This window comes from Dreissena polymorpha, chromosome 3, assembly GCF_020536995.1.
Source record: "Dreissena polymorpha isolate Duluth1 chromosome 3, UMN_Dpol_1.0, whole genome shotgun sequence".
Lineage (NCBI taxonomy): Eukaryota > Metazoa > Mollusca > Bivalvia > Myida > Dreissenidae > Dreissena > Dreissena polymorpha.
Window position 1 is genome coordinate 23,115,599 of NC_068357.1, and position 72,089 is coordinate 23,187,687.

The following is a 72,089-nucleotide window of genomic DNA, read 5'->3' on the forward strand; positions in this document are numbered from 1 at the left end:
TAGATTCAAGTGTTCAAGGCTTCATTTCCAACCCTTAGATACTGATGAGCAGCAAACAGCATATAACCTGAACAGACTGGGAGTAATCGCAGTCTATTCTGGTTTTATGATGTTTGCACATAGCCATTTTTACTTTGCTTCTGATGGGGAAAGGGCTAAAACAGAGATCGTCATAATAACTACTCGCCTGGGCACCATGGCGTTTCGTCTTCATGAATTGAAAAGACTGATCTGCAATGTTTCCAAAATGTATAACAAAATGTGTGTTATGGCTAGCAAACAATTGTCAAAATTTCATTTAGTTATTCGTACGGCTTAATCCGTTATGACTCATCTCAAACATACATTTTTGATAATAATTAATGTTAATTGCATATAATTCACATATAAATCATAATAAACATAAATGTGCTCCTATGACAATCTGACGCTCACTTTTGTTTCACATATCCCACTGTCGTTCCCAGGGGCGCCTGTACTTTGATCAGATGGGCGCAGCAGCTCATGCATGCGCACCAGCAAGAGTCCTTCCAGCAACGGAACATCCGCTCTAACCTGATAACTTCCTGCAAAATAGGAAAACTGGGCTTAATGCATGTGCGTTAAGTGTCATCCCAGATTAGCATGTGGAGTCCGCAGAGGATAATCAGGGACGACACATTCCTAAAGTGTTTTTTTCATCTAAAGGAGACTTCTGTTCAACGAAAATTTCAATAAAAGCGGAAGGTGCCGTCTCTGATTAGCCTATGAGGACTGCAGAGGCTAAAATGAGAAGACACTTTAGGCACATGCATTATGCCTCGTGTCCCGGAAAGACGCTCAACTCATAATTATGAAGAACTTTAACAAAACTACAAATAGTGCCTCATTCATTTATTGTGTCTTCTTTTGATATTCATGTTCAAAGTTGTCTGTAATTAAGCAATATTCAAAAGTGCGCAGTGTTCTATGGGTTTGGTTCAGGTTTGGAACTGAGAATATCAGTTATACAATGTAAAATATTAGTTAAAGTGTTTGCAACACGAACTTCTTTATTTAGAAATGTACAAAGTAAAAAATATATGAACAAAAAAATGCAACAACGGAAACTATACTTAACATTCTAATCATCAATATACGCACCGATATATTGTTTGGCCATTCTCATACTTTGGCATACGTAATCTAATATCTGAGTTATACTGCTGGACGATTAATGCTCTCAACAAATATAACATAAAACACAAAAAAATAAAAGAGCTTTAGGGTAAATTATCTTAACCATATTGCATTTTTTGCCCTTTTCTCCTGGTATCGAGGTAACAAATTCAGTTTGCGAAAAACAAATCAGTTCGTGTTTATACTTGTTTTTATATTTTATAATAACATTCGCTCATAATCTCGTGTTAACTGTCATTTTCTTAATGCTTTAAGAAACGGTTTTCGGCAATTATATGAGCCCCGATCTGGGAAAACGGGATTTAATGCATGTGTGGTAAGTGTCGTCTAAGATTAGCCTGTGTAGTCCGCAGGGACGGAAACTTCCGCTTTAATGGTATTTTTCGTTTCCAAAATCTTTTTCTAAACAAAAAATCGGTAAGGGCGGAACGTGTTTTCCCTTATAAGTCTTTGTGGACCTCACAGGCTATTCTGGGACGACACTTTACGCACATGCATTATGGTCAGTTTTACAACAACACTGCCCATATATGAAGTTTGTTGTGTGGCTTACTACGTCTGCATTGTCTGTGATGTGCATAGTAAAACCCCTGTTGGATTGGCAACACTGCCTTTCACAGACGCCGGACTCTGAAACATGTATATAAAAAATTATTTAAAAACAATGACCATGATGTTTCTTTTATAAATTTGCTTTTGTTATAGGAGACTGTAAGATAAACATTTAAACAAGCAAGATAAATATTACTATTCAAATAACAATGACCATTGAAAGCTTACCCGATAAAATGTTGCTGAGATGTACAAATCTCGTGACCCCTGGTTATGGTTAGGGACCGCTTTTGATAACAATGGAATAAATTGCACAAGCAAAGTAGACGATCAATATACGATGTTATCGACCAATATTTACCAATCAAAGCCTTTTCATTTTATTGACTTTTTTTTTTTATTTTGTTATAAATGTCTATGACCCCTATGGATTGAGATTTACTCAAATTTTGTAGAAAAAAACACCCTATAGATTATGCAAAATACTAAATATGGAAGAACTGGGCTTAAATACATTAAGGTTTTTAAAGGTTTTCCCTATTGGCGACAAAGTTACATTGGCGATCAATACGTGAATGGTCACTTTTTAGTCCACAGACATACTTTAAGAAGCACTGGGATTTCAAACAAAAATGAGTTTTTAAGTTAATCGCTATGTAAGCCTATTTAAGGTATATGTAAAAAAAAGTGTAACCCGCGGGTTGAGGCCAGTTTTGAACAATCTTTGCACAGAACCTTTAGATGATACATAATCAAAATATGACAGACATGGGCTTCGGGGTTTCAAACAAGAAGATTTGCAAAGGTTTTCCGAATATCAATCTAGTTCACATGTGACCCCGGGAGCTGTTTAGATCCTAAGAGCATACTCTGTAGATGTACTCTAGATGATGTATCATACCAAACATTAATGCCACGGGCTTTGTGTTTATAAGTTTTCCTATGCAGGTCTATGTAACAAAAAAAAGGGTGAAAGTTCGATATTTGTTAAAAGGCATTAATTAGTTCAAAATTAATAAACAGAATCCATTTAAATTTGAATTTTAATCGAGTAAACCTGGACATTAAAACTAAATATCCTGATATATTATTTTATTCATTTATGCTATGCTCCTATCTGCACAATGCTTATCAGCCGCAATCTTCGACAACCTGTCACGTAATTACACATTGTTCGTTGATAACACACAGTAACAACCAAAGTTCATTTCTGATTTCATCGCGATTTATTTATGTCGAATATTTCTTTTAACACAACGCTTGCTAATGTTCATGAAATACAATTTTACAGTGTGGCGGCCGACATGGCCGCCACGTCAAGAAGACGTGACAAATCTCCAAGTTCCTTTCTAAATTTAACCGCCTCTTTCTGACTAAACATCTTCATTTTGTCTCTAAGTTAATTTGCATATCTTTCCTTTAAAACTTTGATTGGTCCTTAGCTAATGTGCTTATTGTTGATTCGTTAACTAGTTAGAATGTACTAGAAGGAACAATCTATTCATGTATTTACTTGCTTGCCAAATACACTAACATCTAATCAATTTATATTGGTATAGAGTAATCCCGTTATATTTGTCAGTGCCTTAACTTGTGTATCCTATGCAAATAAAGCTGTTCGGTGACCCTTTCATCTGTGCTTTTTTGATGACTATGTGTGGGTACTATTAATCTCGTGTCTATATGCTGACCCTGAACTCATTGTTAAGTTTATGGTCCTTCGATTCTTTTATCTAAATGACTTTCATTTTATTGATTCCAATTATACCCTACCCTGGGTGTAAACGTATTTGTGTTCTTACTTGAAATAAATCTTAAATCAGGGCTTGGTTTATGTGTACTCTTAAATTATTTGTAAATGACAAATATCTCCCAAAAATGTATTATTAAATTCTCAAACTTCATCCTAATATTGCATATACATATTATTGAAATATCCCCTTATTAATTTCCATCATAATAATAAACTCATAAGAATAAACGATATGTTATAAGCTGTTACATGACACAACTTTCCCCTTATTTTAATTTTTTAAATATTTTATGATATTAAAAAAAATATTATTTTTTTACAAGCGTCTCTGCTGAAATAGATAACATTAATTATTGTTATACAATATAAATGTCAATCGGTATGTAGCGGAGCACATCATCTGTTGGTCGTTGGCCTTCAATACATCTGGTGTCGTCCATGTAGTATTGAAGTCGTCGCGTGGCGAATACGATGTTTATTTAATGTCATTGCCGCCGTCCTGAAGATAAGCCGATTGTAGATTCGTCCGTGGCAATTGGAATGCGTTTGTTGATTCAGCTCTGCTTTCAGATGTTTAACTTGCATCGTCGATTGACGTTTCTGTTGAATTCATCGTTGTTGTTGTTGTTTTTTTCGTTGTTGTTTGTACTTTTGTTGTTGGTTCAAGCGTCGTCATTTCTCTCGGGACATTAAGATCTTCTAGTGTCCATAATGCTCACGAGGTATTAACTATAGCAGTGTTCCCTTTGATGTCTTAGGCCTCGGAAGTATCATTCCAAATGCGTTATCTACGCACGTCAAACAGTTTAACGGCTGCATCTACTCTATAATGTTTAACGTCACAAGTTTTGTGTCCAGTGTTGCGTCACTTGTTGTCCTTCAAAAGCTTCTGGCGTTGGGTCTTCTTTTAGCGATAGAACCATGCATTCACTTTGAGAGTAAACGCACTGATGTTCCATGCTGATCACGTTGTTTGTTTCTTCAATTCGTTGTAAAAGGCGTTGTCTCGCGAAGGCGTTCATCTCCGGCATGGTCTTCAAATCTCGATCTTTCATCTGCGTTGTGGTGGTACAAGTATCAGTTGTTTAAAATCATGGCAAACATTTATAAATATCCCCTTAAGTTACTCTTAAATACCGTCATGACAACTTAATAGAACACCTTAGTAAATACAACCTTTATTACACCAATTACTATCGAAACACTCCCTTAAACCTAACATAACAGCTCGATATTTAACGTGCTATCAGTAAATTAGTGACAGGTATGCGCTACATTATTTTATTACCTAGGGTATTGCACTGTAAACAGACGGATCGCGTTCGTATCTTAAAATCACAAATCTCCTGTGTATCATTATGTACTTAATGACATTTTCTATCGACATATGCACATGAGCGCTCTTAAATACGTGCGTCGCTCTAAACAATTGTGAAAATTTTGATGAAAAAGGGCAGACTTTTTTATATATGCATTCATAATACCAGAACATGTATCGGTGTACTTCAAATTTCAAGTCTTGTTCTCCTAATGAATTAATCTCATAAATCTAATACAATAAGTATTCTTCCACCATGAGTAAATGGTAGGCTTCCATCATTTCGCAAATGATAGGCTCTCGTAAACCTCTATGTACCTTATAGAGTTTATTCTATAACAGAAATTTAATGCGCATATATCAGTATATTTTAACTGCACAGTATTCGTGACAGAACACATTAAATTCTTTCTTTAAATTACTAAAGACCTTTAATATTACCGATACTCTACATACATTTGCAATAAACACAATTACGTATATACATATTTACATACTATTTTTTTGTGTGTCTGCCCTATTCATATTCGCAATCAACATTATTTTTCTTATTACTGTGCTTAACCTCATTATTTCTTTATTCTATTAATGCATAAAACCATATACAATAAGTCAAGTATACTGATTTTTTGTGTACGTCTCTAAATTCCATTTATGTGCAGGTCCCTAGTTGAAATGTTATAAAAAATGACGTAAAATTATGTTACTCTCTAATTTATATGCCCACCTTCTTATTTCCTGTATTATAATACAAAAATATTAAAATTCTTCGAAAAACCTCAATTATGTATACTGGTAAAACTAAAATATTTTCTTAAAAATACTCAATTCATATACATTTAAGAAAAATTACCGATTAATGCAAAATTGTATTGATTTTAATACTTGCAAAATTTCTCCGTACATAATTTATGATTATTATTATGATTTTTAACATCTAACTTCGTAAAATTCTTTAAAAACAATTCTTAAAAATTTCGTTGTCATGACGTCTTTTACTTTCTATTTCTTATTTGATAAAATTTGAAATAAACCCCTGTTTGCAATAATTTATGAAAACACTGACCGTTTTTTCCATGTGATTTTTTTTTCTCTGTTGGCCCGTGAAAGAAGTGGCACTTCAGGTTGATCCTGGCACTGCGCACCATAAAATGTACTGTGTCACGAAATTACACATTGTTCGTTGATAACACACAGTACCAACCAAAGTTCATTTCTGATTTCATCGCGATTTATTTATGTCGAATATTTCTTTTAACACAACGCTTGCTAATGTTCATGAAGTACAATTTTACAGAGCGGCGGCCGACATGGCCGCCACGTCAAGAAGACGTGACAAATCTCCAAGTTCCTTTCTAAATCTAACCACAGAATTGCCTCTTTCTGACTAAACATCTACATTTTGCCTCTAAGTTAATTTGCATATCTTTCCTTTAAAACTTTGATTGGTCCTTAGCTAATGTGCTTATTGTTGATTCGTTGACTAGTTAGAATGTACTAGAAGGAAAAATCTGTTCATGTATTTACTTGCTTGCCAAATACACTAAAATCTAATCAATTTATATTGGTATAGAGTAATATTTGTCAGTGCCATAACTTGTGTATCCTATGCAATTAAAGCTTTTCGGTGACCCTTTCATCTGTGCTGTTTCGATGACCATGTGTGAGTACTATTAATCTCGTGTCTAAATGCTGACCCTGAACTCATTGTTAAGTATATGCTCCTTCGATTCTTTTATCTAAATGACTTTCATTTTATTGATTCCAATTATACCCCACCCTGGGTGTAAACGTATTTGTGTTCTTACTTGAAATAAATCTTAAATCAGGGCTTGGTTTATGTGTACTCTTAAATTATTTGTAAATGACAAATATCTCCCAAAAATGTATTATTAAATTCTCAAACTTCATCCTAACATTGCATATACATATTAATGAAATATCCCCTTATTAATTTCCATCATAAGAATAAACACATAAGAATAAACGATATGTTATAAGCTGTTACATGACAAACCGGACTCAGTATATGTTCGCCATAGTGTCGTCTTCGATCAGCCTATAGAGTCCGCACAAGGAGGACAATTTCCAACAAGGCAAGATTTCCGGTTAGCATATACTTCCTTTAAATAAAAAATTTCATAAAATCGTAAAATGTCGTCCCTGATTGGCCTGTGCGAACTGCAAAGGCTAATCTGGAACGATACCTTATGCACATTCATTAAGCCCGATTTTCACAGAGCGAGGGTACTATATGTTTAGTGATTCAAAGCCAAATCAGTTCTATGATGGAGAGACTTACTCTCAAGCAGGTCGATCTTTTGCTTCACGAGTATCTGGTCAATCTGAGTGAGGTACTCAAGGCCCTGGGGGCATCCTGGGATCCCGGCTGGCTTGGGCATCCACACAACTGGCGCGGGCTGGCCCATAGGTATACCTAAAATAGACATATGTGCCGCGCTCTTTGATAACTGGGCTAAATACATGTGCGTAAAGTGTTGTCCCAGATTAGCCTGTGCAATCCCAGAACGAGACTCATTGATATAAACATGCATATCTTTTTTTAAGAATAATACATCGTACATAATAATTCTCGTTGAGTATTTTTCCACCATCTCTATAATTAAAGAAACATGTCAGCGCCAACTCTTTCTCTAAATACCTAAGATCACCATGTACGCCGGGGTTAACCCATGATGATTGGCTGCCCTGTGGATGCCTGACCAACTGGAAGCAACAATAGGTGTGAATAAATATCAAACGCATAATAGGTGGATGTAAATTAAAAAAAGGTCATATACATTCTTCATTTGACGCATCAAGTATTGTATGTTGTAATTCATTCGTTTACATTTACTTTGTATTTCTCTTAATGTATTGAATGCATAAGTATTGATTTTACTATTGTATTTCGCTAGCGAACATGCGGGGGCAAACGGAAATATTTGCGATGAAGCAGAACAGTACACAGCCATTTGTCGTCCCTGATTATCCAGTGCGGACTGGACATGCTACTCTTGGACGACACTTTATGGACATGCATTAAGCCGCATTTTTAACAGAGCGCGGCCCATAACTGCTTTACGGGCTGTTTAAATGTACCCACATAACTGGACTTTGCTTTACGGGCTGTTTAAATGTACCAAAATAACTTGACTTTTCTATTTTCCAAATAATAAAAATCGATAAAACTTACATTTAAGGGGGTTGAAGTCCAGACTGTTTACAAAGATCGATTGAAAAATATCAAACTATTTAAACATTGTATTTAAATTATGTATTCAAACATGTCGAGACAAATTCCCACATCGTTAAACACTAAAACTCTCTTACATATTGTGAAAAAAATTGCATGAAACATAATATTGAAAATTCTAGATCGTTTTATTGAAATTAATAATGTAATTTGGAATCTTCTCTTCAGGCAACTATTGTAAAAAGACAATGAAAAAATACACCATCAAATGCTTCTAGTATTATTAATCATTCCAGTCCATTTTAGAAAAAGTGGACCAAACAAAATCGCAAACTAAAACCATGAAATATATCGAAAGTAAAACAACTAATTATGATTACAGAAAGTAGAATTGTATTACAATTGAAATTGAATTTCTGTAAGATTCATAAATCGTATCTCATAAAGTGAATGAAACACTATACAAAAAGCAAGTGCAAACAAAAATTGTACATAACGCAAACGCAAAAAGAAAGCTTCCTTTGCATAACATATCCATTTTCGCGAACTCTAAATTTGAGCATAAGCAATTTTCAGTTGGGACTTTATTTAAACATTAATGTTAATATTTGAGCTTCGCTCTAAGTTAAATGCATGTACGTAAAGTGTCATCCCATATTAGCATGTGCAGTCCGCACAGGCTAATCAGAGACGACATTGTCCGCATAGATTGGATTTTCGTTAAGAATAGACTTCCTTTACACGACACTTTACGCAAATGTATTAAGCCCAGTTTTCCCAAAACGAGGCTCATTTTAACCCATTTATGCCTAGTGGAATCTCACATCCTTCTAAATTTGATCAATTTATTTCCAAAATTAGGGGTGTCTAGTATATTTATTTCTATATTTAGAATATTTCTTACAGAAATTCCTTTAATCAAACAGCGCAGACCCTGATGAGACGCAGCATCATGCGGCGTCTCATCTGGGTCTACGCTGTTTGCCAAGGCCTTTTTTCTAGACGCTATGCATAAATGGGTTAAACAGCAATGTATATCACCGATAGTAGTTAAAGATACTTCATAATGCAGCTTTAATATTTTTACAAGATCATTCCGTACTCAATTAACTTGTACTAACCTTATTTATATGGCCGTTATGTTACAATTGAACATTTCAACATTTGGGAAAAGAACCCACTGGTACTCGTATAGACTGTTATATTGTATTACAACATTGTCAGAGAAAACGCGTTTACTCGCCGAGGTTTACTGTGTATAAATATAATTGCAAAATATCAACACATGTTTGCTTATGTACGACAAGAACATAAGCGCCCACGTCCCTTTAATTGATACATTATAAAAATATGAGACGCGCTCTGGGAAAACGGGGCTTAATGCATGTGAAAAAAGTAGTCCGTAAAGGCTTATCACGGGCGGTAATTTCCGCTTTGATGTATGAAACATTAAGGATGAACATGTCACACAACAACAAAGCTATATTTTGAAGGGTTAGTGTCGAAGATGCTATATCGTTAAAAACAAATATAATGTAAATCAGTTTCAAGCTCATGTTATCAATCAGTTATGCCTATGGATTTCAATTGCTGCAATGCTAATGTCCGCATGTTTTCGCTTTAAACAGATCAATATGACCGATATCTTTACCGTTAGCATTTCCCTTTTGTTAATCACGAAAGTGAAAATTGTGCAAACATATTTTCCGATGCGTACGCACAAACTTTCGTTGAATTCACATTTCGCCCTTGAAACATCATGTTGTTGTTTTTTATGAAAGGATACATTTAACAAATCAAAACAATAATAAAACCATTAAAACTAGAGCTGCAACGGATATCCGAAATATCCGAGATTCGCGGATCCAAACGAGGAGTCGCGGATCTAACCGTGATTGGTAAAATCGGTTTCGAATCCGGATCTTATTTGAGTTTAACCTTCCTTTGCGGTAATTGTTTCTTTCGCCCTAATACTTTTCGTTAAATTGTTTCTTTCTGTTTGAAAGGCTGACTGGTACGTAGTTTGTCACGGTTATCGCTACCTTTACGACAAAAACATGGTACTACAAAGTCTACTTATGTTTTCGATGGTGCAAAATGGCGCAGAAGAAAATGCACGATGCACCTAAACAATTAAAATCCTCGGTGTGAAAGCCTTTCTGGGATTTATCAGCATACTAATTCAACAGAACTTGACAAAGCAAACGTCATTTGCAAAGTATGTAAGGTTCCACTTGTATACAGAACCGGAACAACCTCCAACCTAAATAAATACTTAGAAACAAGACATCCCCACTTGCTAAAATCTGACGAGGGCAAACGTAAAGCAACAAATGATGAGGCGTCAACAAGCAAAGCAACTGACTCCACTCCCTCTAAGTGGTTTTGAAATTCAAAAACTTGTTGTTTTTTTTTAGATTTTTTGAGATACAGGAACTTATTTTTTTCAGTATTTTTGAGGTACTTTAAGACACATGTAACTTGACAAGACTTTTGATTTGTGAAGCAACTTTAATCTAGTCATATTGCAGATTTTTTGTTAATTTAAAAGGTTTTTGAGGCTTCTTAAACTGTAACTTGATCATTGTTCTCTGTTTGGAGTAATAAAGTTTATAATAATAATAAAAGTTAATTACTTTTGTTCGTAAGAAATATATAAGGTCTGGTGTTTCAAAACATAATTTTGGTTATAGCAATATAAATTATAATTTATAATTTAATTTATTTATTATAATTTATTTTGCGTATTTTTACTTTCAAATTAGGATTCAAACCGATATTCGATATCCGGGCCTTTGGATTCGAATTCGGATCCGATTTAAATTTTGGATTCGCTGCAGCATTAATTAAAAACCACATACCTTTTGACATAGCTGTATTCAGTGGGTGTCGTCGCTCGTATAAAGTAAAATCGATTGATCAGGCCTCTGAAAGGTAAACAAACTGAGATAAACAAACCCGTAAATATGGCCCATTTACTTGTACGTGGTTATTTTTTCTTATTGGATGAAATTTAAATAGTGAATTATTTGATAGTAGTGAACAAATGGAGTAATCGTTGTTCCAATGACATAAGGCAATTGATTCATTTGTATGCAAGCGCGAATAATTAAAAATACCCTTAAAGCTCTTGAAACAATAATTCCGTTTTAAGATTAAATGCAAGCATCTGGTAATACTTTTAGGATTGAAGACTGTGAAACTAAAATCCAAGCATTCAATGTTGAGAAACGTATTGCTTTTTTATCTTAAAAAAGTGCATATTGAAATAAACGAACGAACTAGCCAGTAAAATTCTCAAAACTTTTCGAATGACGCTGAAACATAAACGTGAGATTACGACTATCGTTTTACAAATAAAGACACCACACGTTGAACTTCTTTTCTTCATAGCATAAGATTTTGTTAGTAACATTATAAATCAAAGCGCTGAAGGCACTGAAGTTGTTCGCTATTGCATAGTCTTAGACGCAACTCAGTTTTCAAAATTATGTTATAGCTTTTTATATCGCAAGTTTGAAATGATCACAACCCATTCAACTTTATAAAGAGTGTGTCTTAAAGCACAGGTCGATTTGTGTGTGCCCTGTTTATCCTCATATTTATGTTATAGAGATAATTTAGACAAAATAACAACAATATGTCTCTTTTTTTGCAATTGGTTGCTGCACTGGCAACCATCTTTAGAATTTGGGTTGCCTTGCTAAAGAATAACAATCCTAGAATCATGTCCATGTTGTGTTATGTGTATCTAATACTTTACATCTTTTCTTTAAATTATTGAGCGTGGAACATTGTCTGGTCAAGAAATGTAAGTGTATTTTTTCTTAATCCTCCAAGACATGTATGACCTTTGAACTTGAACTATTAGCTTGACATTTAACCTAGAAACATGTGAGGGTTTTGCAACTCATTATCTGGTCATGCGGAATATAATACAAAGTTATATTAAAATCCCCACAATAGTGTAAAAGATACAGGGCCTACACCAATTTCGGACAGAATTCCCCCAGATACCCACTCTGACTAAAGGACAGACAGTGTGACTACCATTTGGCCTCCTACAGCAGCATAAACATGAAAAATAGTGTGAACAATCCCTTAAATTGCTGATTACCAGTGGATTTAATATTTACCCAAAACATAACTTTATTTGCAGACACTTTAAAATTGCTCATTATATAATTTTAATATGGATCTCATATTTTAACAATTGCATTAAGTCCAAGACTTCAAGTGTTTGTGCAGTAATGATGAGATTAGAACGCAATATAATTGAGTGTGAATATATTTCGAATTGCCAGACACTACAATCACACAAAGAATTTGACAGAGCAGTCATGTAATCAATATATTATGACCTCAAGGGATACACTGGGGAGGGTAATTTCATTTGTGGAGCTATTGAACATTTTGAGAACTTAATAATGTTCAACCGTCATAATTGGACCACAAAACATTTGGAGGGACATACTTTCCACTATAATTATTCAGACGTGTTATCAACTGAAAGGATCAACTTAGCAATATAATGTCTGTGCTATTAGTGTACTAAAGAGAAATATGCTTTTTAGCTTTCAAACATAGCTTTCACATTCCAACAAAACTCAGTTAAATAAATATAAATTTTAGCCATGTTTGGTTCACTAATTTAAGGTCATTATTTGCATTGGAGACAGATATTGACACTTGAGAACTTTAAACTGTGTAATTGCAACCTATTCAGCTCCTCCATATTCTCAGGGAATAGTCTATCGAAATTGTCAAACGTATACCGCTGAGCAACCCATACTTCTGATCTTTAAACACTTTCTTCTTTCAATAGAAAAAAACGGATTCAAATGACACGAATTAATTGATTGCGCAATAAAAATTTGCGCCCGTTTTTTGTCTGATTTGCTAGATTTTGTATCTTGTTTTTTTTTCATTTTTGCAATATAAAATCCGTTGCCCGTTATGCATTGTTGCGCGCCATACACGGAAAATTACAGTATAATTAAATAATGCAATACAACTTTTTTATATGGTGTGTTGCAATTACTTTTAACTTAAATATAATTTAAGCTGTGCTACTAATGTCTCCTGTACTATAAAGGTTGACTCGTCAAAAGTTCCTACCATGGGTCATTCGACTCCTGGTTGTTTAAGTCTCATGAAATCCCTGAATAATGACCTTCAGAGTTGGACCACCTTCCGAGTTGGACCACCTTCAGACTTGTACAACCTTCAGAGTGAGAACCACCTTCAGAGTTGGACGACCTTAAGAGTTGGACAACCTTCAGAGTTTGACGACCTTCAGAGTTGGACCGCCTTCAGAGTTCGACAACCTTCAGACTTGGAGGACTTTCAGAGTTGGACCACCTTCAGAGTTGGACCACCTTCAGAGTTGAACGACCTTCAGAGTTGGACCACCTTCAGTGTTGGACGACCTTCAGAGTTAGACGACCTCCAGACTTGGACCACCTCCAGAATTGGACCACCTTCAGAGTTTGACCACCTTCAGAGTAAGACGACCTTCAGAATTGGGCGACCTTCAGAGTTGGACGACCTTCAGAGTTGGACGACCTTGGGGGAGGTTGTCAGTACTGTGACAAGCTCTGGACTTACATAATCCTGAACATATCATGGATCTTGGAGGCTTGATTTGTATAATCTGATTAATAAAATTACACTTACAGTGCTTACATTATATTATTGTACTGATTGTATTATTAAAGGATGAAACATTAATTTACTGTCCGTTAAAAGTAAATATTGCCAACATAGTAAGTTCCATTAAGTGGAAACATGCGGAAATAAAGCCCAGGTTTTACAAATCCTTCACAAAGAAATACATTTGTAACATGAATATTAATCAACTGAATTGATCCAACAAACTGATTAAACGAATTTGTCACATTAAATCACATCAAGCAGCCCTCCTTGTACCATTTTAGCCCACATGTGTTTAGCGTGTGGCTATGGTATTAATTAGTTAAATCATAGTTTTTAATGAAAAATAATCGAATTATAACGAAAAATCAAATTCTCTGGAAAAAATTCACTATCAAATATATTATAACAAGTTATTGAACTCAAAATCAACCGAAAATTGGGCTGCATCGCTTTGAACAGCAATAACATCATCAATTGTGCAGCGATTTCCATGCACATGGTCTTATTCAACGCAGAAATAAATTGCCTTTCTAGCAATGTACATATTTTGCAATATTTTTTACAAATTCTGTGTCAAATTTTTAGAAATAACACGATACACAACTCGCGTGACCTACTAGTCATCGATCAGACCCGATCAAAGAGTGAAATCTTCATGGAGTAAAGATCAAATTCCCTGCAAAGTTCACGGACCTAGGTACCATACTTCAATAAAACGTATGAAAGTTCTTACCGTTCTTGCCGTTACATTATGCATGAAAACTAACTGTCCAGTTATTTTACGGTAAATAATTATTTTGTTAAGTTTGTTGCCGGTACTTTTTAGATCTTTTTTTCTGTTTTCTTGTGTTTACATTCTGATTTTCACAGGACGATATACTGCGTTTAAGCTGCTGTTCTTCAAACTTGAATTTTCGCTCATTTTAAGTGGACCTGTGCACTTTTTAACAACCTAAAGAGGTGTATGAATCTATACTGAAACACAATTCAGCTACTTTCCAGTAATTCCTCGGTCATTATTTATGTGCTTGAATAGTGTCCATTTTTTAGCGGCCACAATATATCTATTTTAGATCGTACAATATATAAGTTAAATAAACTTAACAAGGATAAATCATAATTAATGCAAACATTTAATGTCAGTAGCATTTGATACACACATATATATATATATATATATATATATATATATATATATATATATATATATATATATATATATATATATATATATATATATATATATATATATATATATATATATATATATAAAGATATATATCTGAATCAAGCTTCTAAAATTAAGACATTAAGTTGCAAAACATTTCGTGTCATCTTTCGTGTCAGAATTTTGCAATACATAAATGTTGTTAGGGTGTAATAAGGGTATAATAAGGGTATATTTTATTTAAATGAAAGCCATCAATTACAAAGTGCAAACACACCAAAACGACCCCGTTTACAACTATCGTTACCAGCGAAAAACTGAAAATGAAACAGGCAAAGATAAATTATGTAAGACATCATATGATATAGATACATAAATATGAAGCTGAATTGTAAACTTTCACTTTCCCTAGATTTTCTGACAATCAGTATATGTTTCATTTTATCTTAAGTATTGTATTATAATTGAGATTAAAAACTAAATGTTGAACAACTGACACGGTCCGTGTATATACCGTCTTTTCCATTTTCATTTTGAATTAGACACAGTGCCTGTTTCCATTTACCGTTCTTGAATTGATAAAACGGTATACGGAAAGCGAGGGGCGCTCTGCTGTTTTGGGTGATAAGTCGTGATTGATCTTTTTGCGCAGTTTTCTCCCTTAGATCTTATTTTTAATACATAAATGTAGACAATTATGGAAGAAGAATAGTCGAGTCGTGGGACAGCTATTGTTGGCTACTTTTATGGGAAAATAAATAGATCTAGAAATATTAAACTATGATACAAATGTACATGTCTGCTTTTGTTTAAAAGCATTGGATTTGAGTACATGTATAACATGCATTTCGATAATCATGGCACAATAAAATATCTTTTTTAAGCATAGCTTTTCTCTTTAAGTAATTAAAACAATTGAATTATTTACTACATTGTAATAATATCTGTATATCAAATGAAAAAAGCCCCACATTATTGCTTTACATATAAATTCAATTAGTATGGTGGACAATGCCCCTGAGAGCATAGATTGCCTCGTGAAGCCATGTCATGGCACGTCGTGTGCCGTCCTGGTTGACTCTCGTACCTCGCATGTCTTGCATCCAACCAGTGATTTGCAACAAGTTGCAAATAAAGGGAGACAACCAGGGTCTAAAACGGAACGTTTCAACGCGTGCAAGTAGTTTGTATAGACGTGACGCATGTTATTCGCATTCTTTATGAAACGTAACGTTTAAAGTCAATTTCTTTAGTATTTTATAATATCATTGGAAGGTAAATATTTTGTTAGCATTTACTTAATCATGAGCGCTCTTTCCGGAACATTTAATATGTTGTTTAATTAGTTTTTAAATAGGCATATTTATTACTATTATTAATAACATTATATTAACTTATTTCAAGCGCAAAACGGTTTCATATAAGGTGTTTGGTTAAAACTCTTCCAGAGCTAAAATCACTAGACAAACTTCCGTTCAGTTGCGAAATGTTACACGTATTTGTACTTAATCGAACGAATGGGAAAGCATATATTAGGCACCTTGCACTTAACCATTTCATAAGATTAAAACAAGTTGTTATTTATTCACCTTTTGTCCTGTTTTTTCTTCCAATATTGGCAGTACTAATACAACTTTAACATTCTATTTTGTAAGGTGATGTTAAGAGTAAAATATAGGGGACATTTTAGCTGCCGCCGCCGATTATTGTGCTCCTTAAAACATCATTCGGGTCTAAGGGGTAATAATACTTGGAATACGGGTCTCATGGGAAGGGGTATTACAGCTCTTAAAATGTAAGGACCCCCCCCCCCCCCTTATTATAGGACTTAAACGATATTTTTTGTACTGAATTTGTAATTAGTACTGAATTTGCATAGAATAGGGGCAAAGAACAAGAAGTTTTATAAGAGGCTAATTATAGCCCTATCAATTAGACATGAAATACTGTTACGTTGGGAAACATTTAGATGTCAAACTATGATCATTTCAATTTGGAAAAATACATTATTTGGAAAAATAACTGAAATGTCAACTTCTTTCCTTACGGCGTGTCTTTTCCTCCCCCAAAAATGCACGTAAGAATGCATGCTGATCGAAATAAGTGATTTATTCTTATGAAAGGGAAACAAGTACGCGCAAAAGCCACGAATGAGTTACCTACCCAAGACAGCAGCTCAGAGCAAAGATCTATAAATAAAAATGTTTATTTATAGTTCTTTCAACAGCGCCACTCGTTTTTCGTTTTTAGCAAAGGTGCGTTTACGCACCTATGCTTATGGTACATATCACATTTCGAAAATCCACATCGATCGGTTGCCCATTATGATGCCTTACCTGATCAAAAATCAGACGAAATATCTATTTAATTTAGTATATGGTCATTCTTACATTTTTTTTTGGAAACGTTTTTCTAACGTTTTCTTCCAAGAATATTGCTGACACCGTTTTTAGCGAATTTTTCTAAGACCGTTTTATGTCAAAAAATCTTCTTATAACCTAAAACAAATTTCGTTCGTAAAACAATTTGCACTATAAATCTCAATCTCCTACGCAGTGGCCTCCCTTATACTAGAAGTTATTGACCGGGCGAAGCAAGGGAAGTAACTGCTGTGAGGAGTTTCTATAAAAATCTGCATTCAGAAATCTGTATTCAGAACTCAATTTGTTGTGCGCGTCTGCATCTAACGCTTACCACAAGTTTTACGACAAATTCTTGACTCAGACGAATAGGTTAGCGTCTATTTTCATTTGTGAAAAGAATAGTTCGATACAGATCTGTCCGTGCTTAAATTTTGAAAGGCTTGGGTAATTATTTTTCATAAGCGTTTCAAACACTGATGTAAATGGAAAGATTATCTATTTAAATAGTCGGTAATTGTTTGAAATTATTGATTTGAGAAATTCGCGGAATGCGATATCGAACTACATTATACCACGTGACGCCATTCTTCCCTGTATCTTGCACCTATGCTTTTAACGCCATCGGCGCTCTCGTTCGTAAACGTAAACCGTAATATCAAACAAAGAACGGTAAACGGGACCAAGTTAAAAGCATTGATTTCCGTTATGTGAAGATTAAAACGAAATTTGAAGAGGGAAATACATTTCGTATTTTGCTTTAAAATTAGTACAACGAAAAACGATATAAAGAAGTTAATTTTGTTTTCGTACTTTGTTTTTGTTTCGGTTATTAGAAAATCGGAATATGAATTAATATGCGTTAATTTTCATGTTTCATTGTGTCGAATTCAAAACGAAAAAGGAAACGACGGTATATACACGGACACAGTTCTTAAATAGCTATATGTACAAAATATCTTAAAATGTAACGTTTGAGCCACTTTAGAGCCAGTTTTTCCTTTTTTAATAAAAAAATACTTGTATGTATTTAAAAAACAAAAGCAAATCCACAATTATTCATGCTTGTAGAAATTACTCACATTAAAGAAGATAACAACAAATTTGATATTCTTATTAAATCATATTTCCCAATTTCATGTTATGTTATGATAAAACGATGAAAGTATGGTGTAAGTTGACATAGTTTTAAAATAGAAATCTTTTTTTACATGTATTTACGACTAGTAAATATAATAGTGTGTGCCATCAATGAGATTTAAATTGCCAGAAATTGTCAAATGAACATATATATGAAGTCAACTGACACATTATTAACATAGTAAAACTAATATTTCACATACACAGCCAACAAATAAAATGGTGTATGTAATCGATGAGAAAAGTTGCATAATAATATTCATATACTAGTATACAGACAATAAGTAGTTCAATTTTCCTTGACGTTTGAAGCAATAATAATTATTTTTGCGCGAAAGTCTAAATGCTTATGAGATCTTACCTTAGTCTACTTGCATCATTTTGCAATTTTAAGTATTTCATATTTGTTTGTAGTTTACATGAGCGCTTTAAATTTGGTTAATGTTGGCCATCTGCAGTAATATGATTTGGAGTATTTTCTTCTTAGATGTGAGTATAATATGCACGTCAACATGAAATGATATTCGTTTTCTATTTAATTTGTAAACATATTTTGCATTTTCTTTCTGCTCTCTTTATATTATAGTAACGTCCTTGTTCAATTTTAGATTATGCGATGAGAGCCTGTATATGCATAGTGCTATTCTATATTTACTTTGCTTGATTATGGTCAAATAGGGTTCAAATTCAAATTTGGTTTTTAACATACAATATGTGCTAAGTCTGCCAGATTGATTAATGCTACTTAACCAATTTTGTTTAAATTGATCTAATATTCTAATTGTTATGCTTTCTAATGATATAGTAATACGTTCTTGATTAATCCATAAATTTGCTGACCCTAATTGTTCTAACATTTCTGTTATTTGTGACGCCCAGTTGTTTTTGTTATAATTGATTCCGTTGTCGGCGTCGTTTTTTAGCAGGAGATAAACTTGTTTTAGAATACTGTTTTCATTCAAATTAATTTTTTTATCCAATATCGGAACATAATAATTTTTCTTTGTTCATGCATCGGGATTCTACCTAGTTCTCCGTATAATCCTACAAGATTGGTTGATGTTTTTACACACAATAATTTGCGTAAAAATTGTAAATGTATTAGTTCGATGTCTTTTTCTATATGATTACCCCAAACTTATAATAACAGAATAATTGAGAATTGGGGATATTAATACATCAAATAATTTAACCATCTCTTTTAATTAATATTTATATTGATTGAACACGGAAAATAATGTATGCATAGCTTTTGATGCGTGTTCTGAGATTTTCTTTTGAGTTCTGTTCCAGTTTCCGTTTTTAAAAAAAATACACCCCCTAAGTATTTAAAGGAATTAAAAACTTCGAGCTTTTCGTTGTTTAAGAAAAATATCAATATTCGTATATCTGGTGCTTCTTTTAAATATCATGATTTTTGTTTTTAAGGTGTTTTTTTTAAATTTCCATGTATTGCAGTATATCTCAATGTCCTTTAGCATAGATTGTAACGTGGCGGGTGAAGTCGCAAATAAAACTTGATCGTCTGCATAGGGTATTAGAAATAACTTTATTTCGTTGATGGAAAATACATTGTCGATATTCGAATTGATATTGTTTAAAATATTATTCACGAACATCATAAACAGTAGCGATGAGCGGCAGTCGCCTTGCTTTACCCCTTGGTGTGAGTATAGGATATCCGATCGCTAATTATTGTTTTTCACTACAGATCTGACAGCGAAATACATCGCTTTAATAGCTTTAATGATTTTCGTGCTTATATTTTGTGCATTAAGTTTTTGCCATAAGAATGGAGGATTGATTTTATCGTAGCATTTTTCATAATCGATTAAGGCACTATATAATTTATGTCCACTATGAATGACTTTGGCTATTATAGCTGGTAATAGGAAAATACAGTCAGTGGTGCTTTTTCCTTTTTGGTAACCAAACTGATTGTTAATTAGAGTTTCTTTTTTTCTGTCCATTTTGTAAGACGGTTGAAAATAATTTGTGAATATATCTTGGCAAGAATGTTGAATAATGTTATACCCATATAGTTTTTAGCTGAATTCGGGTCACCCCCTTTAAATATAGGTACAATGTTACCTAGTCCCCAGCTTTCTGGATACTCGGCGTTGTTGAACAGGTTGTTTTTTAAGCGTGTAAATGTACGGGGATATGATATCAAATGCGTTCTTTATAAGTTCTGCTGATATTGCATCTGGTCCATAAGCTTTGTTGTTTTGTTGTTAAAACACTGCTTGATGTATTTCATTTAAGGTTATTTCGCAGTCTAAATCTTCATCGTTAATTGAAGTATTTTCTGCATGTTCGTTCTTTAAATTTTCATTTGTGGGTTGTGTTTCTCCTTATAGATTACTGAAATGTTCAAATAGGTCAGTTATCTGTAGATTATTTTCTTTTTAATTTTATATTTGTGTAGCTTTGTTTAACCGCACCGCACCTAACTGCTTTCCAGATTTTTTTTAGGCTGGGATTTAGCAATATTTTCGAGTTTTTTGCCTTGGTTGATTTTATAATGATATTTGGCTGATTTTCAAATTTATATGCCAATATCATAACTTTTCAAGTGTACTTGTTTTATAGCTCGCTTAATAATAAAAAAGTACTTGTACCACTATGAGTTAAGTACAACATACGTGACGAAGCCAATGTTGATTGAAGGGCACGTGATCTGAACGTAATGCTTTATATGTGTCTATTCATAATCTTTATCTTGTTCATGCATAATACATAGAATATATTTGTTGGATTTTATGGAATATAGATTTTAATTCACGAGTGATCATATTATATTTTTTCTACGATCAATAGTGAATTAAAATTGATATTTCAAAAAATAAAACTAATTTTCTTTTTATTTTATGCTTATTCGGTATATTTGCTGAAATAATGACGTCGTAACGTCATGAAAACGACGTCATTTCAAGTTAATGTTTGAAACAGTGAACTATCAGTTGTCTGGTATTTCCCTATAAACCCTCGGAAAGCAAAAAATAAATAGATGATATTTGTTGGATTCGATGGAATATCGATTTTAATCGATTAAAATCGATATTCCATCGAATCAAACACATTTTTCTTTTTATTTTATGCTTTTTTCACCGTTTATTTCCATTGTAAAAGAGTTTAACAAGAGAATTTCGCTGGAATAATGACGTCGAAAAAATTACGTAATTTCACAGTAAAACAGTGAAAATTATCGATAATTTTCACTGATATTTTTCACTATTTGAAACAGTGAAATATCAGTTTTTATTTTATGCTTTCCAGTAGTTTATAAGGAATTATCTGTGACTTTAAATTGATATTTCACTGTTTTAAACAGTGAAAAATATTGATATTTTTCACTGTTTTACTGTTAAATGACATAATTTTTGTAACGAAATGATGTCATTATTCTAGCGAAATCCTTCTGTTAAACTCTTTTATAATGTAAATAAACGGTGAAAATGGCATAAAATAAAAAGAAAATGTGTTGGATTCAGTGGAATATCGATTTTAATTCACTCGTGATCATAGAAGATATATATTTTACTTTATTATTTTCTATGATCGCTCGTGAAATAAAATCGATATTCCACCGAATCAAACAGATATCCTCTATTAATCCACTGATATCCCTTACAGAAATGAAAAGGTTGCCGCTATGTAGCCGCAATGTTGCGGCTACAAAGCCGCTACCATTTTTGTAGCCACAACTACTAGCCAGAAAGTAGCCAATAGTAGCCGCTAGCGGCTACCTTGTGGCAATCTTATGGCTATTAGTGGCCGCTAGCGCCATATTCTTGTATCAAAAAAGTGCAATTATGAGCCAGATGGTAGCCACAACCAATACTTTAATATTAATCTTGAAACACAAAAGGCTTATAGTAGCCACTAGTGACTCTTAGTAGCCAGAAGGTGGCCAGAACATATTCTTTGTCAATAAAATGGCACTTGTGAGCCAGAAGGTAACCACAATTGTAGAATGAAATCATATTTTGTATGGACTCTTAGTAGCCAGAAGGTGGCCAGAACATTTTCTTTGTCAATAAAATGGCACTTGTGAGCCAGAAGGTAACCACAATTGTAGAATGACATCATATTTTGTATGATGTCATGACATCACTGATGATGGCATCAGACAAAAAATCAAAATGGCTGAAGAATCTGACAAACAAAACGAAGTTACTGGGGAAGAGTTAAAGTCATAAGTAAGTAAGTTGTGGTGATTAATACAGTTTCAATTGGTGTATAATAATGAAAAAGCATGGTTTGGGAAATAAAAACCTGCATTATTGAAATATTAAATTAGACTTTTCAAACCCCAAAAAGGACGTCTGTTTCAAGTTTTAACACTGACATTTTTCTTTGACATTGGTTTGGCTAGAAACAAAGGTTTTGAATAAAAATAATGTTTTCATTCATTTGTTGAAGTTTTTTATCTATACTTATTTATTATAACATAATTTATTTTTACATTTCAATTGCTGTTGTTGTTAAACAAAAGTAGTTAAATTACATGTATCAGAGCAAGATTATTTTTTATCTCTGGATTTGTCTCTGGTTGTCGTTATGTTTTAATTCTAGCTGTAGGGCTGGCCATTTTTCAAGTCAACATAAAAAGGCAAAAGCCATCCATATATATTCTTTCTAAGAGGGTTTCTGATAAAAAAAATAAATAATGTTGCAGTGTTTCAGATTGGCCCCACTTTCCTCAGGACAGGTATCCTAAATGGTCACATGTTTACCGAACATTTGTCCTAAAATATGAAAAGAAATTTAGACAGTTTTTTTATCGTAAAGTTAATATAAAAAAACAAGTAAAAACTAAATCCAATAACAATTTACTTCAAATAACACTTAACTATAGATTTAGGAGAGTTTTTTAGTAGAAAATGCATTGGTTTGCGATTTATAATATGGTATTGTAGGTTCATATATGTTCATGGCTGTCAAGGATTGCAATCATTACACTCTGGAACAGCAGACGATTTATTTCATTAATTTTGTGGAGCCATCCCAGAACTAGTAGCGGCAACTTAGCCGCTATTAGTAGCCACAGGGCCTAAATTTTCGTAAGGAATTTCTCTATAAACCACCGGAAAGCATAAAATAAATATCCATATTCGTACAGTTAAATGACTCTATTAAAGGTTTAATACAGAGACTACGACAGGGATAACTATTTGACAACGACCAAGCTACGCCATGGATGGGATTGGCTTACTTCAATTAGATGTTCAATACAGAATTGAAATGTTTCCTTGAAAACAAACTGTGTCGTATTTATTTTAATTTGGCAGTTGTTTATAATATCTTTGTAAAATAAACTGTTAACCGCAAAAATGTCAAAAGATTATTCAATATTCAACCATTTGAAAGTTTGGTGTGCGATTTTAACAGAATAATTTTATAGACATTATGGTATGTTTCTTTTGTACAAGAGCGAAATACAATAATTAACGAACTGAAATAACAAACATACAAACATAATGTTTAGCTTCCATCTAATTAGTGTAAAGTAAATAATGCTTACAGAACTTGAATATAATAATTATGTTGTCGAATTAAAAATGATAAAATGGGATGAAATTCTGGATTAACCTTTGACTTTCCAATAAAATGCATATTATTTAATCTTAACATCATTTAAGTAATTTACATGAACGATACTGATTAAAATATTTCTTTGAGATGAAAACAGCCAATGTGTTTCAATACCATTGGTAAACATTGAATATACTACTTGTAGCATAAATAGACCTGTATTATTAGCGTTATTTAAACTAGCACTGATAGCTCGTTAAATGCGTATCTTTAGCATGATTCGATCAATGTATATTTCAAACATTAATCTTGTTTTTAAATAAAATAATCGTTAACTTATATATGATCTAAATGAAGAATGCATAGATAAATATCATGAACAAACACAAAGTGTTTACTCACCCTGAGTGTCTACAGTCGATGCAGTCGATGAAAATATAACGTCGGTGCCGCCCTTTTGTACCTAAATAACATATTTCTAGGAAGTTATTTACTTCTGCGGATGTGCGTCAAACAATCTTAGTATAACAATGACTGTCTAATTTTTGTTAAATAACCAGAAAGGATCATGTTGTTGTTGTTTTACTACTTAAATATAAATATATTTCTAATTTAGTCGAAACCACTTGTTTCTGATCCTGAAACACTAACGATATCAAACCAATAGGAAGATAATAGCACATCAGAGCAGGATTTATACACGGATCTGAATCTGTTTTAATTAAAATTTGAAGATATAATTATTGTGATATATCTTGTGGACATTAGCCTTAAATGTGTACGTACAACAAAGACTGGTCATAAGTGACATTTATCTTTATCTTTCGTGATTTGACGAAACGGTCCGCATTGGTATGAAATAGAATGATATAGCGTCCTGGTGAAAATATTAACAAAGGGAAACTCTACTTTCATCAGCTTGCTCTATCTTCTTAAAATTTAAATTATCAAGTCAGTTTTAAGAAAAACTTGCCTAAGTCGCTCATTTCATGGATTAATTTCATCATTTAGAAATTGATGGTAGTGTTTATGTATGTTGATAAATTGACAAACTTTCATTGAAAGCTTTCTTTACAAAGCAATATGTGTTACATTTGTTGGGAAAAAAGGAAGTTAATCTAATCCTACAAATTTACTAACAAACGTTGAGAAATCTCGGCCAGAGGAGATCATTACTACAAGTGGGTTGAAAACCTTCGAACGATAATGATATAGCCTAATATTGGGGGTTTAATAACGGTGAAGGAGCGCCCAATCCACATTATGGTCACGACTTATTTAAGAAATATTGAAATAATCACGAAAATGATAATCATTTAACATCACAGTTCAAATCCAAATACAAAGCTTATGCTATATAAAGATCAGAATGTTGGTAATTTTTTTTAAATTACATGACTTCTGTCAGAAGAAATGTCAGTAACCTGTATTGTCCTTTTTGTATTAGCAACTTGTCTCTTATTCAAAATAAACGACTGACGGGTGTTAAAAATAATTTCTCGCATGATTATGTTTTCTGTATTATCATGATTCCTATATATTTACAATGAATAATGTCCCCGATCGCACAAGATACTCAGCTGTAAATTGATGTTGTATACGGTATCTCAAGTCAGGTTTGGGCGAACCACAGTTTTATTATTTTGAAAAAGACTTGATTTCGCATAGAACAGATCAATAAATTCCTTTAAGAAATGTTGTTAAGATAAGTGCTTTTGCAAGAATTTCGACAACTGAGTATTAAAAACATTCAGTTCTACACAGAATAGCGGATTTCTATACGGGCTGTATTTATGGAATGGTAAAACATAAGCAAACTGAGCTCCATGGTGTGAGCACGATGTTATTTTTCAGTTTTTATTCTACACGAATATGCATCCGTTTTAATAATCACGTATTTAGGCCAAAATATATTGTGTTACAATCAATGGTTTATAACGCTTTCATCTAAATTATAACGACAAGTTCCGGTTCCAAGGTGGTCTCTGCATTGGCAATAATAAAAGTCTGATATGCCACCAAACACAGTTGTCGCCAATACAGCGGGTCGGCAGGTGGGAGGGGGATAAAAATTTGAATTGCCAACACAGTTTTGCTATAATTTTATTTTGTGTTTGGAATGCAGTTGTTGAGGGGATCTGAAAAATAGTCTTGACCATCAGGGTGCTGGTAAACAAGTCTCAATGACGTCACAGGTCATCAGAGCTACTGTACATGACTTCATAGCACTGACATATCCGAACGATTGCTGGCTTTGAAGATTACGGCCAAATGTTTTAAGTCTTCTCCAATCCAGTTTCCTTTTTAAACCGGGCATACTTCCCGTTGATTATTTTAGTGGAAGAACCAGTTGAACACTTATTGGAACTCAAAAACACCGTTTTTGGATAAATTTATGCACATATGAGTTTGAAGATTTGATGGTGGCATTGCGTCCTGCCTAGTCGCCACGAGAGAAGCAATGTAAACCATTGCACATGTACCATGTACTTGAGTACAATTTTATTTGCTCTAGCAATCAGAACAATCGGTAAAAATGCTCAGGATACCTTTCTATTTTCGCAGATAACACCTTAGAGAGTATCTGATGCAGACTGATGCATGGCATTCCTGGGCAATGAACAAATTCAATGCCATCACCTGCATACTCATGTGCGACCATTGTTGATCGCTATGTGAATAAGCACTTTTATGGGACCAAATGCCATCTAAAATGCAGATTGAATGCAGAATTACCCCACCCACAAATGCGGAAATTGTCAAAAAGCATTCTTCGAGATCTCTTTGAAAGCATTAATAATTCTACAGAGGATTGTTTTCACTCCTGGTTTTATATAATGTCACTGCAATCTGTTCATGTTATAAAAGTTATCCGTGTGTATGAGATAAAGTTTTGTATTCAAATGATACCCTAGAATATGTAGAACGCTAAATTCTTGTCACGATCGCCATTGTATGTGATGTTTCAATCTTATCTCTTTGCCCCAAAATAGTCTTAATATCAGGCTACAAGCACTTTACGTTCTTTCTTAAAAAGATCATATTTATAAAAAGTAGTTATAATTGAAATTTAAAAGGTTAATGTTCTCTTACATGTTACACATGAGTAAACCGGAAGTCCTGAGCAAAATTTAACATAGCATTTTTATAATAAGCACTAACGTTTTCATAATAAATATAATTTATAAAAACAGTTTCAATTATATGTGTATGTATTCCATAAAAGTAATATCTTATAAGCTATTATGAAAACATCTTTTGTGTTGTAGTGATGGTAGGCCTCACATATTTTACCTAATGTATTCATACACAACAGCAACAAAAACATGTCCACAGGAAAGAGCGTTTATTTTCTAAGGTAAATATTTCGAGTTACGTACAGAATGGATTTATTTGGTGCTCTTCTAAATTAAATGACGTTATCTTTCTAACCATGTATGAGATTGTAGCTTGGTCATAGTAAAAATTTGCATCAGAAATTGCGACCGGATGCTAAAAGTAACAGCGCACTTGAATCGTGGGTTACACAAAACTATACATTAAAAGCAGACAATGACTGAAAACCGTTCCGCGAATAGATACGTCTTTATCTATTTCATATTTTAAGCTATATTTAATTAACTGTCACACTTGTTCCTTTTTCGGATTGAAACAATGAATACTAAAAAATTTTACGAAATATAACATATTTGATTGCTGTTGAAAACATTATGAGGCCGTTTTATCAACATATCTTATCTTAGCGGATCTTATCTTAAATCCCTCACTAACGATTTCATTTACGATCCGCTAATACCCGTTTTATGAACGTTGTCGTAAATATCGAGTCGCAGCTAAGATTTTAGCTAAGCGTACGATCTGAAATAACGCGAACCAGTCAAAAACCTCATCACTCGATTTCCCGCGTTATGTCAAAGTCGTCTGTTGTCATAACAAGCAAGATGGCCGACAAAATGAACAAGGGGAAACGAAAGCCCAATTGGTCGGAGACGGACATCGCCTGTTTAGTGCAGGCATGCACGGACAATAACTCGTTATTGGTCAGTAAAATGACTATTGAAGTGACGAACAAGAAAAAAGAAGAGTTCTGGGCGGACACCTGTGAGAAGTACGTATAGTAAATGTATCGACATCGTTTCTTAAAAAAATATTTAAGCGATTTATGTCTGTCAATGTTTATCATAATTGTTCCGATTTATTTTATTTAAATTCATATTTTGTACCTTACTCAACAAAATGAAAAAGTTTGTATGCATGTTTGAATGTTGATGTTAGTTAGAAAATAAGCGGAATCATAATTTACCGCGTTTGAACTTAGGGTACATTGACAAGCTGCTAGTGTATGCTTATATAATAAAAAAATTAGCAGACGAATAATCAAGTTTTTTCGATGATCAATCAATATATTATTAATATGCAGTAAATTTGAAGGAAGCATTGCATATTATTAATATTGTGTTTGCTTTTAGGGTAAATACAATTTTAAAGGGATATAATAAATTATCTCCCTTTTCTAAAGTTGTATTCTCATCTTCAATTTCTTACACATTTTTGCTTCCTACGGTATACATGTATATATTTATCTTGGTACATGACAATGCGTACTGTATAATACTGTTTTGGCATATCATGTACGACCCAGTGTGCATTATGTTTCATAAATTATTAATTAATTTCAATTGTTTTTGTAAACACACATCTAAAAATAATCAATTTCAGAGTGAACAGCGTTGGCTTGAGCAGCCGCGAAGTTGACGAAATAATAAAGAAGTGGACGGACCTTAAGGTACATAAACTCATGATTCTTTCCACAAAATGATTATAAAAAATTCACAATGTCAGTCACTTATACGATTTTAAACATGAAATTCATGTTTAATTTGTGTAATCTAAAGTGTGTATGTCAAATAACTTTTATACTCTTCTTAAGAGTCAAGCGAAAAAAAAAAGAAAAGAACAGGCGGCGGGAAGCGAGTCTAACAGGAGGCGGCAAAACCAGCATCTGTCTCACAGACTGGGAGCAGAAGGTAAAATTTGAACTTTGATCTATACATAGAAGCATACTGTAATTAACCTTTTCATATCGATATTGCACGGATTAATAATTGGCTTCAATTGTTGTTGTTCCTGTTTTCTATTGAAGATAGTAGCCATTCTACCAGAAGAAACACTGGTGGGAATCGACGGTGGATTAGACACGTTTCAGTCCAGTTCATGTATGTCTTTACTTTTTATATATTCTGACATATATATCATAATTATTACTATATTTATGCACCATGCATCAATTAATCGCTTATTTCGTTCATCTGTTAAGTGTTTTAATTGAATTTCTTTTCAGGCTCTAAACAACAAGCATGTGTTGACGAGGAAACCTCAGGCATTTCAATTGGCCACGAGTTGGTAAGATAATTAATCAAAAACACAGTATACTTATGGCACATTTATTATTGTAGGAGTGTCAATGTTACTAAGCAAATATAATATATAAGGTCTAACAATGTGTGTCATAATAACAAATTAATTATGCGGCATAAAGTTCGTTAAAGTTTAAGTTATGCGGCATAAAGTTCGTTAAAGTTTAAGTTACTTAATTGCAGTTACGATTGTAATAAATAGGCTCCATCTTTGTCATTAAATGTACATGTTTGCATATATGACATAAAAGTTATTGGTTTCTTACTTGTAAAATTAGAAATAAGTTTACGCATATTTATGACCTAAACTAACATATTGGATTACTTATGTTATATAAAAAGTCATAATCATTCATATATAAACATTATAGGAAGATGCGCCAAACAGCCCGTGTGAGGCCAAATCTGAACAGCATTGTAAGAGAAGAAAGATGTAAGTTCCATACAAATTAAATATTTATGCCCCCCTTCGAAGAAGAGGGGGTATATTGTTTTGCTCATTTCTGTCTGTCGGTCGGTCTGCTCACCATATGGTTTCTAGATGATAACTCAAGAACGCTTCGGCCTAGGATTATGAAACTTCATAGGTAGATTTGTCATGACTGGCAGATGACCCAATTGATTTATAGGTCACTAGCTCAAAGGTCAAGGTCACAGTGACTCGAAACAGTAAAATGGTTTCCGGATGATAACTCAATAATGCTTACGCCTAAGATCATGAAACTTCAAAGGTACATTGATCATGACTGGCAGATGACCCGTATTAATTTTCAGGTCACTATGTCAATGGTAAAGGTCATATTGCCTCGAAACAGTTAAATGGTTTCTGAAAGATAATTAAATAATAATTAGGCCTAGGATCATGAAACTTCATAGGTACATCATTCGTGACTAGCAGATATCCCTATTGATTTTCACATCACTAGGTCAAAGGTCAAGGTCACAGTGACAAAAAACGTATTCACACAATGGCTGCCACTACAAGTGACAGCCCTTATGGGAGGAATGCATGTTTTACAAACAGCCTTTGTAACTTATTAAGTTGTATGATAATACATTTTAATACTATATCCAAAAAAAATTGTGCATACATTAAACCTAAATTTCACAATTCATTTTCACAAATGTTCAATATAAAATAATTTGTTGCTACAGAACATTGTCTGATGTGCAGCTAGCACAATACACGTTCTTCATTGAACAAACAGAAACAACCCGGTTAAAAAGAAAATTGATGGAACAACAAATTCAGACACAAAAGGCTGCGGAGCAGTACTTCATTGAAAGCAAAAAAAACCTTGCCCAAAATGTATTGGAGAATTTTTTAGAACAGTAAGTCAAATTATTATATTAGTATCTAAACTATCTTTGATTTAAATAAAAACATTAATATAATGACCCCATAATACATTTTACTTTGCAAGGGCTCATGGGTTGAAGCATATTGACATGTCTGTCTTTAAATACTAAATCAAATATAAATTGCTCAACAGTAATTTAATATTAAAACCAGTTCTTTGAAAGTTTTCAATAAATATTAACTCATTAATAAGTTTTAATATGAATTTAAAACAAACATGCTTACTTTACATTATCAATTCTTAAATTAACAGCATCAACAAAGGCTGCAATAATATTGCATGCACTGGACCTGAAAAACAATTCATTGCACAATAATTTGACTATAGCTGCTCATACTTTAAGAACAAACTATTAATGTTTTATGATGCCCAAAATAAGGTTATTAAGGTTTTAGTTAAATGACATTAAAAACATGTCTTATTCCATTAAAAGATCAACAATTATGTACATAGAACTGTAACACTATTCAGGAATCCACATGATGAGTTTTATGTAGATCTTTTTACAGAACACATTAATTCATAACCTGTTGTTTGTCATGTTGAAAGTGGAACATCAGTTTCAAAAGGAAAATTATTATATAATAAAACATAAATTGATATACTTTTAAATTGTAATTATTATGTATTATTATGTATTAATTCACAATACATTCCTTCCTTATAGTGTATCTACTATCTTATGCGAAAAATTACCTGCTAATTCCATGAAGGTCAGCAACCTCAGACAGAAAATCACCTTTCGCCAAGTACCTTAGACTCACAAGCACCTACCAAAATAATGCACAAGAGTTTGTTTCAAATATGATCATTTAATACAATCACACAAAACAAATATAAGTAAATCAGACAAACGGGAATGATGAAAAGTAAGCAAGCATTATTTAAACTTAACATCCTTGCAAATTTGGTACTCATTTTTACACTGATGGGTATTTTAATTGTTTGTGATTATTGAGCATATAACAGTACATCACACAGAGACATAGTTGTTTTATAATAAAGTGCATGTCTGACAACCAATTCCAGATTATTATTTTTTATTGAAATATATTCAATTGGGGTGTGGTCAATATAGACCACCTTGGCTACGTGAAAATGTGAATCAACCACTGTGCTAACCAGACATCATTGTGGGATTGAAGTTGCTCAGCTGAACATATTCGTGTTCATGTATTTTGTAAATTCCTATATCTTATTTTGACAGAACATTGATAATGCTCATGTATGATAAGTTTAAGACTTCTAATCATCAGAGAAGATATTCCAGACATACTCCCGTGAATCATTACAAGTACAACAACTTTAAAACTTTATCTGAACAAAAATCATTAAACTGTATCGAAAACAAACATGTTTAGCAACGTCCGAAATATGTAATGTCCGACTACTATTTCAACCTTTAAAATTCAAGCTATAATGGCAATGAAACTGTCGTACTTTAAAAGAAACGATAGAACATTTGGTTTTATGAAAATCGAGCAAATGAAAAGAAATACTTATCCTTTTAACGGCTAGACAATCCATTATCATACAAATTAAAAACAAGTTTATTCTCTCTTGTCATGGCGACCCTAATTATGCCCCTTGGACGTAGCGATTTATAAACCGAATTTATAAAACGCTATCACCTGAAAGTAATCTCCATTGAATATGATGGATTGAGAACAAATGGATGCAAACCTGCGTTAGGACAGGTATGGACTTCGATCTTCTCGTCGGTTTTTGTAGATCGTCCCTTAACAAATCGACAAGCCGATAAATGGATTGTCGATCTAATCGATAGCGACTCAATATTTCAGCGTCTCTAAGATCACTGAACCCCTTTCTTTGTCGAAACAGCCTCCTTTCTCTCGGTCGTGCGACGTCTAACGCTTCTATGGCCGCCATAATAAGAACGCTAAGAGTGGTCTCATCTCTCTTGGTTAACCATCGTCTAAAGCACGTGCGGCGGCCATGTTTAGTACAATTTACGAACGCTAAGAGTGGTCTTACCCAGTCGTAGCTTTCAGCACAAATCTTACGACATCTTAGCTGCGATTTCTTTGATAAAACGGTTCGCAGTACTTACGATAAGCGTACGTCAAAATCCTACGAATCTTACGTAAGATCACGCTAAGACATGTTGATAAAACGGCCTCTATGTGTATTCAAATGTATTCATTCATAGAACAAACATTATACATGTACAGCCTTGATCATGGATATGTTACTGCGGTATACATTTGTGATCTTACTTATATACATGTAACCGCGATTGAAATTTGTTACAATAGTGATATGTGGTGAAGCTGCTGTGCATGTATTATCATTTGATATCAATGGCACCGCATTACTTTGAATGTTTTTTAATTGCAGAAAGAGTAGACAATCAGCAATGTCTACATTACTGAATGGGGAAAATGATGCGTTTTTTTTTCAAGCATACTTGGGAATTCAAAGAAGGTGGTTGTGCACATTTCATTTGGTTTTCTGCCGTTTTCAACAGTATTTCAGGCATAGCACTGCGGTCTGGTAACGCACTCAAACTGTTTCCTCGTTTACTGGTTCACCAGTCTAATGTGCCCATACTTATGTGTGACTTATAACGGCCCTACTGTACCACACTCAAACGGTTTCCCCGTTTGCTGGTTCACCAGTTGTTGGGATTTCGTAACGTTGATACATATAACGCGCCATTTGTTACGTTACGTTCATGCATGATTTGCCGTCATGACGTCACGCCCGTTAGATTTGTTGTTGATTTTATGAGATGCAAGTAAAAGGTTGAACCTGGATTTCGCTCCTTATATTTCTTATCACAACGCGTATTCCGCCAACATATTTTGGTGCCGTGACGAAAACCATGACGAGAATCAACGATCTAGAAAAGCAACTGAGCCAGCGTCTCGGTTTAAAGAAAATAATTGAGCGATTTATTGAAAAATTGGCAGAAGCGAAAGAAGAAGATGACATGTTACATTTTACAATACGAGACTACCATCGAAGCACTACAGAACAAAGTATGAAGTCTTTAGAGTGTAAACGAGAAGATTCTTTCGCTTACCGACGCCGAATCTACACCGGACGAGATGCTGGAGTCCGAAGAATACACATTCGACCTAGAAGTCAAACTGCGCAAATTCCGGCAATATCTACTCCAAAAATCTACCAGCAAAGATGCTCAAGTTGTACCAACACAGAGATTTGAAGCACAGCCACAAGACGATCTTCTGGGACGGAGCGAGTACGTTGCTGACGACACAGAAGACAGCCATTTTGAGGGTCAATATACAAATCAGCAACTGTCTCCGCTATTTATTGCAAAATCGAAATCAGAGAACAACATGAGAACGCGTCCTAAAACTGACCAAAACCCAAATATCAAAGCAGACGACGTCTTCAGTGGCAACGAACATCACGAGTTACGTCTTTGCTGCAGCGACATCTGGCCGCTTTCTGATTTGCTAATTTAGGATGCTAACAGTCGATGTTTTCAGTCAAAAGACTTTAAGGCCATTCCTTTGCGAAATACTTATAAACGAGACAGTTCACCATATATTTCGATGCTTTGTAAAAGTCGCAAATACAGTATACATGATACTGCTCAAAATAGACATTGCGTTGGTGAAACCACGCCATCAAGCTCGACGGCAGTAAACACCCAAGTAGAGGCGGTACAAGAGAGTTATACAGACGACTCGAGAAGAAAGGAAGTGACGTTCACTTTAGGTGATTACAATCAGGAAGAGAGCACGATGAGCTCCACGTTGATTTTACCGGACCGCACGATTCCCTGCAGCCAGTGGGTGTCGTTCACAGGCGACAACGAGCCGGTATTCAACAGTGCGCCGGAAGTGGATGAGAGCTCCAAACTCCAGGATCCAAATGATTCGTGTATGCCGTCGGGTCATGAGTTTTGCTTCGAGGCAGTAGTGGATAAACGCTACAACCGCTGGAAACGACGCCGACGGAAAAAGAACTCCGAGCGCCGACAGCCGGTCGTCGTCCCTGGCAGTGGCAGTTCTGACGAAAATTACGAAAGAAACGCTGTTATAGAACGAGTCATTGACACCATGTATGAACAAATCCACGGGCCCGTTCCGCATACCCCGAACGGATCTAGCGACACGCCGCGCACGCGCAATCGCCAAAGCCGGGAAAAGGAATCGTCCACTAACCTCGTTTCCGGCGACGATGGTGACATGGACCCGTCGAGCGGCAATTACGACGCTTGTTCGTCTTCTTTATCGACAGACGCTCTACGCGTTACATACGATACAATTCGACATATAGCAGACGACTCTTCGTATACTTCTGATACTAAAGTGTATTCCCCACAGGGCTACCGCGTTCGACCGGAAGCGAGCGACAGTGCCGCCACCTCGGAAGATATGTGCGCCTGGTCGCACATCGAACAATACAAACAAGAGATACTGCGGCGCCTTACATACACCCCGAGGAGGTGGTCAAGGAAAACGATGGACTGGTGCGATCAGCAAAAATTCGTGTTGGAAATAAATTGACAAGATGACCAATTACGAAACATTATCCCCTTGAAGTGAAATGAAAATAATGAAAAATTTATAAAACTTGTGATTGATTTCATAGACTGAACGTTTTCATTCTGTTATGTATATTACAAATTAAGTAGTGTTTATATTTTGTTATGAGTATGTATTTAATTATTTTTATTAATTCTGTTATGTATTGCATTTCGCGGCCCCCTGAATGTTGGGATTTCGTAACGTTGATACATATAACGCATCATTTGTTACGTTACGTTCATGCACGCTTTGCCGTCATGACGCCACGCCCGTTAGATTTGTTGTTGATTTTATGAGATGCAAGTAAAAGGTTGAACCTGGATTTCGCTCCTTATATTTCTTATCACAACGCGTATTCCGCCAACATACCAGTCTAATGTGTCCATACTTATGTGTGACTTATAACTGCCCTACTGTAACACACTCAAGCTGTTTTCTCGTTTGCTGGTTCACCAGTCTAATGTGCCCATACTTATGTGTTACTTATAATTGCCCTACTGTAACACACTCAAACTGTTTCCTCGTTTGCTGGTCCACCAGTCTTAAGTGCCCATACTTATGTGTGACTTATAACTGCTCTACTGTAACACACTCACACTGTTTCCTCGTTTGCTGGTCCACCAGTCTGAAGTACATATACTTATGTGTGACTTATAACTGCCCTACTGTAACACAAACAAACTGTTTCCCCGTTTGCTAGTCCATTAGTCTTAAGAGCCCATACTTATGTGTGACTTATTACTGCCCAACTGTAACACACACAAACTGTTTCCCCGTTTGCTGGTTCACCAGTATAATGTGCCCATACGTATGTGTGACATATAACTGCCCTACTGTAACACACTCAAACTGTTTCCTCGTTTGCTGGTTCACCAGTCTAATTTGCCCATACTTATGTGTGACTTATAACTGCCCTACTGTTACACACCTAGACTGTTTCCTCGTTTGCTGGTTCACCCGTCTTAAGTGCCCATACTTATGTGTGACTTATAACGGCCCTACTGTAACACACTCAAACTTTTTCCCCGATTGCTGGTCCACCAGTCTTAAGTGACCAACTTATGAAAGACTTATAACTGCCCTACTGTAACACACTCAAACTGTTTCCTCGTTTGCTGGTCCACCAGTCTTAAGTGGCCATACTTATGTGTGACTTATAACTGCCCTACTGTAACACACTAAAACTGTTTCCTCGTTTGCTGGTCCATCAGTCTTAAGTGCCCATACTTATGTGTGACTTATAACGGCCCTACTGTAGCACACTCAAACTGTTTCCTCGTTTGCTGGTTCATCAGACTAATGTGCCCATACTTATGTGTGATTTATAACTGCCCTACTGTAACACACTCCAACTGTTTCCTCGTTTGCTGGTTAACCAGTCTAATGTGCCCATACTTATGTGTGACATATAACTGCCCTACTGTAACACACTCAAACTGTTTCCTCGTTTGCTGGTCCACCAGTCTTAAGTGCCCAAACTTGTGTGTCTTATAACTGCCCTACTGTAACACACTCAAACTGTTTCCTCGTTTGCTGGTCCACCAGTCTTAAGTTCCCATACTTATGTGTGACTTATAAATGCATTACTGTAACACAATCAAACTGTTTCCCCGTTTGCTTGTCCACCAGTCTTAAGTGCCCATACTTATGTGTGACTTATAACTGCCCTACTGCAACACACTCAAACTGTTTTCCCGTTTGCTGGTTCACCAGTCTAATGTGCCCATACTTATGTGTGACTTATAACTGCCCTATTGTAACACTACTCAAACTGTTTCCTCATTTGCTGGTTCACCAGTCTATTGTACCCATACTTATGTGTGACTGATAACGGCCCTACTGTAACACACTCAATCTGTTTCCCCGTTTGCTGTTTCACCAGTCTAATGTGTCCATACTTATGTGTGAGTTATAACTGCCCTACTGTAACACACTCAAACTGTTTCCCCGTTTGCTGGTTCACCAGTCTAATGTGCCCATACTTTTGGGAAACTTACAACTGCCCTACTATAACACACTCAAACTGTTTCCTTGTTTGCTGGTTCACCCGTCTTAAGTGCACATACTTATGAGTGACTTATAACGGCCATACTGTAACACACTCAAACTGTTTCCCCGTTTGCTGGTCCACCAGTCTTTAGTGCCCAACTTATGTGTTACTTATAACTTCCCTACTGTAACACACTCAAACTGTTTCCTCGTTTGCTGGTCCACCAGTCTTTAGTGTCCATACTTATGTGTGACTTATAACTGCCCTACTGTAACACACGCAAACTGTTTCCTCGTTTGCTGGTCCACCAGTCTCAATTGCCCATACTTATGATTGACTTATAACTGCCCTACTGTAACACACTCAAACTGTTTCCTCGTTTGCTGGTTCACCAGACTAATGTGCCCATACTTATGTGTGACTTATAACCGCCCTACTGTAACACACTCAAACTGTTTCCTCTTTTGCTGGTCCACCAGTCTTAAGTGTCCATACTTATGTGTGACTTATAATTGCCCTACTGTAACACACTCAAACTGTTTCCTCGTTTGCTTGTCCACAAGTCTTAAGTGCCCATAGTTATGTGTGACTGATAACTGCCCTACTATAACACACTCAAACTGTTTCCCCGGTTGCTGGTTCACAAGTCTTTAGTGCCCATACTTATGTGTGACTTATAACTGCCCTACTGTAACACTCTCAAACTGTTTCCTCGTTTGCTGGTCCACCCGTCGTAAGTGCCAATACTTATGAGTGTCTTATAACTACCCTACTGTAACACACTCAAACTGTGTCCTCGTTTGCTGGTCCACCAGTCTTAAATGCCCATACTTATGTGTGACTTATAACTGCCCTACTGTAACACACTCAAACTGTTTCCTCGTTTACTGATTCACCAGTCTAATGTGCCCATACTAATGTGTGACTTATAACTGCCCTACTGTAACACACTCAAACTTTTTCCTGGTTTGCTGGTCCACCAGTCTTAAGTGCCCATACTTATGTGTGACTTATAACTGCCCTACTGTAACACACTCAAACTGATCCCCGTGTGCTGGTCCACTAGTCTTAAGTGCCCATACTTATGTGTGACTTATAACTCCCCTAGTGTAACACACTCAAACTGTTTCCTCGTTTGTTGGTCCACCAGTCTTAAGTGCCCATACTTATGTGTGACTGATAACTGCCCTACTGTAACACACTCAAACTGTTTCCTCGTTTACTGGTTCGCCAGTCTAATGTGACCATACTTATGTGTGACTTATAACTGCCCTATTGTAACACACTCAAACTGATCCCCGTTTGCTGGTCCAACAGTCTTAAGTGCCCATACTTATGTGTGACTGATAACTGCCCTACTGTAACATACTCAAACTGTTTCCTCGTTTACTGGTTCGCCAGTCTAATGTGTCCATACTTATGTGTGACTTATAACTTCCCTACTGTAACACACTCAAACTATGTCCTCGTTTGCTGGTCCACCAGTCTAAAGTGCCCATACTTATGTGTGACTTATAACTGCCCTACTGTAACACACGCAAACTGTTTCCTCGTTTGCTGGTCAACCAGTATTAAGTGCCAATACTTATGTGTGACTTATAACTGCCCTACTGAAACACACTCAAACTGTTTCACCGTTTGCTGGTCCACCAGTCTTAAGTGCCCATACTTATGTGTGACTTATAACGGCCCTACTGTAACACACTCAAACTGTTTCCACTTTTGCTGGTCCACCAGTCTTAAGTGCCAATACTTATGTGTGACTTATAACTGCCCTACTGTAACACACTCAAACTGTTTCTTCGTTTGCTGGTCCACCAGTCTTAAGTGTCCATACTTATCTATGACTTATAACTGCCCTACTGTAACACACTCAAACTGTTTCCTCGTTTGCTGGTTCACCAGTCTTAAGTGCCCATACTTATGTGTGACTTATAACTGCCTTACAGTAATACACTCAAACTGTTTCCCCGTTTGCTGGTCCACCAGTCTTAAGTGCCCATACTTATTTGTGACTAATAACTGCCCTACTGTAACACACTCAAACTGTTTCCTCGTTTGCTGGTCCACCAGTCTTAAGTGCCACTACTTATGTGTGATTTATAACTGCCCTACTGTAACACGCTCAAACTGTTTCCTCGTTTGTTGGTCCACCAGTCTTAAGTGCCCATACTTATGTGTGACTGATAACTGCCCTACTGTAACACACTCAAACTGTTTCCTCGTTTACTGGTTCGCCAGTCTAATGTGACCATACTTATGTGTGACTTATAACTGCCCTATTGTAACACACTCAAACTGATCCCCGTTTGCTGGTCCACCAGTCTTAAGTGCCCATACTTATGTGTGACTGATAACTGCCCTACTGTAACATACTCAAACTGTTTCCTCGTTTACTGGTTCGCCAGTCTAATGTTCCCATACTTATGTGTGACTTATAACTGCCCTACTGTAAAACACTCAAACTGTTTCCTCGTTTGCTGGTCCACCAGTCTTAAGTGCCCATACTTATGTGTGATTTATAACTGCCCTACTGTAACACGCTCAAACTGTTTCCTCGTTTGCTTGTCCACCAGTCTTAGGTGCCCATACTTATGTGTGACTTATAACTGTTTTACTGTAACACACTCAAACTGTTTTCCCGTTTGCTGGTTTACAAGTCTTAAGTGCCCATACTTATGTGTGACTTATAACTGCCCTACTGTAACACACTCAAACTGTTTCCTCGTTTGCTGGTCCACTAGTCTTAAGTGCCCATACTTATGTGTGACTTATAACTGCCCTACTGTAACACACTCAAACTGTTTCCTCGTTTGCTGGTCCACCAGTCTTAAGTGTCCATATTTATGTGTGTTTTATAACTGCCCTACTGTAACACACTCAAACTGTTTCCCCGTTTGCTTGTTCACCAGTCTCATGTGCCCATACTTATGTGTGACTTATAACTGCCCTACTTTAACACACTCAAACTGTTTCCTCGTTTGCTGGTCCACCAGTCTTAAGTGGCCATACTTATGTGTGACTTATAACTGCCCTACTGTAACACATATACTTAATTAACTTAAATTGCTAATGACTTTAACTTAATTCAAACGATAAACAAGGTATATAAAGAATTATAAAAACATTAGGGATGGCATCGAATACCAATATCGGTATTCGAATGTTCGCAAATTCATTCAATCGAATATTCGAATATTCGCATTAAAACGGCTGGATTGATTTTACCTTGTTATGTAATAATTTCCATTGGTTTGTAAGTTATATCCGTTTGCTAAATACGCGGCTGTTTATTAACGTTGCTATCGAATAATTGTATCACTGTCGACTAAGGGTATCACGTTTACAGATTTTTCTAAACGTTTAAACGAAATGAAATAAACGAAACGACACCGTTCAAACGGTATCCATACGTCCGTTTTAAAAGCATCAGTTCCATCACATTTCCAAACTGAAAGTAGTGATTATTTCCGGAAGTTATATTTAGTTCATAACCCATTTGCACAATGACGTCATATTAAAACCAACTGTTCTCGTTGTTTTCTAACCATTGGGTTACGCGTTTTCTACTTACATGCCGTTATATTTTGTAACAAAGATGAATTAATATTTAACCCACATTTCTTCAATAAGAGTACACCGGTGTTAATTGTTTTTATTGTTTTACTTAACAAGATGTACATCAAAACTAGTATCTGTTCATTAAATTAAAAATGAATGCCGATGAATAAACTGCGGGAAATTTTCCTCGTGCACTTCATGCCGACGCGCGTTGAATGTTCAAGACGATTAGGGGCATGATCATGCAAGAAATAGCGGGAAACTTTTCCCGAGCACTTCGTGCCGATGCGGGTTAAATATTCAAGACGTCTAGGTCGTACAGGTATACTGTTATGTCTACGGTACTGTGAATAAGGGCCATCTGGCGCACGTGATACACATACGAGTCTTTTTCAGCAGCTTTTAAAGAGTTTTGCAACATCGTAATGTAATGAATTAAATGAATTATGTTGACATTGCCTGTCGTTTAAACGTTTATTGTTTTTGTAAACGTGTTTGAGCAAAACACGAAACGCCATCGTTTAAACGTTTAAACGTGATACCCTTACTGTCGATTAATACTATGACCGATACTGTGATCGGGCACAAATAGAATGAAAAACATCGTGTCATAGAATTTTATTTTTTAATGATTCCACATATTTGTAGCAGACAGCGCATATGTAAAACTAAGTTTACACACATTACACCTTGCGGTCTTCTTATCCACAGACCGTGTAAAGTATTCCATACGACACCATTCCATACTGCAGAAGGGGCTGGTGGCATTTTCAGATTTGAATTATGATTCCTTGATGATTGTTTAATTTATATCATCTGTTACTTTTGAGTAATTCACACATTTTAATGGCTGTACATACTGTGATCACAAAACTTATTTATTATTCGTCAGTCAATTGAAACCGTGAATTGGCACCCCATTGGCAAACAACAGTCGGGGCCTTTCTTAGAGCGTGTATATTGCATTGCGCAATCAACACTGATACGAGCCGCGTTATCAGTTTGACACGAAGAACGTCACGTCAAACATGTTACTCCCAAGTGATTTCGGTTGCTTTTTAGTAAGCGGTTCGCAGTTCATTAAATATTGGCGAAAATACGTTTGGAAAAAAAATGCGAATATGCGAATATCGTTTTTATTATTCGAATGCTGACCATTCAATCGAATATTCGATTATTCGAATAATTTTGCCATCCCTAAAAAACATACACATACGTTATGATGCGACTGTGCCATTCAAACAATATTTGACAATTAGACATATTATATAACCTTTAAAGCAAATACGCACAATCGACTCTTATTCATTTTATAAATTAAAATGTTTTAGTTCAAGAAGCTCACTATCTCTCTTTCACTTTTGTGTATTGCTTATTTAAATCATGCTAACATTATTCAAGAGCTTCAACTATTTGAAGATGCTGATAACACGTGAACTTTTTTGCATTGAATTAATACCTTAATTTGAATCAAACACGCACATTCGAAATTAGCCTTTGGTTTAAAATTGTTTATGCGAGCATATCGATCAATTTGACAAACACCTGTTTAAAGGGGCTATATAAACGCTTTATCAACGTCACATTTTACATAATGGTGTATTCGTTTTTACATTTCCTCTAACTACCTCATACTATTCTTATATTCCTGATACAACCTTAAGGGTCAATGGCGTATATTTTCTTTATCATGACATATGTCTTTACAAAAGTGTGTTCGTATTTATTCTAAGACATCAGTCAAGCATCAATACATTTTGAAGTCGCGTTCTTTTGAAATATAGAACTATAACGTTTAATAGTCATTGGTCCAACTGCGTCAGGTCATGCGTTCACAATAGCTTTTTCAGAAATATAAGTACAATATTTGGGAGCTATTTTTTTAAGTACATCTGTCATGATTCGTTGCAGTTAAACATATTTACAATGTATTACATGTATATACATTGAATGTTCACACAATCGTTAGCACATTTACTTATTAAGGTGAGACGATACATTTGGTAAAACTCTTTTTGGTAGTTAGTTTTATAATTAATGTTGTATTCCTAAAACAGCCAAATAAATTGGTAGTGAAATCAAAATGCCTTGATAATGCAAACGTATAAATTAATGTGTGTTTGCTTCGTCATGGAAAACGTATTTGTTTCATGTAATAAGTATAGATACAGGCACGATGTGAAACCCGATTGCATTTCATACATTTATGCTAAAGCATAGCACTTGAGGATTGCAATATTCAACACAATAATCCTTTTTACGAGCAACGTATTCGAAAGGACAAACATTAAACGCGAACTGTCAAAGAAAATGGGTTACCTACAAATCTTCAAGAAAAACATGTTCATTTTTGGCATATACATTTAGCATAATGTCCTATTTGACGAAAATAGATCATAAATAACTCATCAGTGTTCACCCACTAAAGCGGAAGGACTTTACGGGATTGCGACATCTTGTTGATATTTACCATGGACTTTCAAATTGACTGTTTTTTAGTTTGAGTTTGAATAATAACATCACATGGCTCATTTCAGTTTTATTTGCCTAAATCCTAGATCGTGTTTCAGGTTCATGTTTTACCAATCATTACCAGGTTTGTTGAACACATCATAAAATACGTTTCAGGTTGATTTGTCTTATCACTTAGGCCATTTAAGTATTACTCATCTCACTACATATATAACTCATAATTCAAAGAATAATAAAACTCATTTCTGGATCACTAGTCTTATCCCATATATCATTTCATGTTTACTTTTCGCAACAGATACATCGACGTTGCCTCGTCGGCATGGTGTCCATAAATCTTAAAGACATCGACAAGTTCGAAAAGGGTCTAAAAGAACTCATTAGTCTTCCCCACAGTATATGCAAGGTGTATGTATGCTTAAGTCGAGTAAACTATAATGTTCAGTTCGATATAAAAAATAGCACATATACATATATTGTATACTCACTGGGCGCTTTTTATGCTCAATTAATGCACGTACCCTAAATAAACCGTTACATATACTTTGTAACATAAGTACACCTAACTTAAAGCAACATATATACTTTTATTTTTATTTTTTTGATTGTTGTGTTAATATTCATATATTTATGCACTTTTGTAATTCTATTCCATGTTGATGAACCTTTAAACATATTTTGTCACACCAACCATAGTCTTCATAGATGCTTTGTATCATAATTGTATCGAAAAATAAGTGAAACAAATATACTAAATATTTTGTATTTCAAAGAGTATATGTTCTGCAAAATATATTATGTAATAAATATACTACGATGGAAATAAAAAAATGGAATAACAAAAAAAGAAAAAGAAAAAGATAGCACAAATTCTTAAAAACAACAATAGTTACTTGTTTACTGTAACAATGAAGAAAAACAAATTGACAGCTATAACAGTTATGGCATAAATAGAATTGTCAAGCGATAGCTTGCACTTATGCTTCACACACACAAACGTTGTCAGTATATCAAAATAACAAATTTACAATAATATTGCAATCCAAAATAGTAACAATAAGAAAAGCTGATCCTTCATGGCTACATTATAATATTTGCAAGGAAATCCGACGCCGAAAACGAGCATACAAAAGAGCCAAGGCTACCAATTTAGACCAACACTGGCACATCTATCGCCAGATCAGCGATAAAAGTTTACTTTGATAATCTCGCTAAACAAATACGTGAAAAATCAACACTCATCATCCGACTTCTGGAAAATAACTTTTAAAAATCACAAATAAAAATACCTCACATAACGAGTTTCCTCCCTTAATTCATAATGTTACCAAATATGAGTCATCCCTTAATAAAGCGAATATTCTAAATTCTTTCTTTCAATCTCAATCTACTTTAACAACACCCAGTACGCATATGCACAACCTACATTCCCAAGATTCAGATTGCCCCGTCTTTGAAGATCTCATTATTTGTCGTCAAAAAGTCTTAGATTTCATAAAAGTTATGAAAACGTGAAAGGCATCAGGTCCAAATAAATAGTCAAGTCTTAAAGCAAATTGCATCTGAGATTTCAGGTCCACTACAAAATCTTTTTAATTTTTCCATCAGTAATGGTAGGGTCCCACGGAGCTGGAAAGAAGCAATTATTTGTGCACTTCACAAAAAGTCTGATCCTCAGGATGTTGGAAATTATAGACCGATCTCCCTTTTAAGTGTTTTAAGTAAATGACTCGAGAGAATTCGCCACAAATATATTTTTAACCATGTAAGGGCTACTTATTTTATAATCCTCTAGCGTTGGTGAAAGATCGGCTTATCCTCTTCGTAATTCTAACAATATTCGCAGAATTCAATGCAAATAACACCTTTTTACACGATCCATCCTACCATCAACTATTAACTTATGGAACAATCTACCGGAATCGGTAAGAATGGCTGCTTCTCTCTCTGCTTTCAAAGCAAATCTTACCAAAGACAAAAAAAAATTCCCCAGCATTACTACGATGGGGAGCGGACGACTGATGTTCTACATGGGCGTTTACGAATGCATTGTGGCAGCTTAAATTAACATTTGTACGCGAAAAACATTGTACAAAGCCCATATTGTCAATGTGTTGTGATTGAAGATACATATCACTTTTTCTTCAATTGCCCCATTTATACAGAAAAAAAGAGTTACCCTTTTTGACAATCTGCCCAATTTCCAACCCGTAACTTTACAACTACTTCTTTTCGATGTTAAAGACGGATCATGTGAAGTAAACTCACTAATATTCAAACATGTTTAGTTTTTCATCCGAGATAGTCATAGATTCTAACCCTACTTTATCTCATGAACAAACCATATTCTGCTAACGATGCCCCGTCGCGCAACTGCTTCGTTTCTTTCCGCAAATTCCCTTATTTTGAAAATCTACTCTTTCACTTGTTTTCCTTTCCTTTCAACTTATTAGCTTTTATGCTATCTACACTACTCTGTTATACTATTTATATTATAACTTATTTATTTATCCATTTCTAAACGGAATACAATTACCTATCACTGTACCATATTGTTCGTAATTTTGTCATGTCTTTAAATAGTTGTTATACCTTTGGTTGATTACACCATAACAGCAGCTCTTCTAACTGACACACGAGAAACATAGTATAAGACTCGAGCTTTCTTGTCATTTCCGTCCAACTGTATTTTACAGCCTTTATGCAAAGCAATACTGCAATATCTACCTGCCTAGTATATTGTTTGAATATAATATGTATGTTGATTGTATTGCTTATATGTACTTTCAATGAACTAGATAAATAGTGTTTATACCAGTATTGCAATCTAAAAAGCAAACACATATAATACAAATACATATATGTAAGAATGCACAATTTCTTAATAGTGCACTACAGTTCAAAAGTTGATGGAATTTAAAATAAACATAAATTTAAACCCCGAAATTTAATTTCTGGGTTCTAAGTATATATGTTTTATCCTTCCGTGTATGGTTTGGTGGGTGAGTATGGGACCCTTTTTAACCGTTAACGATTGTATGCAGTCATGGCTATATCTCCGTGTCATTAAAGCTAGGTTCCCACTGCCGATCAGATCAACTCGATCAAGCCCGACCAAGCGGTCGGGTACTGGTCTGGTTCGGTCGGCATGAGTGATCGGGGGCGGTCGGGTAGGTCGGCATTGGTCGGGCTTCCTACCCGATATTTTTTGACATGTCAAAAAATATCGAGTAGCGGTCGAGTAGGAAATGGATCGAGAAGCGCTCGGAAAGTGGTCGTGTATTAGTCGAGTAGAAGATCGAGTTGATCGTGAAGCAATCGTGTTGCGATCGGATTGACATCTTTTACACGATCTCTACACTATCCTCTCGACCTCTACTCGAGTTATTTTAGATCGGAACACGATCCACTCGACCTCTATTCGATTTGATGTACAGATTTACTAGACTGCTTCCACACGTCTACTCGACCGTACACGATCACTTCCCGAGTGCTATTCGACCATACACGAGCTCATGTAATTAAAACAAAACTCATGTGCAAAACGTCGTGCTTGTCTCTCATAACCTTCTTAGAATCGGACGAGTAAACATCTAAAGATGCCAAGAAATGGCAAAAAGGCGACTGATACTGCTAAAACTAGTAAAAAAAATCCATGATGATTTAAGTGATTAGTGAACAACAATGTTTAAAGTTTTTATTCTCAAAGTTTCAATACACGACCGTTCGCGACTTTGTACGACTGTCGTACGACCACCACGATCTGGTCGTGTGAAGATCTGGTGGCGATCGAGCTAAGGTCCACTTGGTCGAGCTGAGATCGTATAGGGCTCGCGTATAGGTCGAGATGATCGAGCGGAAATCGGAAAGATGGTTGAGTGGACGTCGTGAATGAGTCGTGTGGGGGTCGTGTGTTATCGACAACAGGTCGAGAAGAAGTCGTGTATACCCTTTTTAGTCGAGCTTGGTCGGGTTTGGTCGGGAAAGTTTGGTGATCGGGATGATCGAGTTGATCGGATCGGCAGTGGGAACCCACCTTCAGTCTTTGGCGGATTAAGCCAGCAACGTGGCATATAATTGAATGCTCCTTAAGGCATCTGCGCTCTAATTATTAGTTTTCGACTTCAAGAACGCAAAAGCATCATCATCTGATTCGAATAATCACCAGTGTCAATGGCGTTTTAGCATATCATAATAATACCATATTAGATTTGTACATTTTTCAATTTAAACGTGTTTTATTTCATTTTCAGCGTGCGGTAAATTTAAATCCATAAGCAATTCGTATGCAAAAGGTTTAAACTTGTTTTCAAGCTAGCCGAACATAAAACGTAGACCAACAACAATCATATATACCAATACGTTTGCTTTTGCGAGAAAACCATTCAACCACTTACTTCCGAGCCTGCATCACCAAATTTCTTTAACTATACAGTCATTGTACTTATTCAAACATTTTCAAACGCATTGAACTGGTTCAATCTACATGAATTGCATGTTGTCCTAAGGATTGATTATCTTAGTACTAAACATCATTTAAATCAATACCGAACAGCTTTATGTTAACAACTGACCAATTGACATATCGGTGTTCTCTATTTATGAATAATCAAGCTTCACCGGTAGGGGAGTAATTCAAAGGTATGACAATGACCTCGAACCTCGACATCGCAAGCACTTGCGTCATGAATGTATGTCATGTCGTATAAATATTTACAGCGATAAACACATCTGACAATCTCGTGAACGTGAGTCATAATTGAACAACATGAGTTTGTAAATCGTATGCTTTGTTGAAAATTACTGTACATTGTGATTTAAAAGATTGGCTTAAATTAAATATATTCATTCAAGGTCGCCGTGGTGTAATGGATATGGTGTCCGCCTAGCGACCGGGAGGTCAAGGTCAAGGGTTCGATCCCCACCGTGGGAGCGTTCTTTAGATCTCCCACAAAGACACCAAGTACACCAGGAAGCGTTTATATAAGCCTTCGGTTTTCGATGCAATCGAGCTAAAATAAATAGGTTTAAACTAAATATATTCTTTCACAGTTTATGTTCAGTATTTGTATTCTTATAAATGATCCGAATTCGTTTGCTGACTGTACTTTTATTATGGAGTTATACACGATGCACGACGACATAGTTGGCAATACAAATTATACATAGAATTGCGCATTATACACTTAACATATTTACCACACTGTATAATTCAGGAGTTTCGAATGTAAATTCAACTAAATATACTATCTAACAAATCCTCTCCTTTGTAAACGTCTTCTCACTTTAATATTTAAGGCAGCATTATAGAAAAACATATATTGTATATTCAAATTACTTGTAAAAGCATGCCCATGAATGTATGTTCATATCCAAATATGCAATAAATGAAGAAAATGCACAAAAATGCGATAAATGCATAAACAATAAAGTCTTTGTATTCTGAACTCAAACTTAACGATTAGGTAAATGTTGGCATAGACGAATGTATTCGAAAGTGAATCACAATAAGCTGGAAACATATATTTAGACTTGATCGAAATCTCACATTACATTAAATAATAGGAACATGTGTTTTTGGGGTTATTTGTATGCACATATCACGGTATTACAAGACACACTTCCTCAATTTCGTATTAATGAGAATTTTAAGAAGCTCATTTTTAGAAACAATCGAAACACTCGCAAAATTGTTCCCCCCCCCCCCCCCGCAATGCTTTGCATCGGACGTTTGAAGGCGGTGACCACATATAAAAACCTGTTTGATTGGAGTTAACACCATTGGCCAATTGCTTAAAAACATATTTACGGATTGACCGAGATTAGAAATGAATGGGCGAATGCTGTAATTATGTTTCATGTATCAGCAGAACTAATGAGATTATCTTCTTATTTTATGAAACAAAACCTCATTTCCTACCATGGAAAATAATTGTTCAAATCTCCCGACAAGGAACGGTTCCGTTAACAACGATTGACTTGTTTTAATTATTGTCTAACTGTTTACCACTATTCAAACATTTAAAATATATAAAAAAGAATAACTCGCTGAACAAAAACATAAACAAATTACACTTCTGTGTCTGCTCTCACAATAAGATCTTGCACAATCAATAATATCAGCTCAGTAACTAATGACGTGTACCTTGGAGTGAACGCAGGCTGATTACATCATAAGTATATGGTGAGGACCTCAATTACGCTCAACATGAAGCCGTTCTCAAGGCCCGTAGTGAGTATCTTTTTGAGAAATTTGCCAACAGTCGTTATAATATTTTTCCGACGTTGCGAATGGAATACTGTTCGAAAAAATAATAAAAAATGAAATACTACAACTTAAAAAATAAAAATACAATTAATACTACCATTTCTACTTCGTACTTCCTACAGTCAACTGCTGACTATTTCAGTAAGGCCCATTACAGGCAGATATGGACACTGTCGAGTCCGTTTCCTGGGAAGAACCAGTACTTGGTGTCTATGGAGGAGATAATGAGAACGGTCGCCGAGTAGGGAGCGAATCCATGAACTCCCGATTACTAGGCGGACACCTTATCCACTACACCACCGCGATCTTGGCTGAAACTCCCGCATAAAATATTCATCAGTAATGATGAACAATCGTGCATCATTAACTCGTTTCAAAGCAAATCATCGAACTGACAAACCCTCACCTACATTTCCAATCATAACGCTAAGGCATTATACATGGAACGCTTATATAATATTCAATTGTTCCATGAAAACACCGACTACTGAAAGATGTGTCAATAATAAATGAAATCAATATCAAGTGTATAAGTATAATTAGTATATTATATAATAAGTATTAGTATAAAAATATGTATGCACTGATAAATTTTTATTCAATGTAACGGATTATTTCCGTTTGCAATGCTAGCCATTATTTTGAAAGTACGTTTTACACAGAGTTAAATCCGTTCCGTTGTCAACGGCTGAGAAATGGGACTACGAGAATAAGTTATGAATCGTAAAAACCAAAAACTTCCGAGCGACATTCCGAAGTTGCTGGTCTCCTTGATAACAATTTCTAAACGAACAGTATGGCTAAGTGATTCATACCATGGAGAGATTACATACATCTATTGCACAGTTTCATTCCAAATGAGTTGTGCATGTTAATGAATAATAAATTTTAAAGACTACATTATATACTATGCCATTTATTTCCCAATGTAAGGGGAAAAAAAACAACACAGCATAATTATTAAATGTAAAACGCATACTTTCATATAACCATCGCAATACAAAAGACCATATGGTACAACAACTACTACTACTACTAGTAGAACTACGACTACTGCTACTACTGCTGCTGCCACTACTACTATTAATAATACAACTTCTACTACTATTACTTCTTCTTACTACTACTACTACTACTATTACTACTTCTACTACTACTACTACTACTACTACGGCTACTACTACGACTACTATTACTACAACTACTACGACTACTACTTCTACTACTACTACTAATACTACTACTACGACAACAACAACAACTACTACTACTACTACTACTTCTACTACTACTACTACTACTTCTACTACTACTTCTACTACTAATACTACTACTACTACTACTACTACTACTACTACTACTACTACTACTACTACTACTACTACTACTACAACTACTACTACTACTACTACTACTACTTCTACTACTACTTCTACTACTACCACTAATATTATTAATTTTACTACTTCTACTACTACTTCTACCACTACTTCTACAACAACAACAACAACAACTACTACTACTACTTCTACTACTACTACTACTACTACTACTACAACTACTACTACTACTTCTACTACTACTACTACTACTACTACTACTACTACTACTACTACTACTACTACTACTACTACTACTACTACTACTACTACTACTACTACTACTACTACTACTACTACTACTACTTCTACTAACCAACACTGCGCTTACACCTATTAACAACACCATCATCAAAACAACAATGCCCACAGCCACAAGCCCCAGCACCACCACAACGACAATCACAAGAAACATCACCACCTCCGCCATCGTAACCACTGCCCGACCCAATACAGCCATCAATACAACAGCAACATAAACCACAACCACCAATACCGTTAATGTTTTGCTGCTACGCCTACAGACACAACAACCAGTTCCAACATCACCATCGCTGTTTTGTAACAAAAAGTTTAAACAACTTTTTAGGGTTCTTTTTTGCATTCAACGATTATTTAAGCAAAAATGTAAAACCTCAACAAAGCACAACAACACATGGCACTATTGTATCAGGATTTATCTGCGATACGTTGATGCTATAGGAAACCATAACGATGTAAGGATGTCTAGAAATCGAATAGCTTATATTATAATTATTTCCAAATGTCAATACCCGTTGTACTGCATGATTGACAAAAAGCATTCTATGTGAATGTTTGTAATCAGTCGGTCGATGTTTCTGTATAAATTACTTAGAAAGGAACACTCATTAATTATGTTAATAGTGTAATGCCTTGCAGTATTTTCTACCACGTTCAGTGTTGTGTAGTTCAAAAGTAAACAATTGTCATTTGTTAGTTATTTAATCACTCATCTATCACTCCTTCATGAGGTTTATACATATGGTTTAAGGATAGCACATATCAGCTGACATGATGATTTGACATGTGTATTTAAAAGATCATTAACCAAAAATTTTGCTAAAACTTACTGTCAATGTCCAAACTTCAATGAAGCTAGTCAAACCGTCATCTTGCAATGATTATTTTGATTATATCCATTTCCAAGTGACTTAACATTGTATAATTATAATAATACAACTACAAGTTACTTTAAGATACTATTTCATTGTCGTTAAATGTTCAATCGTGTTGTTTATTGTGTAAAATTCGTCATTCCTAAAAAGCACTTTTCAGCAGTTTCAATATTTCGGATATATTGTACCGTAATATTTCTTCTCGATAATAACTGCATTTTTGTTTAGGTCAGAGAGAAGTATATTTGTTAATTTTTAGATGTAGAATCTTTTGCTCATCTATATATGCTCACAAAATGTTTTGTTAGTTAAAATATAATATTATTGTTGAATGTTTACCGATAGAGAACTTTGTTTAGGATTTAGGATTCCTAAATGCATTGATTGGTTGTTGTAATCCGAAGTCATTTTGATTGGCTGAGGAAATTCCTAAGTCATTTTGTTTGGTAAGTGCGCGGAATCACGCAGAATCCTAAATCCTAAGTTGCTGAGCGGCAGGTATAAATAGCGCGGATAAACAACATTTGGTATCTTTCATGATCACAAAATTTCCGTTCATTACGGCATAAAAATCAGATCTTTATTAATAATTTAGATCTTATAGTCAGATCTTCTCCATTCTGAGAATGGTAAGCTATTTTACAAGTTAAAACTAACTTTACATCATTGGTTACAGTATTTAGTACATTAAAAATATGATTCATCCTATGTCTTATGAACTCCAGAGAGCTCAAGAATTTATCTGCGCTATAAGAAAATACTTGTTATAAGATCTGTGTTTAAAGTCTACATTGAAGTGCCTTTTGAAACATGTCGACTTTATAATGCGATGATATAAGTAACTTTTAGTATCTGCAAATAAAAGACGTTGAAAACATGAACCGCAGTTGTTTTGAAGCCATCCTGACAAGAGCGGCTAAATTATAGGCTGGGTACAACTAAATGGTAGCGGTACATTACAATTGGCGTCAGAAGTGCGGGAAATTTTATTTACATAAACAGCCGAGTGATGGAAATCCACGCCTAGAAAAAGAAATGAAATAACAGACGAATTTAATAATTATTTTTCAGATTTTGGAATTTAATAAGATTATACTGTAATAATATTGACAGACTCAACCTTTTAATTATGGCATCGCCAGATCCAGAAATATCGTTTGATAGACGAAGCGTTTTAAGTGACCACTCTTCACTAAATACAGTTGAAATTTATTCGGGAAATAATAAAGCAGAAAACCCTGAAAATGCACAACATAAAACAGATATGCATGAAAATAAAACAAATAACAATCCGTTTAGAGGCGGTAACGTTCCAGAAAACAGACAGCATGGCGATTATCAAATACCCCAACATTCAATGTTGCTATACAACACTCTCTCATGAAGCCCGACTCTTATGATGGTACCAAATGCTTTAAGCAGTACATGTCTCATTTTGAGGACTGTGCAGAACTTTCCTCCTAGGACTATAGAACAAAGGTCTTAATATTAGCCAGAAGTCTCCGGGGTGCAGCTCGTAACTAGTACATGAGCTTGTCCGAATCAGAACGTCTTGAATACGAAACACTGACGTCAAGACTCTCCCAAAGATTTAGTAGTAGTAAACACCAAACTTTATGGCTGTCGAAATTTGAGAACCGACGACGCCTTCGCGGTGAATCCATTTCTTCCCTAGCCGATGATATCAGGCAGCTAGCACAGAAAGCGTATTCAGATATTGATCCCATTTCTGTTGAGCGACTGGCATTAAACCAGCTTTACAAACAAATTTCAGTTGATATGCATTGCCGTTGCATTGACACTAACTGCCATACAGTTAATGATGCTGTAAGTGTCATAGAACGCTATGAAGCTATTTTTGGTTCACCGCAACCCACACACGTCCGTGCAGTAGATGCTTACGATATAACACAACCTGAATCATATATATTGTCTGCAGTTCAGCGACTTGAAGCTCGAATTGAGCGAATTGAGAAAACACATTTCCCCAGCTCCCCTGTTATAAGGCCAAACAAGTCTCAACGTGCATGTTTCAAGTGCAACTCACTGTCGCATTTCTGGAGAAATTCTCCACAAAATGTAAACAACACACTTTCGCCAAACGATCAGAGCAGTTTTATGCATCCACGACCAGGTCGCCAAGACAGACCAAATAATAATTTCCATCCTCCCAATGTCCGTCCCTTTTCCCAAGTCCCTGATGTTCCCCCTCGATCTACCCCCAAAGACAAAACTCGGAAAACTAAGTGTAGCTGGTGCTGAGGCTCAAGTGTCAGCCAAATCATTTGAAAGACCCATTCAATGTGATGATGTCCCTATTGTTGATATTCATACTGCTCGTTCTGGTGCAGATGTTAGTAAATATGAAAATGGATTTTACGCGTCTAGTACAATTTTTATTCATCCATGCAATTTCTTGATTGATTGTGGAGCCACTACGTCGTTGATTTCATGCAGGAAGTTTTCTGAGTTGCAAAAGGAGCATGACATAGCGTTAATGTCGGTGCAACAAACGTTCCGTACTGTTAATGGTGAAAACATGAACGTACTTGGCAGAGTGCAGTTGGCTATTGATTTGAGTTTTATTTCCTTTGTGGTCCAACTTATTGTGTGTGATATTGAGTCTGATTGTATTGTTGGCCAAGATTTTCTTAGCGAAAATGTTGATAGTATCAGCTATAGACGTTCATGTCGAACTGTTGGGAGTAAAACAATTCCTTTGTGGATGGGTGGTACTGCTTTACAAATTTGTAGAGTTGAGGTGCGTAATACTACCAAAATCCCGTCGCATTCTCGTGCATGGGTTCCGGTAAACATACCGTTTTCAGAACATTTGGGTCCAATAGGTTTTATTGAGCCCTCTTTCGATCTGATAAGTAAAAATGGGTTTTGTGCTGTTGGTGGCATTATCGATGTTTCAAATTCGGATGCAAAAGTTAGTGTCATTAATTTTGGGTCAGAGCCTGCTACTCTATATGCAAAGACAGCGTTAGGTACATGTGAGTCGTTTGACGAGTGCAGCAATGGTCCACGCATTGCACGAGTTACAGAGCAAGAGCCCTGTCAATCACTTCCTTCACATCTGACTGAACTTTTTGAACGTAGCACTGTTCACTTGAATGAGTCAGAAAAAGCTGATCTCAATAGCCTCCTTTGCAAATATAGCAGTGTGTTCTCCTCTTCACCTGAAGACATAGGTCGTTCTAATTTAGTACAGCACGCCATAAATACAGGAAATGCAGCCCCTATAAGACAACCACCTCGTCGGTTACCACTTGGTAAAAGGGCCATTGAATAGGAGGAAATTTCCAAAATGATAGACAGAGGTGTAATCGAGCCATCTAACAGTGCGTGGGCATCCCCTGTGGTATTAGTGACGAAGAAGGATGGCACCCCTCGATTTTGCGTTGATTACAGGCGGCAAAATGATGTGACAGTAAAGGATGCTTATCCCCTGCCTAGAGTGGATGATTGCATAGACTCGTTAAGTGGTGCTAAGTATTTCTCGTCAATGGATCTCAACAGTGGATATTGGCAAGTTGGCATGAAAGACAGTGATAAGGAGAAGACCGCATTTGCAACGTCTATGGGCCTGTATCAATTCACAGTTATGAGTTTTGGTTTGGCTAATGCTCCTTCTACATTTGAGAGGCTAATGGAGAATGTACTTAGAGGACTTCAATGGGTAGAATTGCTCCTTTTCATGGATGATACTATTTCTCCTTGCGTCTCAGTTGCTGATGGGTTAATCCGGCTAGAGAATATCTTCATGCGTTTACAACAAGCTAATTTAAATTTAAAGCTTAAACCATCCAAATGCATTTTCTTTCAAAAACAAGTGAAATTCTTAGGGCACATTGTGTCCGAGACTGGTATTCAAACCGAACCAGCAAAGATTTAGCCGTTAAAGACTGGCCAACACCCAACACCTCAAAGGAAGTTAAAAGTTTCTTGGGTCTCTGTTCTTATTACAGACGTTTTGTCAAAGGATTTGCCTCAATTGCAAAACCACTCCATAAAGTTTCTGATATGTCCGTGAAATTTGTTAAGACGCTAGAATGCGAGACACTGACCAAAGTGCGTCAAACTTATTATTGGCCAGGTATAAAGTAGTATGTTGAAAAATATTGCCGTCAGTGTACAAAATGTGCAGCTCGTAAAACGAGCAAACCGGGAAAGTCACCTCTGGGTAATTCGGTTGTGTTAGGTCCTCTTGAACGTGTTGCTGTTGACATTTATGGACCACTCCCAAGATCAGAATCCGGTAATTTGTTCTGGTCATCTGTGATTGTTTTACACGTTGGACTGAAGCTGTGGCATTGCCCAACCAAGCAGCGCAAACCGTTGCAAAGGCTTTTGTTGATACTTATGGAGTCCCCTTGTCAATTCACTCCGACCAAGGTAGATATTTTACTTCCTCCTTGTTCAACGATATGTGTACCTTGCTTCACATTAAGCATACAACTTCAACTGCTCTTCATCCACAATCAAATGGCATGGTTGAACGTTTTAATCGAACACTTGTTACAATGTTGACAATGTATTGTGCTTCAAACCAAAGGTCATGGGATACCTTCCTCCCTCAAGTTATATTGGCATACCGTTCGTCTGTTAATTCGAGCACAGGTCAAACACCGAACCGGATGGTTTTCGGTCATGAGATAATCTTGCCTTTACATGCATGTATTGGTTTGCCGCCTCAGTGCAATGCATCTGATCAACCTGAAACATATGCAACGGACCTTCATGATAATCTCGTAACAATTCACAATCTAGCCAGAAAATGTCTTAAAAGCAAAGTTAATTATAGTAAGCGTCATTATGACTTGCATGCATTTCGACCTTTCAACATTAGTGACCCTGTATGGTTGCACGATACCACACGCCGTCCTGCAATATGTAGTAAACTGTCTCCTCACTGGAAAGGCCCATATGTGATCACTAAAACGATAGACGACCTTGTATACATGATTAAAAAATCAACAGTGGCACAAAGTAAAGCAATACATGTTGACCGATTGATGAGATACAAAGGCATTCATTTACCTAAATGGAAACAAATGTTCCAGAGCACTGTTCAGCACAATGATAATAAAAATGATAATAAAAATTAAATAAGCAACATGTTACTGATGTCTGCACAATTTCATTATACAGAATCTATATTTAAAGTTCAGTAAGTTAGACGCATATCACAGTATGTTATACGCCCTACAAAAGGATAACACCTTCAATAATCATGGTAGTATAGTAAGTGAAGGTGGTCACATAGAGCTGATTTTGTTATGAAGAAGGCGCGCGCAAAAGAGAGCTCTCTGGAGATAATGAAGTTGGTTTGATCACCAAGCTGCGATTTATCCCATGTTAACCGTTGTTCTGCTAGACATCAGATGTGCACCGTTTTCAAATACATACCATTTATAAGACGAACCTGTTTGTGTATTGCAGAGTTCATCGAAAGTGCCCGATGACGATGTTCTCTGTCCTTTTTGTGTGGGCGAGAAGACACGCAAGTTCAAAAGAGTGTGCGACCTCCGCCATCATGTGAAAAACAAATATCCTGATGAAATGGCGAGTTCATCAAAGGGCCTCTTTTCCTCCAGAATATGCTTCTTTTTCTCAGTAAATCCTCTCAAATACGTTCAGATCCATGATGTCGACGGAAATCTTTCCCCTGAAGCACAGTACGCCCGCTACCTTCTGTCCAAATGGTCTACTGGAAGAACACCTGGTATTGAAGATCGCATCTCTAAATGGGAAGAAGCCTCAGTTTTTAATCAACCTACACCAAACTATGCACCACCCTCGCCGATAAAAGATATGCCTGCACTTCCTCCTGCATCACCTCTTCCAACTAGTACTGTTAATCAGCAACCAACACCAAAGTATGTCCCAAATTCACCGCTTCAAGAACAGTTATATCTTATCGACCCACCGGCCGACAACTCGTATATGCAAACTCCATCACCGCAACTTCTTCGATATAAAGCCAAGTCACTGCTGATGAAAGGCAACATGCCTCTTTTTCCTGCGGCCAAACGTGATTGGACATCAGTTGATGAAGAATCGATCCCTCTCCTCAAAAATCTTTTTTGGCCTCCGAAGAACTGGCGCATTCTCACTCCTGACCAACGTCTCCTAGCTGTTGAATATGCTGGAATGCTGCTGTCTCAATCTGACAATTCATCTCTTCGACTTCCAGAACGTCCTTATCTGATCCATAACTTTCACTTCTTGGTACTCCCCGGTTCAGCAGGCTATCCAATAGACAGTAAGGCCAAAGCTCGTATGTATACATATCAATCCCTCCTGGATATTGCCAATGGACGAGATTCCTCCTCTACTCAACAACAAGTAGAACTCCTGAAGGCCCTCACTCCCGATTCCCAACTTCTGACGGATCTGCAAACACGTATTGCGCATGTTCCTGCAAGAATTAAAAAAACATGCAATTATTCAAGTGAACATTTTTTATGGACTGTTTTTTTTATAAACAAGTGACTGTTTACATTAATTAATTAATATTTCAGAAATTACATTAATATAGTGTGACAGACATTTTACGACTATGTGCCCAGTGTTTAATGGACTTAGTGAAAAAAAATAAGTATTCAGTGTTTCATGGACTTTGTGAAAAATATGTATTCAGTATTTCATGAACTGCAACAAGTGTTTCATGGACTTTGTGAAAAAAATAAGTATTTAGTGTTTCATGGACTTTTGTGAAAAATAAGTATTCAGTGTTTCATGGACCTTGTGAAGAAAAAAAAAAGTATTCAGTGTTTCATGGACTTTGTGAAAAATATGTATACAGTGTTTCATGAACTCTCATGGATGAGTATGTGCCAGTGTTCAATGGACTTTCATGCATTGTATTTTAATAGTGTGTTTATGGACATTTTGTTTAAGTATTTTTTTTATGTGTACTACAGTGTGAATTAACATTAAAAAAGTGATCAGTGAAGGAACTGTGAATAACCTTACCTGAAAACCGAAGCACCAGTTGTGTTCGGTAAACAACACTTTTAAGAACTGAAGAGAAATTCAAAAGAAACTTCATTATTTACATAATTATTGCATTTTTATGTGACAATTTGTATGTTATAAATGTCATTGCATTTGCTATCTAGTTACTGTTCATTTACAAACTTCAGGAGAAGTTTATCTCTTTAAGGTAGGGGAAATGTAATGCCTTGCAGTATCTTCTACCATGTTCAGTGTTGTGTAGTTCAAAAGTAAACAATTGTCATTTGTTAATTATTTTAATCACTCATCTATCACTCCTTCATCAGGTTTATACATATAGTTTAAGGACAGCACATATAAGCTGAGATGATGATTTGACATGTGTATTTAAAAGATCATTAACCAAACATTTTGCTAAAACTTACTGTCAATGTCCAAACTTCAATGAAGCTAGTCAAACCGTCATCTTGCAATGATTCTTTTGATTATATCCATTTCCAAGCGACTTAACATTGTATAATTATAATAATACAACTACAAGCTTCTTTAAGATACTATTTCATTGTCGTTAAGTGTTCAATCGTGTTGTTTATTGTGTAAAATTCGCCATTCCTAAAAAGCACTTTTCAGCAGTTTCAATATTTCGGATATATTGAACCGTAATATTTCTTCTCTGTCATAACTGCATTTTTGTTTAGGTCAGAGAGAAGTATATTTGTTTATTGTTAGATGTAGAATCTTTTGCTAATCTATATATGCTCATAAAATGTTTTGTTAGTTAAAATATAATATTATTGTTGAATGTTAACCGCTAGAGAACTTTGTTTACGATTTAGGATTCCTTAACATTGTATAATTATAATAATACAACTACAAGCTTCTTTAAGATACTATTTCATTGTCGTTAAGTGTTCAATCGTGTTGTTTATTGTGTAAAATTCGCCATTCCTAAAAAGCACTTTTCAGCAGTTTCAATATTTCGGATATATTGAACCGTAATATTTCTTCTCTGTCATAACTGCATTTTTGTTTAGGTCAGAGAGAAGTATATTTGTTTATTGTTAGATGTAGAATCTTTTGCTAATCTATATATGCTCATAAAATGTTTTGTTAGTTAAAATGTAATATTATTGTTGAATGTTAACCGCTAGAGAACTTTGTTTACGATTTAGGATTCCTTAATTCATTTGATTGGTTGTTGTAATCCGATGTCATTTTGATTGGCTGAGGAAATTCCTAAGTCATTTTGTTTGGTTAGTGCGCAGAATAACGCAGAATCCTAAATCCTAAGTTGCTGAGCGGCAGGTATAAATAGCGCGGATAAACAACATTTGGTATCTTTCATGATCACAAAATTTCCGTTCATTACGGCAAAAAAAATCAGATCTTTATGAATAATTTAGATCTTATAGTCAGATCTTCTCCATTCTGAGAATGGTAAGCTATTTTACAAGTTAAATCTAACTTTACATCATTGGTTACAGTATTTAGTACATTAAAAATATGATTCATCCTATGTCTTATGAACTCCAGAGAGAATTTATCTGCGCTATAAGAAAATTCTTGTTATAAGATCTGTGTTTAAAGTCTACATTGAAGTGCCTTTTGAAACATGTCGACTTTATAATGCGATAATATTAGTAACTTTTAGTATCTGCAAATAAAAGACGTTGAAAACATAAACCGCAGTTGTTTTGAAGCCATCCTGACAAGAGCGGCTAAATTATAGGCTGGGTACAACTAAATGGTAGCGGTACATTACAATAGTCTTCAAAGCAATTTCCATTAGATACATAACAAACAAGCGATGTGTTTGTGAAACACTATGTCCCCATATGTTTGACCTTTGACCTTGAAGGATGACATTGACCTTTCACCGCTCAAAATGTGCAGCTCCATGAGATACACATGCATGCCAAATATCAAGTGCTATGTTCAATATTGCAAAAGTGTACATTAAATGAGCGATTTTGACCCATATATTTGACCTTTGACCTTGAAGTATTACATTGACATTGACTTTTCACCACTCAAAATGTGCAGCTCCATGAGACACACATGCATGCAACATATGAAGTTGCTATCTTCAATATTGCAAAAGTTATGGCAAAATGTTAAAGTTATAGCAAACACGGCAAAAAACCAACAAACCAACAAACCAACAGACAGGGAAAATTAATAGGCCCCCCACTATAGTTGTGGGGGACATACAAATAGCTTCTTTAATGCAATGGAATGCTTACATATTATGTTAAAGGGGCCTTTTCACAGATTTTGGCATTTTTTAACTTATTCATTAAATGCTTTATATCGATAAATGTAAACATTGGATCGTAAAAGCTCCAGTAAAAATCAAGAATAAAATTAAAAAAAGGAAAAGAACATTGCCCGGACCAGGTTTCGAACCAGTGACCCCTGGAGTCCTGCCAGAGTCCTGAAGTAAAAACGCTTTAGCCTACTGAGCTATTCCCCCGAGTACACATATATGATGCATTTTATACCTTATATAAGCAATCTTCGTAGTTTCACAAAATTTAACGACAAAAACAGAACTCTCCAAATTATTCAATCGTTTCGCGTTGCAACGCTTTATAATTTTTAGGTTTTAAAATCGTCAAAAGATGCATATAATGGCTATATTAGACCATGGTAAATGTGCAGTATTACTGTTTCCTCACAAATATCATAACTAAAACGAAAATTTGCGAATCTGAAACAACTTTTTTCAATTTTGTCAATTTACCAAAGCGTGAAAAGATCCCTTTAAATGCTCCTGTTTATCAGTGTTTCATTACATATGTATTGTAAATGTCATATGTTAAAGAAAAACACATCATAACTTATAATAATAAGTGTGTGTATAATTACATCATGCCGACATTTATAAAATGTATACTTAAAATGTAATTTGTTAACAAAAATACTTATTTATAATTGCAATAAATATGTGTTTAATTACATCATGCAGACAAGTTCAAGTTAGCTCCCGTGACGACAATCGATCTGAAGAAGTAATCATTTAGTGAAAAATTTCGTACAGATATTACCACGTAATGACAGGAAATGAAAGCTATTCAATTGTTTCACGTATGTCTCTTTTATCATAAATAACCTATTTTATCCTGCATCATGACCTCTAATATCGCGTCTTTTAGTGTTGCTACAATATGGTTGTAGTAACAAAAACTAAAATCATATTGACGTAATGTTCTGTTTGGTTTCCGTCAGGCGTAATGTCTGTGCAAAAGCAAAAGGGTCTTCTGCAAATAAACGTTCATTTGGCGTGTTTTGAACCGTTCACGTAAATTGAGTAAGCTACGTGTACTTTTAATTCCTTAAAGTCCCACACCTGTGTTTGCGAAGTGCATTATATACCATACAGTTCGCAGGTTCGCATCATTTCACTTGGTTACACAATTCAGCTTCCATTTGTTGTCGTTCGTGTTCAATATCCTTTTCTATCTTTAACATGATGCAACACAGGAAATGTATGTTACTGTTTTTAAACATCATCTTGGCGATATTTTCCAGAGAACCATCGGGCCGGGCCTGTTCTCGATACGACTTTCAGGAGAGGTTGTTAGAGAGAGAACGTCGCATTAAGCTGGTCATAGAAACTATGCTAAAGGAGATAAGCGAGACTGTAAAGGTGATTCAAGAAGATAGAAGTATTTAGAAGAAAGTCTGAACGGTTTGGAAAAAATGATAACAGAAATTGATAGAAAAATGAAAGGAGCATTAAAACATGTCCGATTCTCTGGATTTAATGCAACGCATTAAAGAGGAATGGAGACCAAAGTCGATGACGCATTCAAAAACGCAAAGATAAATATATATCTGAAACTTTAACAGAATTTGCATTATATGCGTCAATTACAGTTTCAAAGATGAAAACGGAAAACGAAATCTTGAAAGGTAAAATGTTAAAACAATAGTTTCATGCATATTGTAGTTTAAAAACCATCTATACATGCATGTGTTGATTGTATTTCATAATAAGTATCCTTTAAAATAAGTAATGTTTACGCTTACAGTTTTTAGAAAATTAAATTACCAATATTTCCGACTGTGCATATTTATGTGTTATGGTATTGTACGAACTGGATAATATTTCCATTATATGTAGGTCTCTTTTGAAAACTAAACGCATATAATCTGGAACCTGTTACGACAAATTAAAGGAAATGCGTATTTTTAAAGTACATAAAACCGACATTAATGATCGATACTTTCTTAAAATAACGGGTACGTAAATATTAATAACAATTTCGTTTTAAATATGCATGTACTCTTTAAAACAACCTTTGATTTCGTACACTACTTAGATTTATTACACAAGAGCCTACGCTTTTACTTTGTATGACTGCGCTTATTCATTGAAAAGTCAGAAAACAGGAACGCCCTTAAGAATATCCAACGTACCTAACTTAAGTGCTGATAGTGTAACCAAATATATATTAAGGATCAATTTTCGTTCCGCTTGTATTTGTCTTTTTTATTGTGCTTTATGACGGCAAAATATATATTAAACTTGTATACACTATCAGGGCATATGATGTTAAGTTCCACACTTTAATAACATTGTTACAACATAATTTAAACGGAAACGGTGTGTGGGCACTGACATCATTGCGTGACTTCGCATGCGTTGCATGAATATATGCTTATTTTGGTGAGCTCTGTAAAAAATAATATTTTTGCGTTTTCGAGCCGGGTTTCGGGTAGGCCTCTCACAGTGCACTTCTGGGTCGCCGGAAAACTCACATCTTTCACCAATGACAGTAATTTTCTGACTTGTTCACATAAATAAAGATCAATTGAATAAAAATTGGTGAAAAAGGATCATTGGTGAAACTGGATCAATGTGAAAGTGGTTTAAGCAAAATTTCCAAAATCGTTACACTAGTTGAAGCCAGAAGTGGAATTATTGAAACGAACTTCTCTTAAGGTTTATGCAATGTACCTACATGCTAAACATGAAAGCGATTGGTTAAGTATTGAAGGCGCAATGAGAAACGGTAGCAAAAGTGTGACAGAAGGAAGTCTATTACTAGCCTCGGTGACCTTGACCTTGACCCCAGTGACCTCAAACCTCATCAAAAGGTAGAGGTCCATGCAAGGTACCTACATGCCAAATATGAAAGCGATTGGTAAAGTATTGAAGGCGCTATGAGAAACGGTAGCAAAAGTGTGACGGAAGGAGGGAAGAAAGTACGGAACTACAAACTGGCAACTATATGCTCCACCGAAAATATTTTCGGGGAGCATAAAAATATTTTATCAGCTAACGTCAAAATGATTGAACATAATGCATGTGTTTTTTATGTATTAAGCTACTTTCAAACAAATTTGGCTGTGGTAATGATGTATATTTGCTTAACTGTTTCATCCCACCAGAAGATTCTTTAGTTCATAGGTAAAACAATTCGCCTTATTTGAATTTGGCTTTTAACTTTATTACCGAACGCATATTGTATAACAAGAGCACCGCCTTGCGGGTGCAGACCGCTCATCTATTTTTCTTTTTAAGGTGAAGGGACCTATCTCAATTTCAATCACAAAAGAGGGAGGGGCTAGAGTGGAGAGGGTGTATAGTGTGGGGGTGTGGTCATTTATTACATTATCTTCCAAAAATAAAAAAAAAACGAAAAAAAAAACATGTTTAAAAAAAAATATTTTTTTTTTGTGGGGGGGGTGGGGGTTGGGGCGTGGTATAGTGTGAGGGTGTGGTGGTCATTTATTAGATGATCTTTAAAAAAAATGGGGGGGGGATTCGGGGGTTGGGGCGTGGGTAATGGTTTGGGTGGAGTCTATGGTGGTATGTCAGGTAAGTGTTGTTTTGTCAAAGTATCAATCAAATCTAATCATAAATAAAGAATTAATGGCAATTTTAGCAAAATTCAATAATTTGACATTGAGAGTCAAGGTCATTCAAAGGTCAAGGTAAAATTCAACTTGCCAGGTACAGTACCTTCATGATAGCATGAAAGTATTTGAAGTTTGAAAGCAATAGCCTTGATACTTTAGAAGTAAAGTGGATCTAAACACAAAATTTAACCATATATTCAAAGTTACTAAGTCAAAAAAGGACCATAAGTCTGTAAAAATGACAACCAGAGTTATGCAATTTGTCTTTTACTGTCCCCTTATGATAGTTTGCGAGTGTTCCAAGTATGAAAGCAATATCTATGATACTTTAGGGGTAAAGTGGACCAAAACACAAAACTTTACCAAATTTTCAATTTTCTAAGTATAAAGGGCCCATAATTCCGTTAAAATGCCAGTCAGAGTTACATAACTTTGCCTGCACAGTCTTCTTATAATAGTAAGTGTTGCAAGTATGAAAGCAAAAGGTTTGATACTTTAGGAATAAAGTGGACATAAACACAAAACTTAACCAAATTTTCAATTTTCTAAGTATAAAAAGGGCACATAATTCTGTCGAAATGCCAGTCAGAGTTACATAACTTTGCCTGCACAGTCCCTTTATGATAGTAAGTAAGTGCTGCAAGTATGAAAGCAATAACTTTGATACTTAAGGAATAAAATGGACCTAAACACAAAACTTAACCAAAATTTTCAAATTTCTAAGTATAAAAAGGGCACATAATTCTGTCAAAATGCATGCCAGAGTTATCTAACTTTGCCTGCCCAGTCCCCTCATGATAGTAAGTAAGTGTACCAAGTTTGAATGCAATAGCATTGTTACTTTATGAGAAAAATGGACCTAAACGCAAAACTTAACCGGACGCCGACGCAGACGCTGACGCCGACGCCGACGCCAAGGTGATGACAATAGCTCATAATTTTTTTTTAAATAGATGAGCTAATAAAACGCTTGGTAACTTGAACCGACATGCAAACATGCCCGCAGATGAAGTTAATTATAATGCTCTACCGATTCGCAAATTACATGATGTCATTACAAACCGGTTTGGGTAAAGATTGTTAACTCTATGCAAATAATGCAGTGTTTGTATTCTTAACAGGCGCCTTGCGCCAGGATTATTCACTTGCTATAATTTACGCAGAAATAATGTAGGAGCGAGTGATGTTGACAATGTTATCTCTAACGATGAATGTTCCGATAAAAGTTTTAAAACGAATGATCTAAGTGAATTTTCGGATCACTGTGCAATTGCATGGTAATTAAAATGATTTAACAAAGATGCGTCTTCAAACAATACATATGATCATATCAATAGACTGATCCCTGGATTCGCTCGAGTTTCGAAAACAAAACACGTATCCCTCGGTACAAACAACGCTCTTCCGTTATATCAACAATGATAGCTTGTTTAAAATCATAACGGTTGATAAGGTGTGTGATTTTGAAAGGACTATAAATGAGTCAGCTTTATTTGTTCCAGCAGATAAGTGTTATTTTCCAAAAGTTTGCTTTTCCGGAATACATATATTTAATAGCGAGTAGTACTCAAGATACCTTACTTAACATATAACAAAACGAGTCTCACAATTTTGACCTACTTACACAGTCGTTGGTTAACGATTCATTTGATTCGGATTCGTGTGTTAATGTCATTTTGTCTGTTATTACTCGGATATCAATTCGTGTCCACGGTAAACGACGCTGTAGTAAAGATAAATACTAATATATTCGAAAAGACCGCATTAATTTAACGCTGACTGTAAAAAAGCACAATAATATGTTACAACTAGCCAACTGATACAACGCGTTTAATTTTTTGAGAAGAAAGACGGTCATACTGTGTTTGTATGAGACAATCTTAATATAATTACAATAACACAGAGCAACGTCGCCTTAAACATGTTAATAAATGTGTTAATCACTTTAAAAAAATGTCTGCAACGCAAAACGAAAATTGTGATTGCACGATTTTTTATCACATGCCATACTCTGTTTCCCATGTAATATAACCATTACGAATATTTTTTTTATTTTATACTTAATGATAAAATATGACATTTCTGCAGTGTAACAGCAGTGAAAATAAAAAAATGTTCTTTTCACCGGTGAAAAGAGCAAATTTTCGGAACTCCCTTTTCTATTTTTAGATTATCATATATAATTTTATGTATATTTTCTATGATCACGAGTGAATTAAAATCGACATTCCACCGAATCCAACAAGTTTTCTTTTTATTTTATGCTTTTTCACCGTTTATTGACATTGTAAAAGAGTTTAACTGGAGAATTTCGGTGGTATAATGACGTCATTTTGTGTTTTGAAATGTATTGAGGCACGCCACGGGAGAAACTCCGATAAAGGTTTACTTTTCAGCCGAAATGGAAACAGCTGTTAATTATTTTCTTGAAATAGGGGCATAAAAGAAACAGAATTTGTTTCAGGTCAGTGTAAGATCGCTTGTTATTTCACTCGTGATCATAGAAAAATAATATTTTCTATGATCACTCGTGAAATAACAAACGATCTTACACTGACATGAACAAATATCCTCTAGATCTTACACATGTGTAATATACTTTTTAAGCGTTTTTATTGGCTTAGTTTTGATTGTTCGATTGACCAATCGCATTTTGTTGTTTTGCTGAAATGACGTTGCATCGTCAAATGACGTCACGAAATGTTAGCCACATTTGGGATTTATCATTATGTTTGCGTAAATATTTATTTAATTTGCTCATTTAAAAACATGTGATAAAAAAGATCTGACATTCGTGGTCATTTCATACCATATTTTATTAAACTCGTCCGGGAAATTCGTTAGTAAGCTCTCCAAAGGCTCGCTTCATAACAAAATTCCTGAACTCGTTTAATAAAATATGGTATGATATGACAACTCGTGCCAGATCCTATATATATGTATTTAATCGTAATATTTTGAAACAAATATGTTACAATAACACAACATATGCAAGAAAAATTATACATTGAAGACGAATTTCATAATAATACAGCAAAGAGAAATAAGCGCACCGATCCGATTGTGAGATTCCGTACAAATATTCGTACAATAACCGAAGCATTCGTCATTTTGTTACGATCGGAGTAAGTGTTCGTGTGTCGTTTGAATAGAAATCGTTGCAGGAAATTAAAATTATTCGTAAAACTAATTATAGATTCACATCGTACATGCGTGATATACATGCTGGCGAATTCGAGTGTACAGACATTTTCGATTTCAGAATTAAATGTCTGGCTTATTTCGCATTTTTTGACACGATGTTCTTCTTAACTTTTATTTTAATTTATATTGAAATATATGTATAATAAGTTAAGACGATATATTCGATGTCCCGAAATAAAAGCGCTGATTTGGACGGTAACGTTGCGGACGTTTTAATTGATTGTAAAGAATTTATTGTCCTTACCTTGTTAAAATATTCATATATTTATTTGATAACAGCGTACATCCTCAGTCTTGCACTTAAGGCTAAATTGTCCCTTTGTTCAAAAAGGATAATAAATCTAAAACGGTAAATTATATAGGGATAACTCTAGTTAATATTCTTGCTAACATATTTTCTTTAACACTGCTTAGCCGTCTAAATAATTTGCGCGAGAATGAATCCGTTTTTAATTAATGTCAATTGTATTTTAGAAACAATTGTAGTACGTCTGACTGTCTATTTATTTTCCATAATATAATTCATAAGGTTTTAGTGAATATTTTTGTTGCTATTTTGTGCATTTGGAGACTATGAAAAAGCATTTGATACTGTCATTCATGATGCCCAATGGATTAAACTTGTGAACGCATTTATCAGCTATAAAATGCTTAATATGCTGGAATCCATGTATGAAAATGTGGAACCTTTTTAAGTGTTCACGTGCAACGGCATACTCAGAATTGTTCAATGCATCATTAGGTGTCAAGCAAAGTTAGAAATTGTTACCTCGTTTTTATTCTTTTTATCAATGATATTGGTGAACATTTGAGGTCTACAAACCTACGAACAAATGATGTTATTATGTTATCTATTTGTATATTAATGTTTTCCGATGACATTGCATATTTTCCCGTATTCCACAACACCAAATAAATTGTATAAATGAATGTTCTAAGAAGTGGGGTCTCAGGATTATTATCGGGAAAACTAAGGTATGTATATTTCAAAAGTATAAATAAAAAATATTCAAAAATGGGAACTCAGCGGCGACAATATTGAAACAGTTTAAGTTTTTACGTTCTAGTTGTTAAATGTTTCTTTAACGGTTCACTTAAACGTGCCTGACTGAAAGAGCAGGCTCTTTAAGAATATAATAACGCTATTTTATTTTAGAGCAGAATCAAATTAGATTTTAAAACTCAATTGTTACTTTTTGACTCAATGGTAGCACCAATTTTCACGTATGGCTGCGAAGTATGTGGAATTTATTATCTACATTTCAAATTATGTTAACAAACACTTAGGGTTCTTCAACAAACATCTACTGCTGCTGAGCTAGGAGAACATGGTCGCTTTCCAATGTCTGTCATTTGTAAAGAACAAAGAACGAGCCCATACCAATTGGCGTTAAATCAAGATATAACAGAATATTTTTTTTAATAGAGCATTTAATACATTATCTACTGACGATGCTTGAATGACTTTTGATAGCAAACTGCGTTGGCCAAATGCTTTTAAATCTACACTTGATTCACTTGGTTTCAGTAATTTGTTGCTGCACCAGTATCACGAAATCGATTACATGTGTATGTTAACATTCAAACTTGGTTGATTGTATAAAGTCTTAAAATAAGCCTAAATATTATAACATATTTTAACAAGAGCACCGCCTTGCGGGTGCAGACCGCTCATCTATTTTCTTTTTAAAGGTGAAGGGACTCTCATTTTCAATCACAAAGAAGGGAGGAGTGGAGTGAAGAGGGGTGTATAGTGTGGGGTTGTGGACATTTATTACATTATCTTCCAAAAAAGCGAAAAAAAAAATGGGGGGTGGGGGTTTGGGTGCGATGGTTGGACGGTATTTCAAACATAACCGTTTTAAAAAAAAAATGGGGGGGGGGTATAGTGTGAGGGTGTGGTGATAATTTGTGAGATGATATTAAAAAAAAAAAAAAAAAAAAAAAAAAAAAAATTGGGGGGGGGGGTGGGGGGGGTGGGGTGGGGGTATAGTGTGAGGGTGTGGTGGTCATTTGTGAGATGATCTTAAAAAAAAAAAAAAAAAAAAAAATTAGGGGGGGGAGGGGGGGGGGGGAGGGCACGGGGGATGGTTTGGGTGAAGTCTATTGTGGTATGTCAGGTAAGAGTAGTTTCATCAAAGTATCAATCAAATCTAATCATAAATAAAGAAGTTATGGCAATTTTAGCAAAATTTAATAATTTGACCTTGAGAGTCAAGGTCATTCAAAGGTCAAAGTAAAATTCAAGTTGCCAGGTACAGTAACCTCATGATAGCATGTAAGTATTTGAAGTTTGAAAGCAATAGCCTTGATACTTCGAGTGGATCAAAACACAAAATTTAACCATATATTAAAAGTTACTTAGTCAAAAAAGGGCCATAATTCCGTAACAATGACAACCAGAGTTATGCAACTTGTCCTTTTACTGTACCCTTATGATAGTTTGTGAGTGTTCCAAGTATGAAAGCAATATCTATGATACTTTAGGGGTAAAGTGGACCAAAACATAAATCTTAACCAAATTTTCAATTTTCTAAGTATAAAGGGCCCATCATTCCGTCCAAATGCCAGTCAGAGTTACATAACTTTGCCTGCACCGTCCCCTTATGATAGTTCATAAATCTTGCAAGTATGAAAGCAATAGCTTTGATACTGTAGGAATAAAGTGGACCTAAACACAAAACTTAATCAAATTTTCAATTTTCTAAGTATAAAAAGGGCACATAATTCTGTCAAAATGCCAGTCAGAGTTACATTACTTTGCCTGCACAGTCCCCTTATGATAGTTAGTAAGTGTTGCAAGTATGAAAGCAATAGCTTTGATGCTTAAGGAATAAAATGGACCTAAATACAAAACTTAACCAAAATTGTCAATTTTCTAAGTATAAAAAGGGCACATAATTCTGTCAAAATGCATGCCAGAGTTATCTAACTTTGCCTGCCCAGTCCCCTCATGATAGTAAGTAAGTGTACCAAGTTTGAATGCAATAGCATTGATACTTACTGAGAAAAGTGGAACTAAACGCAAAACTTAACCAAAATTTTCAATTTTTTAAGTATAAAAAGGGCACATAATTCTGTCAAAATGCACGCCAGAGTTATCTAACTTTGCCTGCCCAGTCCCCTCATGATAGGAAGTAAGTGTACCAAGTTTGAATGCAATAGCATTGATACTTTCTGAGAAAAGTGGACCTAAACGCAAAACTTAACCGGACGCCGACGCCAACGCCAACGCCGACGCCGACGCCGACGCCAAGGTGATGACAATAGCTCATAATTTTTTTTCAAAAAATAGATGAGCTAAAAATGATTTTGCTTTGAAACCTACTGGAACTGTATATATAATAAAAGCGTAGCAATTCATTGAGTAGATTCCGATTGTGTTCGCATCATTTAGAAATAGACAGAGGAAGATTGAATAATAGTATCGTCAAAGATCGTAAGTGTCAAGTGTGTATTAGAGATATGATTGAATCTGAATTTCATTTGTTATGCCTTTGTCCAATTTATAGAGATCTTAGATAAAAAACAAAATAAGACTGTCATTAAACACATTGAATTATTAAAAAAAATATGTAAACAAGGTCTGTAAAACGGTATTCGTAAAGTATCCAATTTATCAACTTCGCGATGTTAAAACGAAAATATATCATTGATTTTTCTGTTGCTTCCTAGTTTTTAAAAATTCTTTCACACTATAAACTATTGTTTTTGCTACATTTCCCTGTTTCTTTAGCTTTTTTGGGGTTTTCTTTATATCATCTATCAACATTATTTGTATGTTACCATTAGCTTTCCTATACATGTGGAATAATAATCCTTGATGCTGGTCAAGTCGTCGTCTACAAAACTGTGCGGGTCAATACAGGTCAAGGCTATGACCCTGCCACCGGAATGTTCACTGTGTCGGTCCCTGGGCTATACGTTTCAACTGCCCAATATACTGTTCAGCGGTCAAAGTATGATGTTCTCGCCATTGTCTACCAGGAAAATAAGATCGAGCAATCATACTCGCACTCCATTATTAACGATTACCATAGTGATTATATGCAGCTCTTCATCGGGGCCATAGTTATTATATGCAGGTCTTTATCGGGATCACC

The 72,089-nt window shown here is 35.2% G+C and overlaps 2 protein-coding genes and 1 long non-coding RNA gene across 3 annotated transcripts; 1 reads left to right on the forward strand and 2 right to left on the reverse strand.

Annotated features, from left to right (window-relative positions):
- Positions 1–7,089: 7,089 nt before the first annotated feature.
- Positions 7,090–24,283, reverse strand: LOC127875315 (uncharacterized). The gene is made up of 3 exons (XR_008047365.1): positions 24,241–24,283; positions 10,839–10,904; positions 7,090–7,218 (listed from the first exon to the last, which is right to left on the reverse strand). It is a non-coding gene; the product is annotated as an uncharacterized LOC127875315 (long non-coding RNA).
- Positions 24,284–27,756: 3,473 nt separating this feature from the next.
- Positions 27,757–30,590, forward strand: LOC127874678 (nuclear apoptosis-inducing factor 1-like). The gene is made up of 7 exons (XM_052419170.1): positions 27,757–27,946; positions 28,558–28,624; positions 28,769–28,865; positions 28,982–29,054; positions 29,180–29,241; positions 29,627–29,688; positions 30,411–30,590. Exons 1-5 carry the CDS (start codon positions 27,780–27,782, stop codon positions 29,184–29,186), a joined length of 411 nt encoding a protein of 136 aa, XP_052275130.1. The 5' UTR covers positions 27,757–27,779; the 3' UTR covers positions 29,187–29,241; positions 29,627–29,688; positions 30,411–30,590.
- Positions 30,591–30,746: 156 nt separating this feature from the next.
- LOC127872081 (uncharacterized) lies at positions 30,747–32,506 on the reverse strand. Its single transcript, XM_052415412.1, has 3 exons — positions 32,300–32,506; positions 31,313–31,386; positions 30,747–30,906 (listed from the first exon to the last, which is right to left on the reverse strand). Exons 1-3 carry the CDS (start codon positions 32,504–32,506, stop codon positions 30,837–30,839), a joined length of 351 nt encoding a protein of 116 aa, XP_052271372.1. The 3' UTR covers positions 30,747–30,836.
- Between the last annotated feature and the right edge of the window lie 39,583 nt (positions 32,507–72,089).

Bases quoted from the DNA above. Each gene is read 5' to 3' on its own strand.
- LOC127872081 (XM_052415412.1), bottom strand. From the start codon at position 32,506: ATGGCGGCCATAGAAGCGTTAGACGTCGCACGACCGAGAGAAAGGAGG. The intron at 31,387-32,299 runs GTTTGCATCCAT...TTATTTTGGTAG, and splicing joins CCATACCTGTCCTAACGCAG to GTGCTTGTGAGTCTAAGGTA. The intron at 30,907-31,312 runs GTAATTTTTCGC...ATTGTTTTTCAG, and splicing joins GACCTTCATGGAATTAGCAG to GTCCAGTGCATGCAATATTA.
- LOC127874678 (XM_052419170.1), top strand. From the start codon at position 27,780: ATGGCCGACAAAATGAACAAGGGGAAACGAAAGCCCAATTGGTCGGAG. The intron at 28,625-28,768 runs GTACATAAACTC...ACTCTTCTTAAG, and splicing joins AGAAGTGGACGGACCTTAAG to AGTCAAGCGAAAAAAAAAAG. The intron at 28,866-28,981 runs GTAAAATTTGAA...TTTCTATTGAAG, and splicing joins TCACAGACTGGGAGCAGAAG to ATAGTAGCCATTCTACCAGA.